At 37.3% G+C, this 72,089-nt stretch overlaps 1 pseudogene; it reads right to left on the bottom strand.

Moving 5' to 3' along the window:
• Window positions 1-38,319: 38,319 nt before the first annotated feature.
• On the bottom strand, window positions 38,320-38,826 carry LOC112859045 (ferritin light chain pseudogene; annotated as a pseudogene).
• Window positions 38,827-72,089: the final 33,263 nt, after the last annotated feature.

Below are 72,089 nucleotides of genomic sequence, written 5' to 3'. Positions count from 1 at the left end.
TCTGCTGCTGTTGAGTGGAATGTTCTGTAAATGTCTTTTATGTCTACTTAGTCTATAGTGCTGTTCAAGTCTGCTGTTTCTTTGTTGATTTTCTCTCCAGTTGTTTTATCCATTATTGAAAGTAGAGTATAAAAGTCTCCTAATTTTACTATATTGCTGTCTATTTCTCTCTTCAATTCTGTCAATGTTTGCATTAAGTACTCTGATGTTAGGTGCAAATACACTTATAATTGTAACATTTTTCTGATGAATTGAGCTTTTGTCATTATACAATGTCCTTCTTTGTTTTTATGACAGTTTTTGACTTTAAGTCTATTTTGTTTGATATGAGTGTAGTCACTTCTGCTCCATTTTGATTGCCATTTTCATAGAGTATCTTTTTCCATCTTTTTACTTTCAGCCTATGTATGCCCTTAGATCAAAGTGAGTCTTTAATAGATGGCATATACAGTACTTGAATTTTTTTTTTAATCTATGCAACCACTCTGTCATTTAGCGGGGGGATTTAATCCATTTACATTTAAATAAATTATTGAGGGGCGCCTGGGTGGCGCAGTCGGTTAAGCGTCCGACTTCAGCCAGGTCACGATCTCGCTGTCCGGGAGTTCGAGACCCGCGTCAGGCTCTGGGCTGATGGCTCAGAGCCTGGAGCCTGTTTCCGATTCTGTGTCTCCCTCTCTCTCTGCCCCTCCCCCGTTCATGCTCTGTCTCTCTCTGTCCCAAAAATAAATAAACGTTGAAAAAAAAATTTTTTTTTAAAAAAAATAAATAAATTATTGATATGGAAAAATTTCCTCTCATCATTTTGTTGTTTTCTGTTTGTCTTGTAGTTGTTTTTTTTTTTCTGGTTACCATGGGGCATACATCATAATATCTCACAGTTATAATAGTCTGTCTTAAGCTGATAACAACCTAACTTCAATAGCATATAAAAATTCTACACTTTTACTCTCCCTCCCACTTTGTTATTTAAAAAAACATTTTTTTAAATGTTTATTTATTTATTTTTGGAGGGGGGGAGCAGGGGAGGGGCAGAGAGAAAGGGAAACACAGAATCGGAAGCAGGCTCCAGGCTCTGAGTGGTCAGCACAGAGCCCAACGAGGGGCTGGAAATCAAGAACTGCAAGATCGTGACCTGAGCAGAAATCAGAGGCTTGGCCAACTGAGCCACCCAGGTGCCCCTCCCACTTTGTTATTGATGTCACAATTTAAATTTATTTGTATTGTGTATCTATTGATGTATATTTTAGTGATGGTTATTTTTAATACTTTGTCTTTTAAAGTTCATACAAGAATGAAAAGTAATTTATCTTCCACCATTACATAAATAGAATATTCTGTATTTGTTTATGTATATACACCTTTACCAACAAGTTTTATACATTCTTGTGCTACCATGTTACTTTTGTTTCAAACTGAAGAACTCCCATTAGCATTTCCATAAGGCAGATCTGGTGGTAAACTTTTTCAGCTTTTGTTTGCCTGGGGAAGTCTTTATCTCTCCATTAAAATAAATAAACTATTTTTTAGAGCAGTTTTAGGTTCACAGTAAAATTGAGAGGCAGGTACAGAGATTTCTCATACACGCTTTTCCCGCTACAGGTGCACAGAACCCCCCATTATCAGTATCCCCCACCAGAGTGCTAGTTTGTAACAACCGATTAACCTAGATTTACACATCATAACCACACAAAGCCCATAGTTTACATTAGGGTTCACTCTTTGTGCTATACATTCTATGGATTTGGGCAACTGTATAATGACATGTATGTATTCATTCATTGTTATAGTATTATACAGAGTATTTTCACTACTCTAAAAATCCTCTGTGCCATACCTCTTCATCCTCTTCTCCCTAAACCCTGGCAACTATTGATCTTTTTATTGTCTCCATAGTTTTTATTTTGCCTTTTCCACAATGTTACGTAGTTGGAATCATTTAGTATTCAGCCTTATCAGATGGGCTTCGTTCACTTAGTGGTATGCATTTAGGGTTTTTGTATGTTTTTCCATAGCTTGATAGCTCTTTTATTTTTAGGGCTGAATAATACTGCAGTGGCTGCATGTGTCATAGTTTACTTATCCCATCTTGGTTGCTTCCAGGTTTTGGAGATTATGGATAAAACTGCTATAAACATCTATGGATTGGCCTCATACAGGATAAGACCTTCACCAGACAGTGTAGCCAGAGCTTTTGTGAACCTCTTAAACCTTTTGGTGCTACAATCTGCCTGCCTTTTTTCTTAGGGGCCCCTAGGTCTGTATAGCATGCCAGCTCCCAACAACACCCAAGATAGGTAAGACAAAATGCTCCCCTTGAGCAACTCCTGGAAAAGTTGCAACAGTTGACGTGTGGACCAATTTTTTTCTTTTCCAAGGAGAAGCTGGGAAATTATATATATATTCCTACTCGGTCTTCATTGAACCTGCTTGCATTGGGACAAGCTGTCTGAGGGCCACACACTATTTCAGACTGCTGGCTTTATCTCTGTAGTCTCCAGGGATCTGGCATATGGTAGGCCCTGTCAGTGCTCCTAGACAGGTGACACAAAAGCCATCCCCTGGAGTAGCACCTGGAAAAGTTGAAAGTTAGATGTGTACTCCAACTCTTTCCCTTTTCAGGGAGAAGCTGAGAGCTGGAGGTTTCCTCCCAGTCATATGGCACTGGGCCAAGCCTGGGGATTATTGCAAAAGGATGTCTCTAATTTTCTTTCCAGTTTTTTTTTTTTTTTTTTAATTTTTTTTTTCGACGTTTATTTATTTTTGGGACAGAGAGAGACAGAGCATGAACGGGCGAGGGGCAGAGAGAGAGGGAGACACAGAATCGGAAACAGGCTCCAGGCTCCGAGCCATCAGCCCAGAGCCCGACGCGGGGCTCGAACTCACGGACCGCGAGATCGTGACCTGGCTGAAGTCGGACGCTTAACCGACTGCGCCACCCAGGCGCCCCATTCTTTCCAGTTTTGATGTGGCTGGTTTTACACCTGACCACGTGTAAAACATGCAGAAGACTCTCTGCTAGTTTCTGGATTTCTCACAAATAGAATTGATCCATGTATTGGTGTTAAATTGGTACATCCGTGGGAGGAAGAATAAATGGTCCAGAGGTCCCTGTCTTGCCATCTTATTGATGTCACCTCCAAGAACTTCTTAAGATGAGGTGCATGGTATAAATTTTTTTCATCCTTGTATATAAAAAAAGTCTCACAATTCAGTAAGATACACCTACATTATGATTTTTAGATAAGACACAGTACATATATTTTTGTATTTAAAGGAATTTGTATTTACATCTTTTGTTACCTGATTTTGTTGTTGAGAATTGTAACTTCTCTTTTTTTATTTTCTTTTTCTGAAAGATTTTAGAAATGATAGATTTATTTCTAGTATTCTAAAATTTACAGTGGTGTGCATTGAAGTGTGTATAATTTCATTCTTTGGTCTTAAAATTTGGTCTGCTCTCCTTCAGTTTTGAAAATCTATCTTATTATGCTTTTGATAATGTCCTCTTTTCATCTTCCATTCTTTCTTTCTAGAAACTTCTGTATTTAGAAGCTGGGCATTGTTAATCTTTCAGCTCTTCCCTCACCCCTCTTGTTCATAATCAACCATTACTTGCTTTTCTATCTTATTTTTAAAAGATTGCCTAATATCTCTCTCTCTGCCAGTCAATCTTTATGTTTATTTCTGCTTACTTGTATTGCCCTTGTTTTTTGACTGATACAGCTTTTCATATCACTGTGAAAACATTAATTAGCATTTTATGTGTTTCTTTTTAATTTATTTATGGGTCTATTGCTCTTTTCTCAAATTTTTTTAAAAAAATTAATGTTCATTTATTTTTGAGAGAGAAAGACAGAGCCAGAATGGGGGAAGGGCAGAGAGAGAGGGAGACACAGAATCTGAGCTGTCAGCACAGAGCCCTACACAGGGCTCAATCTCATGAACTGCCATATCATGACCTGAGCCAAAGTCGGATGATTAATTGACAGAGTCACCTAGGCGTGCCTCTTTTCTCTGTTTTTGTATTTATTTATTTTTTTTCAGATTGGATAATTCTCCAAAGGTTTAGAATAGTGGTCTGCTCCATTCAGAAAGTAAATCTCTAAAAAGCTAATTGGAAATTCTGTGGGCATAGATGGAGCTTGCTGACTGCTAGAGTTTATCTGCAGTGTTTTAGGTACTTTGCAAGCAATTTAATTTGGTAAACCTGCAACTGACAATAAAATGCTGTAGTAATTTACCTGGAAAGATAGCTGCTAATCTTTTATGTGTTTGTGTGCTTGTGCCTTATTTGTGTATTTATTTCAAATCAATGTATATTTATTATTAATTATTTGTAGGAGAAACAATTAATATAACTATAGATTTTTGCAATTACATTTTACTTAAAAGTGCCAGACAATAGATTTGTTTAATTTAATTCTTTTTTTTAATGTTTATTTGTTTATTTTTAAATGTTTTTTTTTTTTTTTATTTATGTTTGAAAGAGAGAGAGAGAGAGTACAAGTCAGGGAGAGGCAGAGAGAGAGGGAGACACAGAATCCAAAGCAGGATCCAGGCTGAGTTGTCAGCACAGAGCCAGACGCAGGGCTCGAATCTGTGAACCATGAGATGATCTGAGCCGAAGTCAGACGTTTAACCGACTGAGTGACCCAGGTGCCCCAGGTTTGTTTAATTTCTAATTTATAGGTATCGTAGACAATTTGGTTGGTTGCTTTCTCCATTTTGAGCTAGAAGAAGTAAAGCAAAGTGAGATTATTTTCTCACTACTTCTGTTGAAGAATTTCATCTCAAAATTGATATGGTAATATAACTCTATCACTCACATTTGGAAACTTATCGAGATTTTAATATTAAAACTAACATGTTTTGTTTCATAAATCAAAAATTAGCAAGTAATGTTTATGACTATGAATATGCAATTGAGAGTTTCTTTCTAAATAATCAGAGAAGTAAACACAATTGAAAATGATGAGGATTAGTAAAAATTACATTGCTGTTCAAAATTTTGTGTTATGAAAAACAGAATATACATTCTTGTGTTTGTTTACAGCCATGATTTCCTTGATTTAGTGTAATCAGAGGAGGAAATAACCTTCCATTTATAAGTTAATTTAAAGCCAATTGGAACCAATGTGCTATCAACATCATTGTCTTTCATTAGTGTTTACTGAGCATCCACGTAATTTATAATATTGGCTTAAGTTTGAGCAGTCCTGGTTCCTGTCATTGGATAGCTTTTGACCCACATCAAGGAAATGTATTACACAGGATCAGAATAACTACTTAGCATATGGTGGGGGGCAGGGATACTGAGTTTGTTTGTGAAGCTTTGCCATATTCTTGCCTGTCACAGAAATGTTCATACAATAGTTTTGACACGTGGAAAGTTAGGGTTTTAGCAGAGATAGAAGAAATTTTTTAAGCTATTTCAGATGTTGTAAGGGGAGTTAGATGAAATTTTGGAAGCATAAAAGAGAAAAATCCATTCAGCTAACAATAACATCAACTTGACTCAAACAACACATCTCTACAGATCATTAGTAGAGTAAAAGGAGGCTTTGCCATGGTTGATGGCAGCCTGGAAAATTATCCTATAAAGTGCCCCAAGAGAAGGAAATAAACCTGAATGAAAAAGCACAGTTAGGATAATTGGCATGAAGGTATGAGTTAGAAAGTTCCCTAAGCCAGCATCTAAGAAATGAGAATAAACAACATATTCATTAAAAAAAAAAAAAAAAATACTGAAAGTCCACTATGTGGATTTCTTTCTTTAAAGGAGGAAACTATATGCAAAAATAGGAAGAAACAGTATTTTTAAAAATGTTTATGTATTTGAGAGAGAGAGACAGAGACAGAGGGCAAGCAGGGGAGGGGCAGAGAGAGAGGGAGACACAGAATCTGAAGCAGGCTCCAGGCTCTGAGCTGTCAGCACAGAGCCCAATGTGGGTCTTGAACCCATTAATGGTGGGATCATGACCTGAGCTGAAGTCGGACACTTAACCGCCTGAGCCACCCAGGAGCCCCAGGAAGAAACAGTATCTTAACATCTCATATTTTCAGGGGTAGATTTTCAAGGAAAACATGAGAATATAGTTTCATATTCAAAGTGGTTGAAGGCAGAGAAGAGATTGTGTAGCACACATCGAATGGTTTGACATAAATTTGCAAGCTTCAACTGGCATATCCATAAAAGGAATCGTACTGAGAGGTGGCACTGGCAGAGTTACTAAGAGTTCAGATGATGGAACCAGGTTACCTGAATTGGGATTCAGCTTCCCTGATTTCTGGTATTTGACTTTGGGCAAATCGCTTCACCTTTGTGTGCCTCATCATGGTACCTAACTCATAGAGGAGTTTCCAAGATTAAATAAATAAATATATGCAAAGCACTGGAATAGCGCCTGGTTCATAGCCCTAGCTGTTACTTTTATCACCATTATTAATTTTCCTTTGTCCAACGAACGTAAAACAGTTTTACATATTTTTGGATAGTTACTTTTCTTACTTTGGCTTTGTTTCTCCATTCAACAAGTCAGCAGTACTATTAAGTGCCTGACTCTGGAAATATGTAAGATGCATCAATCAATGCTTATGGGGAACTTCTATTTAGTTAGTGAATAAAGACCGTAGTGGAGTAAAATTTTGATTTTAAATCATGCGGTTTTCAGTGCCTTTCCCTACTTCCCCTTCCCTTATCTTTCAGGCTTCATTAATGGCTTTTTGAAAAAAAATTTTTTTTTTCAACGTTTATTTGTTTTTGGGACAGAGAGAGACAGAGCATGAACGGGGGAGGGGCAGAGAGAGAGGGAGACACAGAATCTGAAACAGGCTCCAGGCTCTGAGCCATCAGCCCAGAGCCCGACGCGGGGCTCGAACTCACGGACTGCGAGATCGTGACCTGGCTGAAGTCGGACGCTTAACCGACTGCGCCACCCAGGCGCCCCAATTAATGGCTTTTTGTATGTACTGCCTTGAGGTGTAGGTTTGCTACTTCATGCATAAGAACAAAAGGACAATTTTGAACTTGAAAATCTTAGTATTGATTATTAAGAGCAAAGTCTGAAGGATTTGGAGAGTGGGTTTAGTCAGTAACTACACAGCAGAAAAGAACAGAGGACAAAGGAAGACATTTTGATTCTAGACACATTAACAGAAAAGACCTAGGAGGCAGGAAGGGAGCTTGGTTAAGAGGAAGGAGAAAAAGTAATTAGAGATTAATGAGGAATTCCTCCCACTGCTTCTTTTCAGGCTGCATTCCATGCCTTGGAGGGAAATGATAGGGCAGCAGACATTTTTTAAGGGGGATCCCAGGGCGTAGAGGATTTGTGTCTTTTTTTCTCAGGCTGTGGTCTAAGGGCGCTGGATCCCTTACAGAGAAGCTCAGCATGGAGCCAGAGTATGGATCAGCAAGGGAGTTAAGAAACGGAGCAAGGGAGGAGATTAGGTATAAAAGGAGACTGAGGAGGCTTCCTACTCTCCCAAAACCAGCGAATTTTGGAATTTGGCGAGAGTTTTCAAAAAGGGCTTAGAAATGAGAGAGAGAGAGCGACAGAAAAGTGAACAAGTCTTTGCCACTTGAATGAGGAGGACCTGGATATGTCCACTGAAAACAAAGGACTCTGGATGTCAGCTACCCATGTTGGCTTGGGAAAGGCCAATGGTAAGAACTGGCTGACCCATCACATCACTGCAGAAACCTGGGAGAACAGAGGAGGGTCACAGACCTAAAGAGCCCCTCTCTTCTGCATCCCTTCCCTACCTTGATTTCTTTTACCTTTTTAAAAATGTTTATTTATTTTAAAAGAGAAAGAGAGAAGGAGAGGGAACATGCACACGAGCCGGGGGGGGGGGGGGGGGGCGGGCAGAGTGAGAGAGAGAGAGAAAATCCCAAGCCGACTCCGTGCTGTCAGCGCAGAGCCTGATGTGGCGCTCAATCTCACAAACCTCGAGATCGTGACCTGAGCCTGAGCCAAGATCAAGAATTAGCCACTTAACCAATGGGCCACCCAGGCACCCCGCCCCCCCTCCCCCCGCACCTTGGTTTCTGTGATGCTACCTGAGCCCCCACTAAAGCTGAAGTTACCCAGACAGAAGGGAAGAGGGTGGAAGTGAAGGGAAGGAATTCTTCACTGACCACTGAAAAGTTACAGAAAAAAAAAAAAAGTGTTTTTTTTTTTTAAACATGGAATTGACAGGCTTTTAAATTTGCAAGATTAAGTGATTTTTGTTTTGTTTTGCTATTGAGAGGAAGTGGAAAACCATCAACAGTACAGCATTCAGCTACAGGGATTTACCCATGCATCTTTCTATACCCCATTTTTACATATAACCATTATCCCAGCTACACTTACAATGAATACCTCAATAGCAATACAAGTAGTATGACTGACCCAGAATCGGCAGTCTGAAAACAAAGGACTGGAAAGATGGAGTGGAAAGATGAGCTCCTTAGGAAAGGGTGGTATGAACCAGAATGTTCACAAGGTGTATGAGTTTCAAATAGCCAGGGAGTGAGGGAATGGCATTTGGGGTCAGAGTCAACGCCTATGGGCAAGATGTAGGCATGGGGGAAGGGCGCGGTGAAGTCCAGTCGGCAAAAAGAAAATGCTTTAGGGAGTAGTCAGATTATTTGGAGCTTAATTCCTCATCGCAATGGAGGAAAATATTAAGGAACAGCTGATAGGTTTTCTGACTAAAATATAGTATTATCTTATAAGCCTTGCATACGTTGATCTCACTATTACACAAAAACCATCCTTTCTCAGAGCGGTGATCCAAACCCCTCTTTCTCTCCTGTGTCGGAACTCAGGGCCCTCCACTTCTGGCTACGCAGCATCAGACACATGACCTAAGCCCTCTGACTTGAGTGTCTTCATTATAAAGTGTGGAGACTGAAGATAATCACCTCATATGCTTGTTGTGATGATTGCACAAGCTAACAGGTGCCTGGTACATAGTGCGTAAGCACTATCTAATATCTGCATAATATTTGTTCTAAATAAACCTCACCACCCTCGGGAAAGCTAAGTACTAAATATTCTAGGGCTTCCAGGTTTCTGGGTTCAGTAGGGGACACAGAACCATGATTTCAGGTCTGGGCTAACAGGTCATGTGAATAAGAGATGGGAGGACTTTCCATGTAACTCTGACTTGCAATTATAAGTAACATTTCACTGCTCCCCCTTCTTTGTTACAAACAAGGATTTTGTTGGGCAGCTTTGCCTTCCCAGGAATTTTCTATTTTGAGGTTTTCTTCCTGGCCTCTTGTTCACTTCTAAGTGTCTTTTGGGAAATGTTTTGTTTTGTTTTGTTTTTTTCAGATAAGTGTTTCTTATTGTATAGATTGTTTTTTCGCTGATTTGAGGATTCTCTGACAACTAAGCTTTTAGAAGCCTGTTCAAAACAATAACATAATCCATTTAGCATTCATCCATTTAGGATCTTTTACCTTTTAGTCATTTAGAAAAGGAATGTAAAATAGCAGAATATTCAAGAGAGGACTCAGAAACTCAGTGTTAGTTCACAGAGACATGTGCTGGTGACATTTTTCTTCTAGCTTGCTGCTGGGGTGTCTGGGACAGAACTCAGCACAGCACCTGGCTTATCACAGGCATTCAGTAAATCGCACATTCTCTTTCTCTTTCCTTTCCTTTGAACGTGTTGATGATAAATACTGACATATTGATGGTGAACACTGAAATGATTTTTGTTGAGAAATTCTATCGACTCCACTTTCAACGTACTTTCAGAATCTGGAGATGTTTCACCTTTTCCACTGCTTCCACTGCAGTCCAAGCAACCATCATATCTCACTGGGATCTTTGCATCTGCCTTCTAATTGACCTTTCCCTTCACCCTTCTCCGACATGCTGACCTCCTTGTATTTCCTGAGTGTGTCAAGCCATCTTGCTTCCATGGGGTCCTGGCCCTTGCTATTCTCTTTGAAATGACCCTCCTTCAGAGCCACGTGGTTTGCTTCACTGCTTTCATGTCGTCAAACAATTGTCATCTACCCAACAAAGTTTGCCCTGGTTATCTCATTTCAGATTGCTGATAGACACCTACCCATTGGCAGATCTCATTCCTCTAACAGTGTTCTGCCTTTTTTCCATAAGAATTTCATCTTCGTATATACTATATAATTTATGTATTTATTAGATATTTGCTAAGTTTCTGTCTCCCTCCGACAAAGACAGAAATCCTTTTCTTCTTTTATTCTCCTTAATGTATCCCAAGGGCTAGAACACTACCTAGGACATAATAATCTCTGAGTAAGTATGCACAGAATAAATGAAAGACAGGTATCTTTTGTTTTTAAAAAGATATGAAGAGGTGATTTCAGTTTTTGGACATACAAATTGGTTCCTTTTGGATTATCTTATTATGGTTCAAAGATCATATTACTCAGTTCCATAGGGATTAAATTATATGGTAAAGTTTTTGAATTTGTGCAAATGGGATAAATGGTAGGAAATGTAGTGATCTGATTCATTATACCTCTCTCCACTTTGGGTTCCTTCTCTGTCACTCTCTCTTCCCAGGGCTAATGTGATTCTGTGTGTAGACTATGACCATACTTATCCATTCCACTCAGATATAAAATTGGTTTTGAGTGTCTGATGAAGTTTGCAAATCCAGTATTTTCCTGAGTAAAAGAGCCAGTGCAAATTAAGTAAAAAAAAAAAAAAAAAAAAAAAAAAGGCAACTCTTAAAGCCTATATCACATCATCGAGCAAGATTCTATTTTATGCGAATTAAAGTTGTATGGAATTTCATTTTCCTTTGCTGCATATAAAAATGATGAAGATAAAGCATATCTTAGACATAGGAATGTTTTAACGTGGGAAGTAAAGCCATTCTGTAAGATTTTCCAACTAAGCTTAAGTTTGATAGGAGGAGAGAATGACCATTTGGTAGAAATTGTGAAATACTAAAGGTATGAGTGTGGGTGGATTTGGGAGAGATTTAGCTCACTGATCCAGGAGCTCTTTGAATAAATATGTTTTACAGAATCAGACTGTTGAATGTTTGCCATGTGACAATACTTGTCCCATCTGGGAGGGATGGATTACTACTGTTTCTCAAGAATGTCATACAAGGCATTCAGGTTATATTCCATTGAGGAAACATGTCCAATTTATAAGGGAAAGACATAGAAGTTTGAAATAAACTGAGAATTTTTAATACTTTTCTTCCCTGTAAAAAAATGCATGATAATTACTTATTAACATTTTTAATAGAAGAAAATTGTCATTAAATGCCCCAAGAATATAAGACGGGTTATAATCAGATTCCATCCTGGGAGGTTATAATGAGGGGCAAGGGCTCAAGTTTCTGCTTCACTTTGAGGAAGTGTCACCACGTGCTATCAATGGAATTTGGCCATAGACATGCCTTTGTTTTCTTCCACTTTCTCTAAGATAAGAGTACCTCATTTGCTCAGAATTTATACATTAAATGAAGAAGTGTCACCAGAAGCTGGTCAAGAGGTAAGTGTGGGTGACACATCATTACCACATGAACTGTAGAATTTAGTAGAAATTTAAAAAATCACACTATGATTGATTTCGATCTCTTTGAGCTCTGATTATTTTTTTTGCTTTTGAAAAGAGGCTATTGATTACTAAAGACTGGTAAAAAGAAGAGAGTTTTCCTGATTTTGGCAAGGATTTCCAAAGAGAAACTCTATTGTATAAGAACTTGGGTAATGCGGGTATAATATAAGTTACATCCGATTCACAATGAGTTTTTAATATATAGTATACTAGACTAACCAAGACTTGGAAGTAAGAAAGGCAAAGGACAACTATCTTGAATGCAGATCTGTGTGGTTACTGGGGGAATTTAATACGTGACACACTATTGGGTAACTTCACCGTTTGGTGGCTATTAGTCTAGTGATTATCTCCCAGGAGGCATGTTATAAGACCTCATCAGAATTGTAAAGGCAGAATTGTTGGCATTAGAGGAAACATATGTTGTTTAAAAAGCCATATGCAACATTACATTCTCATACACGGAATGAAAAAGGAACTGCCTATTTTTAAAATTATGAGCTACAAAAAAACTATCTTGACAACAATTTAGGTAGTGAAAATATGCAGCTGATAAGGTAGGAAAATATTTGGGGAGAGCTATGCAGTTAACAAGATCAGGGGTACCTGGGTGGCTCAGTCAGTTAAGCTTCTGACTCTTGATTCAGCTCAGGTCATGATCTCACAGTTCATGGCTCATGGTTCCTGAGTTCAAGCCCCACATTGGGCTCCTCGCTGTCTGTCTCTCTCTCTCAAAAGTAAATAAACATTAAAAAAATAAAGAAAATAATTTCTAAGGAAATAATTACATGTGAATTGAAGTTATTTAAGATTATTAAAGTTAAATTAAGCTATTTTATAAATAAAAGATACTAATTAGAGGCTTATGAACCTCCTTTTTAAGCACTCACTTTTTTGTGGGAAGACCTTTAAAAGAAGTGCTTATAATTTAATAAAATTTTTGATAATCAAAGTAACTTTCAGAAAACATTTTAGAAAATTTTAGAGTAAAATATATCTCAGTTTTTTTCTAAAATATGTGAGCATGTTTCACACTAAATTTTCCCACTGTTACCAACACTTTTTTGTAAATCTCGTTTCTCTGCACTTTTGGCTGTGAAAATATAACAGTGCAACAAGCTAGATGGTAAAAGTGTGTCCTATCTTCAAATTTACTTAGAATTGAAAATATTATAATAAACAACGGACTCACATTTGTGACTCAGCTGTTATCTTGATTGAAGTAAAAAGAAAATATTTCTTTAATATTAAAACAATACTTTCCTTTTATAATTATTGCTTTGTGTTGAGATTTTTATGAAAGTTTAAATAGCATTAAAGGAGAGCAAGACTTTTAAAAACAATTTTTTTTTAACGTTTATTTATTTTTGAGACAGAGAGTGACAGAGCATGAACAGGGAGGGGCAGAGAGAGAGGGAGACACAGAATCTGAAACAGGCTCCAGGCTCTGAGCTGTCAGCACAGAGCCTGACGCAGGGCTCGAACCCACGGACCGTGAGATCATGACCTGAGCCGAAGTCAGACACTTAACCGCCCAAGCCACCCAGGCGCCCCAAGACTTTTTTATTATACTAAAATACACAGAAAGTTAGAAAGAAAATAACATACGAAGCACTACTTGTGAATTCAAATTCCTCTTGCTTCACTTGCTACTGAGAGTAAATATGTAGTATTTATAGTGGAACACCAGATCTAGAGGTACTCTGAGCCACTATATACTTGGGATGCAGAAAACCTAGTCCTTCTTTTTCTGGAATCTTCTCCATTCCTTAGTACTTATTCTGTCTGCAGTTACTGGGGAGAGGACTCGCCCACCCATAAATATAAATGTGAGAGTCTGTCTGAAGCTTTTTACTTCCTCCGCTGTGGTATCCACGGCTTAGCCGTCCTTGTGGGGCTGACCCCACCTCCCACTGACTGCCTGCCCTTTTGATAAGCCCTCTAGGGGTTTCTCTCTCTGTCTTACAGAGGAACTCCTGCTCTTCTTCCACCAGCTCTTAGACACAGTTCTTTCCTTTATAATAGAGTCATCTCTTTCCCAGAACCTGCAAACCTGGAGAGATGCTGAAGTGACACAGGGCTACTGAGGAAGCAGGCCAAGTAGGGTGTTGGCAAGGTGGAGTCTAACTCCGTACCTGGAATAAGTCCCCTTCCCTGCCTGCCCCCACAATATCCCTGTCTTGCATCTCGGACTGACCATTCATACTGTAATTTTCCCTCTTCTTCCTTCTTTCCTCCCTCCCTCCCTCTTCCCTCTGTCCTCTCTCTCACCTTTCCTTCTTCCCCTCCTTCCCTCCCTTGCTCTCTTTCTTCTTTCCTTCCTTCCTTTCAATATGTTCTAAGCACCTATGTGGCCAGGTAGTATGTGAAATATTTCATAAACTTATCACCACAATCTAAACGCATCTGCCCCTAAACATATTTGCATATTTGCAAATTTTAAGAGGAAACCTGTCATCCTCCCAACAAGTATCAGGAATTCCCATTCTTTCCCCTTTTGTCATCCCAACAAGATTTGAAAACAAGACATGGGATCTTCCAATTCAAGAGATGTGCCTCAGCAAATGTTTCAATGTGTCTGAAACACAGAGAACCTTCTGTTTCAGTAACACAGCGAGTGTGCTCAGTGCCCACAAACAATCTCTAGGGGGTGATATGGCTCAATGCTGCAGCTCTCGAGATTGTTACGCATGCAAAACCTCAGTATGATATTTGTAAGTTGTTTCTCTGACTAATACACCGTTTCTAGGGAAAAAGTCGCTGAAGAGAAAGCAGATTGTGTTATTTTATCATTCCCTCTTTGTCTCCTGTTTCTAGCATATGATAAATGGAAAGACGGCTCTCAGGACACAGAGTTCTAGTTAGTTCGAGAGTAGAAGGAGTGTAGCATTTAGGACCAATGGCAGAGGAGAGGGTGCTGGATTCGGAGGAAATGCCTTGACTGGGAGATTTATTTTCTTGTCAAGTCTCACTGTGGAGGCGAGAGCGGGAAGATTTGGGAGACTTCCTGATATTGATTGAGGCCATGGTTAGCTTCCTTCTCCTAGATTTTAGAATGGGTCAAGAGCATTACATGACTGAGAAAGATTCGTAGGTGTGTGAATATTTGCTGTGCTGCATTAGTGAGCTGACCCTGAGGAAGAGGGACTCAGCCAGAGGACTGAGAGGGGTAGAGGGATGAGGATAGGGAGGAGAACCAGACTAGGTTCACTGCCAAGACCCAGCATAGAGATATCTAACCCCTCGGGATACTTTCTGTGTAAATTCAAATGCTGTGAGGCATTGTTGGATTATTATTATAATATGGACATTGTAGATCACGTGATTTTCATTGATATTATGTTATTTTTTAAAATCTTAAAATAGGGGCACCTGGGTTCTCAGTCAGTTAAATGCCTGATTTCGGCTCAGGTCATGATCTCATGGTTTGTGAGTTCAAGCTCCGCGTCAGGCTCTATGCTGACAGCTCAGAGCCTGGAGCCTGCTTCGGATTCTGTGTCTCCCTCTGTCTCTGCACCTCCCCCAGTCTCTCTCTCCGTCTCTCTCTCTCAAAAAATAAATAAACATTACAAAAAATCTTTTAGATCTTAAAATAACTTTTAGAAATGAATAGCCTTAAGGTCTGGGCAATTTAAAGATAACACGACTCTATAACATAGGAATTTTCATGCCATCAGTTCATTTAACTAAAGGTTATATTGGCACTTACTGAAAAAAGTCAAACTGTCAAAGGGTTTTGTAGGCAAACTAACGTATGTGTGATATAGCCATATCTTGTCAATAGATAAGAGGAGCAGAAACAATACCTTCGAAGTAAATTGTATTTTCAAGAAATACCAGTTACTAAAAACTTGAGGAAGCTTTGCAAAATTGCTTCATCTCTGAGGCCTAGAGCAAATCAGTGGAACAATTTTGTCCCTCTTTCTCAAGAGGGTATTACTTGTATTACCACTGGGCTCTCTAGTCATTGTGCCTCCCTGTAGGACCTGAAGAAGGCTTGTATTCTGGTATGAGGAGAGGCTAACTGATGTCACCAAAGGCAGGTTCACTGTAGAGCTAATGAAACTTAAGCTCTGGAGCCCCTCCCTCGCCCAAACCTCTGTGGGTGCTGAGGGTTTCTGGGAGTTTCAGGTGTTCTAGGTATGAAGGATAATCCAAGCTGTAACCGGGAAGCATTTTTGCATAAGAAATCCTGGCAATTGCCTAAGCATGTCTCAGAAAAAAGGGACCTAAATGTATAAGGTTTCTATCATTTATCGGGATTTTAAAAGTCTCATTCTAAATGTTTACTTGTGTGAATTTTGTATTTGTAATTTGTATTATTTTTCTTGAAGACAACCTCTCAAATTGTGTGTGCGTAAGTTTGACAAAACCTGGCTTCGCCCCCAACTGTAATAAGTGGATGCAAAATGCATAAAATTCAAACACAATGCAAATGTGTTTGGCTCATATAATGCTACAGAATAGGTGAACAGGTTGGTGGGGAGCCCTTCTCCATAGTCTTTCAGGGATGTAGGGTAATGGATATTCTGCCATCCTCGGTATGGCTTCTAAGGTAATTGTGGGGTCATCAATATTCCAGACAGTTGGTGGGGGGTGGGGGGGACTGGTGCAGGGGAGGATTCTGGGAGCTAGCTTGGGCAGTGATGCTTTTCACTTTTGTTCACATTCTATTGGGTCAGTCGTATTCCATAACTACGTTGAAGCGAGGCAGGGAAATGTCACCCAGCGGGGTGCTCAGGAAGGAGAGGAGAAGCCCAATTTGGGGTAAGTCTGCAACAAGCAAATCCATTGAATGGTTTTGATGATCTACGTACACAGATTATACAGATGTACCTTTTCGTATATAACCATTTCGCTGAAGCATGAAGAGGACTTCTAAAAAATATATGGAAAGAGATTTAAAATCTCAGTCAGGAGCTATATTTACCCTGCAATCGTTTAATGAAACACACATACACTTAATGCTTATTTACATTCCGACGCAGACGAGTAACTGAGTCTTCTAAGCAGGAGTTGTATGCTCTAGACTTTAGAATCTAAAGAGATTGCTCACCACGTGGCATCAGAAAACGAGAAGATTAGAGGCCTCCTGCCTTCATTCGGTAATTGAGGTCAGGTGAGGACCCGGAACAACAGCAGCACGGCATTTCTTAATCACCAGCTCACTGTTGAACTAGGGAAAAATGCCCGATGGGGTGGAAATTAATTGCGTGATACCTTTTAGTGTGTTTGCTTAAAATGAATGTGCAAATATCACAAGGATCGATGGTACACATGATGAAGTCACCGCACACAGAATGAGGATTTAGAATGCATAGAAAATCCACTGGTTAGCAAAGAAAGTGATTTTCAAAGTAAAGGCAGAGGCCCCTAAAATGAGAACTGCGTTGCTCAATATATAGAATTTTTTGAAGAATCACATTGATGAAGTAATGTATATAGATGATCCTTGTTAATTATAAAGCACTACAGAAATGCAAAGGATTCTTAATTGCTGTTTTTGAGGACTATTCTAAAATTTTCATTATGATCTCCTCCCAACCTAAACAGTATGTAGTAGATGTCCAAAACTATATTTGTTTGAAAACAGTCTTATAACTTGAGATTTTTTTTCAGTATTAAGCCTCTAAAACTTATAATTCTTCAGTGGAAAATATGTTTTGATATATATTTGCTTTGCACATGACTTTCTGGAAAGGCAGCTAATACTTAAGAGTAGAGCAAATTGAGCCTGAAAGCTGTATTTGCTCTGAGATGCAAAATACTTTTTGTTCCTCAAGCCATTTTTTTCTTTCCCCTTCAAAAATTCTCATCAAAGTTGGAGATTCAGCTTTATAAAACAGTCTGGTTTCCGTCTTCATTGGTGCAAATTTTCTGCTAGATAAAAGTAAGTAATCCTTACATGATCTTATTACTACAACCTGGAAGAATGTTGAAAATTATAAAAGATGGGCAAGAACATGGAGTTTTAAATAATAAATAATAAATCATCAGTAAATATAAGGAGCAAATATAAGAAGCAGCTTAATAATTGCAAAGCCGTTACCAGGAATTTTATATAGAGAGAAGCTAATAATATGCTCCAATAAGAGCCTTGATTATACATTTCAATCACTAGTTATTGGTTTGGTTAAGGTGATAACATATGGGCACTGTAACATATAGCTGGTGATAATGCCTAATCCTTTTCCTTTCTAGTAGATTCTGTCCAAAGCTTCTGATTCTCATCTATCCAATGCAAACATTAACTAAAAGACAGTGATTACTAGAGTTTTTTGTGTGTTCAAATGTATTGGGAAGTTCTGTGCCCTATGCTAATCCTGTCCTGAAAATTTCAGGTTTATCTTTAAGAAGCTTTTTTATATGCAAAAGAATATTTACAGTAGTTCAGAAACTGCTACATCATTTGAAAGCAAACAGGAAGTTTTAAAAGTATTTTCAGTAAAAAAATAACCCAAAAGACCTTAAAACAGAATCTCTATATTTAAGGTCAAGAAGGTGGTGGGAAAGTAATTAAATAACAGAAGTCACCAAATAACACAAGGCCACTGGATAACAAGTAATAAGGAACAAAATAGTACAGATAACAACTATATTTCTTATTACTTTTTTAATGTTTATTTATTTTTGAGAGAGAGAGATGTAGAGCACAAGTTTGGGATGCACAGAGAGAGAGGGAGACACAGAATCCGAAGCAGGCTCCAGGCTCTGAGCTGTCAGTACCGACTTAACCGACTGAGCCACCCAGGCACCCCCAGATATTATAAGAATAGTGGGAAGTCAAGGTGGGGTGGTATAGCTGGGGTGACTTCTTAAAGGAGGTGAAGTACATGCTGAGAAAGTGTGCTTCAATACAGACATAAGGAGCAGCAAAAGGATTTCACATATGAGGCTCAAAAAAGCAAAAAAAAAAAAAAAAATCAAAATAGGAATTATTTTTCTTTTAATTAATTAATTTATTTCGAGAGAGTCAGAGACAGTGCAAGTGGGGGAAGGGCAGAGAGAGGGAGACAGAGAATCCCAAGCAGGCTCCTCAGTATCAGCACGGAGCCCGATGAGGTGCTCGAACTCATGAATCATGAGATCATGACTTGAGCTGAAACCAGGAGTTGGACACTTAACCCACTGAGCCACCCAGGCACCTCAGAATTATTAATTATTTCTATGAATAATGCAAAATTCTCCAGCAGAACAATGAGAAGATGAATAGGTGTACTTGAGCCATGCTTAAATGCCAGACAGAATGGTGACGGGGTGGGGGGGAGGTGTGCGGTGAGCTGTATCCCTTGAAATAATGGAGGTGGTCTTCTGCTCCCAGAAAAATGGAGTAGACGTATTTTTATTTTTGATTTTTCCCATTAAGCAAAATGTGTACATGTACATATACAGGAAATGTAAGAAGACGCTGAAAGGTGGAGAGAGGAAGGCAGACCAGCTAGAAACCTAAGGATCAAAGGACCAACATGGTGATGAGTTACTTCAGTTTTATTTTTGCCTCATATATTCCAGACTTAAGAAGCCATCAATCCAGAAACTCTAAGAGGCACAGAAGAAAACCAAACCAAACACCTCTGACGATAACCTGCTCTCTCTCCAGCCAAAGGACCGACCACAAGAGGATAAGCTAAGCAAGACAGAAAACCTTTAGACAATAACAAATAACTACTTCAACCAATCACACAGGAAAAAACTGTGGCTCTAACCCCATCCATGCCAGCAATGGCCAGGTGGGGAGCCTAGACTTCCACCCTCGCCAGATTGTGACAATGCACCCAATCTCCCTTGTAGGGTAGGTAGAGACCTTGGGCTTTCATCCTACTGAGTGGTAATGAGTCTACATAATGTTAGTAGCGTTGGTAGTTAGTGGTGTTAGCATAGTTAGTAGTAGAGGCTGCACAGGGAACGTTAACAAGGCTTTCCTATCAGTCCCAGGCAGAGGGTTACCAGTGGAGCCCCAGTGGGGAACCGGAACTCCCACCCCTAACCATCAGTTAAGGACCAACTCCCACCCCCTCTCCAAACTTGGGAGTCAACAGGAACTGAGTGAGAAACCTGGATTCTTGAGCATTTATTCCAGAGAAATGAAAACTTATATTTACCAAAAAATCTTTACACAGACTAGTAGCTTTATTTGAAGTCACTGATCACGAGAAACAATCCGGATGTCCTTCAACTGGTGAATGGTTAAACAAACTGGTACGTCTGTACCTTGGAATATGACTCAGCAATAAAAGCGAAAGAACTACTGATACGTAGAACAACCAACGTGGATGGATCTCGAGAGACTTACTGTGAGTGAAAAAAGCCAATCCCCAAAGGTTACAACCTGTGTAATTCCATTTAAATATCATTGCTGAAATGATAAAACTATAGAAATATAGAACAAATGAGTGGTTACCAAGCAGTTACCAGGTGTTAAGGAGAGGGTGGGAGTAAAGGAAAGTGTATGTGGTGGGGTGCCTGGCTGGCTCAGTCGGTAGAGCATGCAACTCTTGATCTCGGGGTTGTTTGAGCCCCACATTGGGTGTACCCATTACTTGAAAATAAAATCCTTAAAAAAAAAAGTGTATGTGGCTATTAAATGCAACATGAGACATGCTTGTGGTGATGAAACCCTTCAGTATCTTGATTATCAATACCAGTATGCTGTTCGTGATATTGCATTGTGTTATATTTTTGCATTGTCATAGTTTTCTCATTGGCGGACATTGGATACAGAATACACAAGATCTCTCTGTATTATTTCTTATAGGTGATGAGGTGGCGGCATGGTTAAGCTGATGGATCGCTAATCTGTCATGCCCTGCACACGTGGATTCAAATCCCATTGCTGTCAATTTCGTGACATTGTGGCTACGGAGTGAGGTTTCAATGCTTTGTGGGTGAGAAGATTCACCAGCTTTTGTTGGAAGTGGCTGCAGGGGAGAAAAAAAGAAGAAGAACAGGAGTGTATTATTTCTTAAAATTGCATGTGAATCTAAAATTACCTCAAAATTAAAATTTTAATTGAAATAAATTTGGAGCTAATTAGGTGGTTTTTCTGGTTTTCAAGAAATTGCAACATCAGAATGGATTGGAAGTAAGAACCTGAGGGAAGAAGGCCAAATAGGAGACAAAAATCAAGTTATCAGCCATTTGTTGGAAAACCGACTCATCATAAGTATTGAAATATCTATTCCATTGATATCATTTTATTTCATAAGAATAGTTGACTGATTAGTGACAGTCAACAGTTGATAGTTGACTGATTATCCAAGACACTACTGTCCTTTACCAAAAAGAGCTCAATCTTCCCTCAGTTGAGGTTTCCTTCTCTGTAGAACTCAAAGACCAGCAGAATGGAAATATTGATTAAAACACAAACCATATTTAGCTCAATTACTGAAGCAGTAACAGAAACAGAACGGATCGTTGGAATGATTTTACCATAAACACGTTCTTTTAAGCAACAGGAGGTATGTATGAAGCATCTATATGTCAAATGACAAAATTTACTTTAAGCATAATCTTTAAGATCTGGAGAGTGGGACATGCCCAAACTCAGCTATGGAAGACGTTAAATATGAAACGCTTTTCTTTTAAGACTGTCCACTGCCCTTTTCTGCAACAGCTTCTCCCTTTTGCTAATTTCTTGGCCTCCATCTGTCAAATATTTTCTGCTAAGGGCTCCAGGAGGTCCAACCAGGACCTCTTGTGCTCAGGGTAATCTGAGAGTATTAATCTTGTGGAGTAGTTCTCAAACTTTGACCACAGAAATCTAGGATCATAGGTCTGTGAGATCATTTTAAGAGATCTGTAAGGTTAAAACTCTTTTTATCTTATTATTTTATTTTATTTTATTTTATTTTACTTTATTTCATTTCATTTTATTTCATTTTATTGTTTTACCTTTCATTGTTTCATCTGAGTAATGATGTAAAAGCCATGATAGGTAAAGCTGTTGACATCTTTGTCTAAATCAAAGCAGTGACATGAAAACTACTAGGTCTCTGTACATTTTACTGCCACAAACTGGCTGTTTTTCTTAAAGTCACTTTCACCTAAGAATGCCTTTGATGAAACAATAAGTATTTATTTCATAAAATTTCAATCCTTGAGGGCAACTCTTTTAACATCCTGTGAGACAAAATGAGACGTTTGCATAGAGAACTGCGGCTGCATTCCAAAGAATGGTTGTCTTTAGTACAAGCTCTTGTGTGATTAAGCTGTGAGCTCAACGAGTTGATTTTTTATTAGAACCACATTTTTGCTTGAACAAATATCTGACAAACTATGGTGATTCACACTTGGAATATTTTTTGTGAAAATGAACAGTGAGCCAAATAGTTATTGTTGTAAATGATAAAATTCAAGCTGTCAAGCAAAGATTGGAGTTTGTGAAAACTTGTCTCAGCACTGCAAGCCTGCTGGCTTCCTAATACTTAAGACTTTCCTGATGAGACTGACGGTGATATTAGCGAATATGGTGTTCTGGTCTTGTGTGTTCAATTTGGAAGATCTTTACAACTTAGCAAACCAGCATTTGTCAAATGATCGGTATATGGTGTTACAAAATAAAATATGGGAGAAGACCTGTTCAAAATGCAAGATAGAACAATGGATTGCAATGTATCACAATGCAAAACGTGATTAGTATGGCTTCAGATTCTGTATTGCAGCTAATCATCAAAAAAAAAAAACAAACAAACAAGTTGTTGGGACGCCTGGGTGGCTCAGTTGGTTGTGCATCCGACTCTTGATTTCGTCTCAGGTCATGATCCCAGGGTGGTGGGATCGAGCCCCCACACTGGACTCGTCACTGAGCGTGGGGTCTGCTTAAGATTCTCTCTATCCCTCCCTCTGCCCCCACTCATGCATTCTCTCTCTCTAAAATAAAAATTAAAAAAAAAAACCCAACAAGTTGTGAAGTTTTGGTGTCGTATCAAAAAGCATATCCGCAATTATTTGAAAGGACTACTAAAATACTCCTCCCTTTTCCAACTCTATCTGAGAGTTCAGTTTTCCTCAAATACTTCCATAAAAACAACACATTAAAACAGATCAAAAGTAAACAGTAAATCAGCGAAAACAGCTGCAATCTATTCAGCAGACACGAGACTGTTACAAAATGTAAAGTGACACCTTTCTCACAAAATTTTTATTTGGAAAAATACAGTTACCTTTTCATAAAATATGCAACTTGTGTTAATATCTAACAGGTTTGTTATCATTTTAAAACACATTAATATATATGTTTACATTTTCTCTGTTTTCATTTCTAATGCTCTATGTTTATATCCTATGCTTAAAAATGTCTTGAGGGACCTGGGTGGCTCAGTCGGTTGAGCATCTGACTTCGGCTCAGGTCATGATTTCACTGTTCGTGGGTTTGAACCCCGCATCAGGCTCTGTGCTGACAACTCAGAGCCTGGAGCCTGCTTTAGATTCTGTGTCTCCCTCTCTTCCTTCCCCTCCCCTGCTCACGCTCTCGCTCTCTCTCTCTCTCTCTCTCTAAAATAAACAGTAAAAAAAAATTTTTTTAATCTTTGCGGTCCTCAAACATATTTTAGAGTATAACAACGCTGAGATAAAAAAATCATAAAAAGAATTTGCTCTAACATATTTATTCTCCCAGATAATATTTGCACTTTACTGCCTTCCTCACTTTTTTAACCCAGAGGAGAGAATTTTAGTGGTCTTTCCAATATTATCACTGGGAACATGAGGGAAGTTGTTTCCATTAAGGAACAGTTTAATGCCTCTCTGAAACATCTTTTTTCTGCAGAAGCATAAAATGATTCTTTGCAGCAGAAAACTCCACCTCCCTGAGGTAAGCCTCAGATGGGTGCAGGACTAGCAGGATTTACCTGTCCTTCTTTGTAGCTTCCAGAACGAGATGACATAAAAGCTAGAACTGGACTTATATTTACAAAAAAGGAATGCTACATATGGGAAGAGATTAGGATACGCAATCCCACTCACTGGCTATGTCAGTAAGGAAACTAAGACCCGGAAATGCTGTGTGACTCCTTTAAAGTCCTGTGACAAGTTGGCACATCTCAAGCTAGAACTCAATTTCCCTGACCCTTGTTTATTCCTATTGTTCTGTATAGCTTGAACAGAACTTCTGTTTTAAAATCGTCATTTTGCTGTTTAACATTATGATGGGGTTGACCTTCATCTCATCTCATCTCAGCTTAATGACTTCATCTTTCACAGGATTTCTTGTGGGTAGAATTATACACAATTACTGGTAGCACAGCGTAAGTTCCACAGCTATTGTTAACTTGAAAGGATGAGTAAGTGCAGGATGACCTTTGCTGATCAAATATAGAAACAGAAGAGGCCCCCTCGATTGTGAAGAGTGACAAATCGCTCAATGGATTGATGCATATCTATGTGTGTGTAGGTCTGTTGCCACCAGTGAACTTCACAGGCTGTGGAAAGTCACTGTGAGTTCCCATCAATGGCTAACTCATGCAGCTTTTGGTCTGACTCTTAATTTTTTCATTTCTTTCCATATTTTCTTTCCATGACATGGTTGAGACTAAGTTGTACATTCTCCGCAGAAGCTATGTGTGTCACGTAAAGCATCTTACTAATTCAAAGTTATGCAGTCTTTATCACTAAGAATATTTAGTGTGCTGAGAAAGAAGCTCATTTCATGAAAATAAGGGCAATCACTACAGTTTAAGTTTCCTTTCTATACGAATCACTCTTATTTTTGCTGTCTTCTGGTCATATATTGGATGCTTACCCTAGAAGGAATTCTCAGAGGCATGTAATTGATCATAGGAAAGAGTGAACACAATGGAATACCTGTAATGCCACAAATGGGAAAATAAACTTCAGAAATGGCTCTCCCGGTATTTCTGTGGCCATGCAGCGACTCTTCCACACACGCCGCTGAACGTGACCATCAGGGAAATGAGTGGGTACCACGGCACAATGTGTATCTTTGGCAATCATTTTTTAAATTTCATTAATGTTGGCTATACAATAATTTAATTCAGAGTACAGATTTACTTTGGGGCGCCCGGGTGACTCAGTCGGTTAAGCATCCGACTTCGGCTCAGATCATGATCTCAAGGCTCGTGAGTACAAGCCCTTCATGGGGCTCTGTGCTGACAGCTCAGAGCCTGGCGCCTGCTTCGGATTCTGTCTCCCTCTCTCTCTCTCTGCCCCTCCCCTGCTCACACACTGTCTCTCTCTCAAAAATAAATAAACATCAAAAAATTTAAAAAAAAAGAATACAGATTTACTTTGAAAATGAAAAATCCTGTATGAGGTGTGTGTGTGTGTGTGTGTGTGTGTGTGCCTGTGCATGATGGTGAGGGGAGGTGGTATATGTGGTGTGTATCCTAAAAATTCACCAGCACTTTATCATATGTCCTCAAAACTCAGTTGTTTTGAAAAGCTGAAAAAAGAATTCTGGAACCTTCAGATAGTTAAATGATCCTCTTATATTGCATCTGATAAATCACTTGGAACTATTGTGGGCATAACTATATAAAAATAACTGTAGTTCTGCTCCTCCTACCTTCCTTTGCCAACACACAAATACCCATAGAAACTCAATATTATCGTAGGATAAAAACCAACACATTTTGTCTAAGATTATTTGTATTACTTACATGGCCAACACTTATTTATTTATTTTTTAATAAATATTCTTGGCTATTTTTAGTGACCGGCAGGCTCATTCTGTTCCCTACAAGAATTCTATCTTCAGAGCTCCGTGATCTCTGATGGACTCTTCATACATTGGAATAGAGCAGTAACACTTTTTCTCCAAAGTGGAGTTCAATAAAGTCAGTGTATTTGGACCCCATTGTGGAGGGATCAATTATCCAAATGACAAATAAGACTTTTTATGAGACAATTTCCTCCCACAGAGTTCTTGCTAAAGATAGAGTTATAGAGAGGCTTTGAGTGCAAGTTATTAACGTGTTTATTTCTGCCTTTTAAAATCAGAATTTTAAAGCTATGAGGATCTTGGTGAACACACTTGCTTTGTTATCAAGGACGAAGATGATAGAGAAACCTACTCTGACTACAGGTTCTTTTCAAGTTTAGTTACCTGAATACCTCAACAGTATTGCCAATAATTATGCATGTCTATAATTCATATTAGTGAAGGTGTGTTAATTTCTGCAAGAATGGGAATATGATGCTGCTATGTTCAAGACTGTTCTTCCAGTCAATAATAGTATTGTTTAGGGTTTACAGAATTCTCAAGTATTTTAATGAACTTGAAGAAAAACATTAAAATGGACTGTAAAATGTTTATCTTCTTTTATTCATTCATTTAAATATTTACTGCCCACTTACTTTGGGATAATAACTTTTTAGACAATGGAGATCAAATATAGACTTAAAAAAAGATATGGTGTCTTCCCTCAAGAGGCTTACAGTCTAATGAAATCCAGAGACCACAATGGCTAGAGAATCAGCTTGTCAGACAGCTTCTAGGTTTATGTTACTGGGAATCATGTTTGGAATGTGCCACTGCATAATTAGAAGAAGTAGCTTGAAAGAAGAGTAATGAGGACTAAATAGAGTACGTTTACCTTTCAATTTTACCAAGACCTAGAATGTTCTAGAAAATGTTCTCCACCATCTTTGGCCTAAAGCTGGTCAGAAGAAACCAAAAGCCAGAGAATAGAAATATCTTTTTTTTTTTTTAATGGTTGTCATAAATATATACACTGCTTAGGACACAATTATGAGAGGATATAATTCCAGGGCCAAAACCACTCCCTTCAGGAAAGCAAAACAAAACACCTATTAAAGGTCTTTGACATGAGAATAATGTTAACTCCTTTGAAGAAAGTTGGAAGTTCTCTGATGCTTGACATTCTGTTTAGTGTTTGAAAGCTGTTTCATCAGTCCCAAACAGGCCCCAAAAGTAGGGGAGCAAGGTCTCAAGTACTTGGCCCAGACACTTGGCACAGATTACTAAGCAGAGACGTGTGAATACCATTCACAGAAGATAGTCCTGCCATGAGCCCTCGGGTGCACTTCCCTCCCCCTGTGGCTCTTAGCCATTTTTAATGCAGTCGTTTAGGTAACATGAGCTACTCTGAAGCTCTCCATGTTAGTGTTTACAGCTCTTTCTGATCAGAAAAGGGCAAAAGGCTGTGGATGTGGTAATACCTCTGTTCGGCTAGACATTGATGATCGCAAAGTGAACAGTAGATTTCTGAGGGGAAATGCAGCATGTACATATGCTGCAATCTTGTCAAAAAGCAAATAAACACCAAGACCCTTATTGAGCTTCTAGTGCTTGTTTAAAATGAAGAGGATAATAATGGTGGGTGGGGGCTAAGACAATGGGAAAGAGGAGGGATCAGGCAATGTTTAAAAAAGAAAAGTTTCACGAAGAACACACGTTTTTCCCAGGGGGAATCTGTTTTCCGTTTAAATTCCAAGCAAAAAATTTCTCATCCCTCTGAAGGACTGTGAAATAATCCTAAACACCCCCATCCTCATATTCTACCCCATGCAGAAACCCTGTTCTTAGGGACCTGGGGAGTTTGTAACCTGGGATCTCCAACTATTGGGCGTCAGAACTTTTTGAAACGATAGCCAAAATACTGTGTTGTGTAAATGCGCATCTTCTATTGAATAAGTTTACAGCTTTAATTAACGCCTCGTGGGATCCTCTGACTCCAAAATGTTGAAAACCGCTGTTGCTGATAAAACACTGTTAATGAAGAACACAGATATAAAACAAAAGATTTAGTATAGACCAAGAGTGTTACAATATCACCCAAGCAGATACCTTCGGAATATGATTTAGACAGACATGTTTGCATTAAGAAAAATTGCGTCGAAGCTGCCCTTTGTACAATACATATACAACTTCTTAAAGCACACGGGAAGAACTCCTAAGCAGGAAGTAATTACATATGAGCAATAGGGATGAGAATAGGGCCATTTCAGTCCTAGAAAGTTAGATGAGAGATGATCAGATCAATCACATTGCAATTACATTGCATTCTTGGGTTTTATCATTTGCTGGGCACCTACTATATGGCAGTTAATGAACTAGACACTATATGTACATAAATTTAAGACATGTCATTTTAATAAGTAAAAATATGTCCTGTAAGTTTCTTGCTATTTGAGTGTTTTCTGTAGGTCTTTGATATGTGTTTCTGGGACTCAGGCCATAAGATATAGTAATGCTATATTAGTCTGCTCAAGCTGCTCTATCAAAATATTATAGACTGGGTGAACCTAAAAGCTGAGAACAACAAGTAAACAGTTAATGGCACACACTTCCACAACCCAAAGCAAAGGGCTGGATCACTTATACAAGACGGACTATGAAATAGTGAAACCAACCCTGCTGATATCAGCTAATCCTCACCCCCAGCCTATATAACAGAGATAAAGAGGCCAGCGACGATTATTTTGGAGAGAGTTGCTGATGTGCTATGGACTTGCCCTGCCCACCACCATGACTCCCGATAGAGAAAGATGGTAGAATGCTTCACTCTCACATGTGCCAAATGACAGAAAGAAGTTTCAAGACTACCTTTTAGAGGTTTGGGGATGCATTCCTTAAGGCCAGGGAGATACAGGCTGGGCTGTTTTTGCTAAAAGAAATTCAACATAAGAGGCTTTCTAGAGCTGGAAGTACAAAAAGATATTGTATGAAGACCAGGCCAAATTCTATCCATCACAATGTGAAAATACATCTTTGCTATGGATCAACTGTGGTCTTTGTAGGCTGGGACTGTTTGGAAGTTACCCTGCCTAAGAGGACCATCTAAAGGTATGATGGATCCCACAAAGGGAAGAAATACCAGAAGCTCAAGTGCTGGGTGGAGAGTCAAAAATGCCATGATGGAGGAAACACTCTAGACCTGCCACTCTAGAACTACAGTCTTAAGTCCCCAGTATGAAATCAACAAAGTCTGCTTTGGGCCTCTGCTTTATCTAAAGAGTATCAACACCATATCACAACCGTACTAATCAGGTAAGACATTTTCCCCCTTATCTTTCCTGTCTTTTTTTCTATACCTCATCTTAGAATGTACCAAAACAGCATTGCATAAGTAGGGGATAAGGTAGAAAAGGAAAAAAAAAAAAAAAAAAAGGCACCCATGCTCTTTCCTCTGTAGATCTCCTGAAGCAGGTTTGAGTTGGTGGAGGGGAGAAAAGTAATTGGGCAAAAATTGAGATTTTTCTATAATGGTGAATGGAAAAAGTCATGTGACTCTACATCCTGATTTGCATAGGACAGCCCTGATTTTTACTTTATGCTTTTATGTAGATAATAACCATCCTTTTTTCTTTCATCAGTGACATGGTTTGAATGATAACTTATATAGTATCCCAATCTAATAGTGACCCAAAAGTATTAGGTACCTTGGTTGGAAATTTCATCTACAGATGGGAAGAACAAGTGGATCTTTCAGGTACAAAGGGGAAGTGGCTTGTTTCTTCTATGCAAAGTCAATCTAATAGGAAATTGAATGAGAACAAAGAGGAAATGTGTTCACTGTATACTGTATGAAAATATTTATAGTAAATTTTATAATTATATTTCTGGGTTCTAAATGAGTCATGTCCAAGAGATTGTCTTTTATAGTTTTGACCTTGTCTCCAGGTAAATGTTACCTTTTTTTTATTTTTACATAGAGATATCAAGATCTATATACAACCAAGATTCTGGTGACCAAAATGGACAAAATCATGTAAGCAGATTGTGTTACACAATTTTTATGTGAGTTATTTCTATCTGGGTGTATTTCTCATTACATAAGAAACAAGAAAACTAGATAAAGCTCTACAAAATAATCCTTGCCCAAATAAATTATACTTAGAAAATATTTCTGTCATTTCAACTAAAAATACCTTGTTTTGAGCATATGGCTGTTTTGCAAAAGATTGTATTCAATTAACTGGTTTTAAAATTAAAATATTCATATGATACCTTAATGAGAAATATATAAATCTTTTAGCTGTATATTGTTTATAAACGTACAATTTATCATAGAAACCATTCACTTCTATCAAAATAGTCTAAGGAAACAGGTGTAGAATAGATTATATTCCATTTAAAACATTGCTTGCTTTATTATTTTTAAATAGACATATGTGAAACTGCACCCACTGGGAAAAAATGAAATCAGAATGAATCACACACCCAAAGGTCATTGATCTAAAAATATAGGTCCTGTGAAATGGATAAACATATTCTACTTAGTGAAAGTCATCAAGAGAGAGGATTTTAGAATCCATCCAAACCGTCTAGGCTTCCAAGGTTGCTAATTAATTTATCAATAACAGAAAAGGCAGCCACTATCCTCATGGGGGAGCAGAGCAGATAAAAAGTGATCCTGCTGAGGAAGGATAGAGATCAAGGGGCTTAACCTCTCCACAGGAGAGAGAGAGAAGCATATGTGCAAACAGGCAAAAAAAAAAAAAAAAAAAAAAAAAAAAGCCAAGCCTTAACACTTAGCTTCTTACAGTGAAAGTGGACGAGCAGAGCCTGGAGAAATCCTGTTTGTGATGATGGGCGCACTCCACTGCCGTCACGGAACAGAACAGCAAGGGATGAAAACAGAACGGGCATTTGTTGCCATTCAGATAGCAAACATAGTTCCTAAAAGGAATGAGAAGTCACCAGGCATTTCTCATGTAGCTGTTTCTACAATTATTATGGAGAGGAAGAATGATGTTAAGGCAAACAGGCGTCTATTTGCAGGGAAGCAGGACGCGGGAATGCAGTAGTTTGTGAATTTTTTGTAGCTTTAAAAAATAGCTTATTGGGGATAAGATATGAGCCCTTATCCAGGAGACAGCTTTCTTTAATCGCAGTAGAAGGCATATTAGATATATATTTCAGAGTTTTAGATAGCTTGGCATAAACAGTTGCCCTGCCTCACTGAAAGTTAATGGCATAGGTATCTCTTTGATAGCAGTGTTCTGATGTGAGAACGCTGTCTGTTGATGATACTGCTTATTGGTGAATAAATACACATGTATTATGTGTAACAAATAGTGGGCACAGTGAGATCTGTTCACCCCGGATGCAGGCTATTTAGGGACATGTTGTCATTACAGAATTGAAACTAATAACATCAATAAAAGTCACACTGGCATTTATCACTCTGTGCTGGCAATTATAAACATTATCAGTAATGTTCATGTTCTTCCCTACCAGAGAGAACCCGTCCCTCCACTGACTTCCCCACACCACAGTATGCATATGTATGTGTATATACACAAACAGTTACACACACACTCACATACAAACTCCACATACATGGAGATCTTCCTTTATTGAGAAGTTTATTCATTCGTAAATTGGTAAAATGGTCTTCTGAAGTTCAAGGATAACCTGGTCTAGGACTCAAGGCTAGTTGGCCACAAATTCTGATTATTATGTCATTGGGTAAGCTTTTGAAAAGCTAACTTTTTGAAAATAATACTTTCTTTTTTCACAGAGTCTCTCTCTAGGGTTGATCACTTAACTCTGTGAGTGCGGTAAATCTCCAACTAACAGATGAGAATATCAAAAATTATGGTTGCTAATTGCCCAATATCATATAGTCCATAAACTAGTTAATAAAACAGACATGTAATTCAGCTCTTGTCAATCCAATACTTTATTATGATTACAATAAAATTGTATTTGAGTAAATTTTCATACACTTAGTAAATTACTTTCCAATTAAAATATTATCATCTCTTAATATAGACAGGTGTTAAAAAATTTACCTATTTCTTGACTTAGATAGAATCAAGGAAAAACTGTTTTAAAATTGATTTTATTTGCATTCTAATGAAAGTTTTCTTTGCACAATAACATATGAGGTCTATCAAATAGCAGATGCTCCAAAACAATTTGTGATTTGTCTTGTTTATGCAGGTGTGAATGTAAAATACTCCTAATCAAGTATATACACACCTGCAGGTGTGGTTGTGTGCATATATGTGGATATTTCTGATTCCTATGATATACTTACTTAGACAATAGCACACGGGCTCTGAGTTGTTAATTTTTATAAAACTGGTTATAAGTGAGCTCAAGAAATGCATTTTCACAGACACTGCCAGAGAATAATTTCTGAAACACTCAACTGACAAATGAAAAAATCTAAAAATTTTGTAATATCAAATTTGTTTTTAATATTGAAATATTTTGGAATAAAAAATGAGTCTAATTTAGTTAGTTTTAGAAGAAGCAGAGGGATAATTTTGAATGCATTAAAAGAAACATTATCTTAAATAATCATTGCCATGAATAGGCGCCATCAGGGTTTATAGTCAGTGGGGAAAACGGACAAGTGAACTAAGTCTTATATCATTTTTTAAAAATTATTTTTTAATGTTTATTTATTTTTCAGAGAGAGAGAGAGTGCAAGTGGGAGAGGGGCAAAGAGAGAGATGCGGAATCTGAAGCAGGCTCCAGGCTCTGAGCTGTCAGCACAGAGCCTGACATGGGGCTTGAATTCACGAACTGCGAGATCATGACCTGAGCCCAAGTCGAATGCTTAGCCGACAGAGCCACCCAGATGCCCCTTATATCATTTCGTTCAGTGCTCTGTACAGGGTGCTATGGGAACACGGCCAGAGGTTACGCACATCCAATTACTGTCATGAAAAGTGGTCTGAAACGGGTAATAAAGATGAGAGTTTAGCTAAAGGAAAAGAAGGAGGCGTAGAGAAACTGGTGACTGAGACAGAGGGAAACATCACCATGGATTCCATGAAGGTCTAGTTGAGCAAAAGTTTGAGGAAAGTAAGTTGGTTATGGCAAAACCATAGATTGATGGATCAACGTAGAGAAGAAGTTAGTGCCAGGTGACATAGAAAGTAGAGAGATTTAGTACGGTAAGCAAAGGAATTTGAATTTATTTTGGATCCATGGGGAAATAAGGCAAAGACATAGTTCTCAACCCAAATCTCTTTTTTCTTCCTGAGTCATAGCTTGACTATATTTCAGCCTCTCTCAGAACAGGGTGTAACCAATATGACTGAGCTGCAGTGAGTGAAAAGTGAGCAGCCATAGGTGCTTCCCCTATGGATGCCCCCATTCTCTTTTCTCTTTCCAGCCCACTGGGATGATGAGATTCTGGATAACCTTGGATGCCACATGCTGAAGGTGCCAGAGGCTCGATCAACCTGGTCACTGCCAGGTTACCCCTCAATCTAAACTATTACATTTCCAGTGTTTGGGTCATTACCACTTGGCCTAGTTGTTAAAGTAGTTTGGACAACCCTAATCAAATGGGAATACACTGAAATATTTTAATCTGGGTTGTATTATAATCATGTTTATATTTTATGTAACTATCTTTGGCAGCAATAAGGATGTAATAACATTTGATAAGGATCTGGACTAAGGAACATAGATGATTGTAATTGGTAAAGGAAAGTGTCTTTCTTCCTCCCTCCCTTATGCCCTTCTGTCCTTTCTTCTTTCTCATCTTTTTAAATCTGGGAGGTATGGTGATATATATATATGTCAAATAAAAAAGCAATGGCAGTTAAGATAAATGGGAAATTCACAAACCCAAGACCTTTAGAAGGTAAATTTGTAAGAGCTGGTGATTGATTAAGTGAAAGGGACGAACAACACAAAGAACTCTAGAATGACCCACAAGTACGTGGCTTAAGTAAGTGGTTAGATGCTGTGTGGGGAACTTAGAGAAGGAATGTAATTAAGAGGAACAGTCAATAAGTTCAATATTAAGCACGTTGACTTTGATTAGGCTGTAAACCCCTGGGGAACTGAGGAAGACGTATCTACAAGATAAGTAGATTTGGAATTCAGGCAAGAGGTCAGGGCTGTTGACAACTTTGCATTGTCTTTTTGTGTGAAGCAATAAGAACTGGGTGTGGAGATGTCACAGGCTCTCAGGCTAGTGATGGGAAATATGATTTGGAGATGAATAGAAGAAAGAGTGGCCAGAGAGATGGAGGGGAAAAGCAAAAGAGTACGGGAGGAATCACCAAAGCTGAAGAAAGAGAGAATTTAAAAGTTCAAACATCCACAAAAAAATTAAGATAAGGACTGAAAAGAATTCATTAGATAAAACATCAAGGATGCCATTGTTGACTTTACAAAGAGCAGTTGGAAAGAAATGGTGGTGACAGTAGCCTGATGGCAATGGACTGAGCAATGGTTGGATGGAAAAGGATACCACTGCTCCAACAGCAGATGATAAGGCAATGACTACACAGGGATGTTGAGTCATGAGAGAGATGAAATTTTTGTTTTGAATTGAGAAACCTTTATCATAATTATACTAGGAAAGTAAGAGTGATTCTAAAGATATGGAGGGAGAGATGATATATGATGAATTGAAGTCCTAAAGACATGGGAGAAGAAGGTGGACAGATTTAATTTGGGTACGAAGTGATGCCTCTTCCTTTGCTGAGAGGAAGGAAAGTCAGAAGAACTGAAGTTTATGCAGAGTATGTAGCAAAACTTTCAAGGGAGACCTCCTGTGAAGGGTTCTTTTTCTGTGATAAAGAAATTGCTTGGGGAGCCTGGGTGGCTCAGTTGGTTCAGTGTCTGTTTCAGTTTAGATCATGATCTCATGGTTTATAAGTTTGAGCCCCACATCGGGCTCCATGCTGAGGTTGCTTTGGGTTCTGTCTCTCCCTCTCTTTCTGCCCCTCCCCTACTCTCTCTCAAAATAAATAAATAAAACTTAGGAAAAAGAAATTGTAATGAATGAAGTGAAAATGAAATGATATAGGAAATAAAACTGTTAGTGAGAGGAAGGTGATAGGGTAGTATATTCAGACACTGAAGTCAAAGTTTGGAGATAGCTGCTGAAGGCATTGGGAAATCACATCGACTAGGACACAAAGGGTTGTTGGGTGGCACCAAGGACCCACATGGGGCTGGAGACCATGACTCTGCATGGGCTCTCATCTCTACTCTTGTGTGATTTTCTCCAGCCTTGCAGGCTAGTTGGAATATACCAGCAGAATACTCAGATGATAAGCTCAATTCAGGATTGAAGCTTGCAGGGCTTTTTAAATGAATATACAAGGCAACAAAATAAGGAAGCAATGGTGAGTGGGATTCCTGCTAAGATGTCTCGGATGGACATGGTTCTTAATTTTAGCCAATAAATTTCTTTAGGTTGTGTTACACGTAGTGTGGAAACAATGTGTTGGCACACAGTGTGAAAATTCAGTACCAGAGGGATAAAAATAAAAGCATGCTTTAATGAGTGACTTTTAGTCCCTGAAACTTTATTTAAGACATAAAGGGATTGCCAATGTATTTTACTGCACTCTCTTAGCGGGGCATACAGCACTGCCCTAAACTGACACTTATCTGCCTAACAGCTCTTCCAAAAGATGATGGCTAATTCCATCCTGATGTGTTGCTCTGCCTTTCTATAAAAACAGCCTAAGTTCTTGAACTTGAAATGGTGATAACATATTTTCACTTTTCACATGTCCTGGGTTTTATTTAGCTCCATTTTGCTCTCAGGAGAGGACAAAGTACCAGAGGGAATACATATCTATTTGAAAGTTTTTCTCTTGGCTGTCTTAGTAAACCTACTGCTCATGATACAGAATCAGTCCATGTGATTTAAAATCATCAGAATGCAAAACTTCATAATCAAAAAGAGCATTGTGCTAAATTTAAACTGGGAAAGTACTTTATAGTCAGAGAGAGATTCTATTTTGTTCTCTTAATAATAATAGAGAGTGACAGGTCATTGCCACTAGCTGCCTTTTCTGTGTCGCTGCTGTTGCCAATAGCCACAGGGCTGTATGTTGAGTCTAATAGGTGGTGACACATATTGTTAATTATGTTGACATGAATTCTCTTGACCCAGCTTCATAAGTAAGGAGTGGGATAAGGATATTTCTTGTAGTTTTGGCTATGTGCTGAAGCTAAATATTACTTACGTTCTCACTGAGTTACAAGAGGGTCTATTTACATTTGTGATGTGGCTGCTTAGCGTGTTGTGTGTTTCTAAGTGTGTTTGTGGACATACATATGTATGTGTGTAAGTAGGTATGTATGCTTTGGGGCTAAAGACCTAACATTAACAAATTACTGCAATTGATAAAAATAATTGAGCAGTTAATGAGCTTTTCTGTGTCAGTTTCAGTGTAAAGTAATCTACGTATGATAGAATTTAATCCTGAAAATAATCCCAACATTTCAACTCTATTGATGTGCAAGCTAAGACTCAGAGGTAATACACCTCTCAAAGCCATGCACTATTAGGTATATTGGGGGCAGAGATGATCCCAAAGTCCAGGATTTAAACATTCAGTCAACATTCTTCTTGAATGGTTCTCAAAAGACCTTGTAGGATTGATTGCAATTAATTAAGCAAAAAAGATGTATCCATTTCCCAAGCTGTACATATATGACTGTCATAATCTATGGTATTAGACAGCAAAGCTTTCTTAACATGTGTCTGCACCAAACTGTAGGATCAATCTTTCTTTAGGAAACATAACTGTAAATGTAAACGATAATTTAAAGCTATATTTTTTCTCACTTTTTTTTTTTTTTTTTTTTAAAGAGAGAGAGAGCGAGAAAGAATCTTAAGCTGCTCCATGTTCAGCATGGAGCTGGACACAGGGCTCAATTCCATGACCCTGAAACCATGTTCTGAGCAGAAATCAAGAGTCAGCTGCTCAACTGACTGAGCTACCTCGATGTTTCTTAGGTGCAAAGCTTAGAACCATCTTCTGAATCATTATCTCCATCAAGGGATCAATCACCCTGTGAAAGCTGACCTACTTTGGTCCTTCCACATTTAACTTCTTTTGTAAGTCAACAATTCACACAAATGATTATTGAAAATAGTCATTCATTTTGGCTAGTCAGAAATGAAACATATATAAGAAAGAGGAAGAAGACTTATGGTGGTCAGAAAAACACAAACCAAAATGGGCCAGTCCTAGGTCTCTTCAGATCAGTCATCAGCTCCTCCAAACTGGAATTTCTCACAACATTCTGAGAAGTTCTTTGGTGATAACATACCTAAACATGTTATTATAGGAACTAAGCCTCCTTTAAAAATGGTAATTTAATTTCTTGTTGAAAATTGACAAATTCCATACAAATACTAAATGCTCTTATTTGTCAAAAATGCCTGTTCCTCTGAACAAAAAAATCCCCAATGAAATACAACTCAGGATGACATTGGAGAGAATTTTTCTTAAATGAGGCTATTGATATGGAGTATTGGCTTGTTTTTCATGCTCCAATTATAAATAAATTATAGTAATTTGCATGTATTTTTTTCCTGATCCTGGAAAGAAAACAGTAAAGAAAAATAATTGAGTTGAATATACGAATACGTTTTAATTTCAAATGATTTAACAGAGGACAAGTTAGATTGAGAGTAGAATAAGTACTATTAGAATTATTATCCTTAAAATGAAATGTCAGATTATTTTTACCCTGATCCTCATTATTCCTTCTATTCCCTTAAAACTGAACTAAGCTACTTGGCCAGAGTAGCAGTGACAGACAGTGGTGAAGAACCTATGAGCTTCCTCACGTATTCTCCGTATCATCTTGGCCAAGTTGCTTTCAACATGTCTATGCCTCAGTTTCCTTATATGTCAGTAGGAATAATACTAGAGACGTGATTTTTTATATAAACTAATGTTGTGGACTCAATGTCTGGGTCTCCACAAAGTTCATATGTTGAAATCCTATCCTCCAATGCTATGGTATTAGGAGATGGGGCTCTTGGGAGGTGATTGACATTAGCTGAGATCACGAGAATGAGCCCTCATGAATGGAATTAGTACCCATATTAGAGTCACAGGACAATTTGCTTCCTCTTTGTTTTCTGTCATGTGAGGATACAAAAAGCTAAGAGTCTGCACCCTTAAAGAGGGATCTCACCAGAATTGGACCATGCTGGCTCTATACTTTCGAGAAAAAAAAAAAATATATCAGATGTTTATAAGCCACACAGCGTATGGTACTTTGTTGCAGCAGCCCAAACAGACCAAGACAAATACTTATACATGTATTTAGAACTGTGCTTGATACATGGAAAGTATGCCACTAAATATGAGTTTTATGGCTTGCGGGCTTTAGTTCACTGGGAGTAGAATTTATCTCTGGTCTTAGTTTGTCTATTAACATCACTTTCCTGGAATTAATTGACATAATGAATATGAAATTTCACTGTGACTGAATTCTGCTCATGTTACTGACTGCCTATGACACTCTCCTCCACCCTCAGTCCTCCCCGTCAGCCTCCATTTCCTTATAAATATTACATTACTCTTCAGATGTGTCTTTTCTGTTTTCCACTATTGCTTACTTAAAGCCTGTATTAGTTTCCCATGGCTTCTCTGACAAGTTACTAAAACTTGGTGGCTTAAAACAAAAGAAATATATCTTCCCATAGTTCTGGTCAGAAGGGTGAAATTGGTGTCAGCAGGGCCATGCTCCTTCCAGAGGCAGAGGGTAGAACCCGTCCCTTGTTTTGTTTTTTTTTTTTTTTTTGTTTTTTTGTTTTTTGTTTTTTGTTTTTTTTTTTGTTTGTTTTTTGAGCTTCTGGTGGCTCCTGGCATTGTTTGACTTGTGACAGCATCACCTCAATCTTCAAGGCTGCTATCTTTGTTTTGTTTTGTTTGCTGCAAAAAGCTTTATTGCTTCCATTTGGTCCTTGGCTTGGGAGAGGGCTCCTGGGTGGTTAAAAAAGCTGTTGAGTGACTGCAGGGAGAGGCTCAGGCACAAGCCCTGGCACTAGAGGGATGCCAGAGGGGTCCCTCAGAGGCTGCTGGGCTTCAGAAAGTCCTAGTCATGCTTGAGAGTGAGCCTTTGGAAGAGATACTAGTCCAGTCCAGACTGGGTTCAGCCAGTCTGCAGTTAGTTGGGTGGTCGCCATCCTCTGGATGACTTTCACCTCCTCGTCTAGGATCTGACTCTCCAGAAAATCACACAGATGGGGGTCTGCACTGGCAGAACCCAGGTGCATGTAGATCCAAAGGGTCTGATTCAAGTTCTTTTCTAGAACCAAGGTGCCTTCCATAGCATCCAGGGTTTTACCTCATTCATGTTGAGAGGCTTCTTCACGTCCTGGAAGAGGGTGAGGCTGCCTCTCTGGTTTTGCATATTCAAGGGAAGCTCAGGGATGTGGTGTTTCTCCTGGAGGAAGTATCCCTTTCTTCCAGAAACATGTCATCAAGGTGGAGATAGAAGCCCAGAGAGGTTGATGTAGGAGGTCTGCATATGCATGTTGACCAGGTGGTTGATAGAAACCTCCACCTTGGTGGAATAATTCTCACATATCTGAGAGCTCATGGTTGATCCCTAGTAGGAGATAGGCTCAAAGTAAGGTGTTGGCTGGTTCGAGAAGGCCACCATCTTTAAGTTTTTCCCTGTTGGTCTTCTTATCACCTTCTCTTCTTCTGTCTGGGTAACCTCCCTCTGCTTCTTTCTGGTAACACTTGTGACTGGATTGAGAGCCTACCTGCTCAATCCAGTAGAATCTCCCCAAATCAAGATAATTAATCATATCTGCAAAGGTCCTTTATCTTTATAAGGCAAAATTTACATATTGCAGGGATAAGTATCTGAGATCTTTGGGTGGCTGTTATTCAGACTACTGCATAAGCGATCTCTCCTTTGAATCCACAAATTTGTTGATATTTTTCGAATGGCACTAATTTCATTTTTTTGATAATTCATCTCACACATGTTACACTGTAGATTAACTGAAAGTAAAAAGATGTCTTTTTGCCTATCTTTTTTTACCCTCTGTAGTGATCAGTTCATAAGCATGCACATGACTATCAACTGTTAGGTTAAATTTAATGTTTTACAATTGTAAATGTTACTTATGGTGACTACTATTATTGAAAATATTAAGTTTTCTCATTTTTCAATGTATAGTAAGTCTGTTCTTTTATGACACTCAGGTGTTAGATCTTAAGGTTGCCAAAATAATACCATGTTCTTATATGTAGAAGATTCCTAGCCTAGCTTGAGAGAGATGAACAATAAGGAAATAACTACAAAGAAATGCAAGAATGCTACATACACAAAGGGAAAACAGAGAGAGGACTCCCCTGGGAGTCAGATATTGCTTCCAAACATGGTGGAGCTAAAATTGCTTCCGTTATAGAGGTTATTCCCAATTTGTACATTTCTGATCACTAAAGGCCAGACTCGTGATTAACAGACTTCGAATATTATTAATCTGAACCCCATGTGATATATAATTAAAACTTAAAATTTTAGTGACCTTGATTTTAGCTCTTTGATACATTATGCAGAATAAAGTCATCCATACTTTCTGTTAAGTAAACGTCATTGTATTTGGCTACATTTTACTGTGTTTTTACTCAGATGATGGGCAAGGATCTTATATCTTGGTTTACTGACTTATTTATTTCCCCCTTTAAAAAAGAATAATTATGCCCAAAAAGGAGCATAGTATGGTCTTAGAATTTCTGCTCTATTGTCTGAACCTGCCCTCAAGTGCAGATGCAAATGGCATGAAATAGCTTTGATCTTTTATTCTGATCCTCTAGTAATAATCTTTCTGATATGGGCAAATAACTGCAGTTTTCCTCTCCATGACAGGCCTTTTCTCCTGGGACCCAAAGGGCATTAAGTTGAACTCAGAGGTGCCACAGAGTTATGGGAATTACAGTTTGGTTACTACTATATTCTCATATATGACAATTTTGTCTCCCAGTAATTTTTTCCCAAATGTATATTAAAAAAGGGTAATATTTTTGCCTGTAATATTTCATCAATCTTACTAGAATCATTATATCTTGAGTTTTTCAGATTTTATGATACTTTTCTGTTCTCTTAAAGAGATTGCCTATTCTCTTTATTTCTCAATGACGTAAGGCTCTCACTTGGGTCTAGATAACAATGAATACACTAAATGTATTTTATTTCAAGTATTTTTGTTAAAGAAACATTTTCCATGACCCTTATTGAAGATAGTAAGGAAGATTTTATTCAAGAGGATCCCTGAACTAGGGGTTTGGGGAGAGAAATCAGGCTCAAGTCTGAATAAGGAAAAGCAGGGATGTATAGCCAAGGAGCAAGGTGGGAGTCAGTGGATGAGCAGTTAAGAAGAGGAAGCATCAAAAAAAAAAAAAAAAAAAAAAAAGAAGAGGAAGCATCAAGGCTTGGCGGGGGCGGGGAGGGTTCTGGCTAAAGAGACTTGATAAATAAGATTCTTGCGGAAGACAAGCCAGGGTGGTAAGATATCCAGGATGGGGAAGGAGGAATTCAGTTACATATGGAGGGCGTCAGATACCCAAGCTGGAGGATCCCGACTAAACGGACTTAGGATTCTTGCTAAGACTGGATTCCACAGGAACAGAGACAGAAGTAAAGGCAGGGCTCAGGGGAGGCTGACCAAAGTTTCATCCAAGAGAGGATCTTTCTCATTTTTGAACGCTTATGAGGGCATTTAAACTATGTGGTAAAATCTTCCATCAACCACACTTGCTGACACTTAATGCTGGCTGCACACTGCACCAGATGTTTTAGATCCACTGCTGGAGGTGGGTGTTATTCTTATGTTAAAGATGAGAATATTGAGGATCATAGACATTAAGTAACCTGTGCAAGGTCGTATAGGTGGTGAGATGAAATTCGGAACTAACTTGCCCATTCATTAGTTCATCTGGCATACTCTACATCAGGCACTGTTTTCGACAGTGAAGGTACAGAGGTAAGCAGAAAAAAATAATGTCTCTTCCTCCACAGAGACAACAACAGAATATGGGAGATGACGTGTTATTTAGGCAACCACCTAAATAAATGTAAAATTTCACCTTTAAAGTTTATTACGAAGAAAGAGACATGATAATTTGTGTTATAGTAAGATTGGTTATATTCGTAGGAAGGGGTCCTACGAGGCTGCCTTGGAAAACATTCATTACAGCTCAGCTACAAGGAGGTGTGCAGTGTGTTCAAGACACAGGCATTATTACAGACTGAATTGTATACCCACTACTTCTCTTCCCCTTCCATATGCTGATACCCTAATCTCCACCGTGATGGTATTTGGAGATATGGCTTTCTGGGAAATCAGTTTTAGATGAGGTCATGTGGATGGAGCTCCCATGATAAGATTGGTGCCCTTAGGGGAAGAAACATGGGAGACTTTTCTTTCTTTTTCTCTCCCTGCATGCACACAAAAAAGAAGTTAGTCATGAAGAGGGACCTCAGCAGGAACCTTCCATGCTGGAGGGTTAGCCTCCAAAACTGAGAGAAAATAAATTTTTGCTGTTTACGCCACAATCTCTGTTAGTTACAACAATCCTGCAGCCTGAGCTGACTAGATAGGCATATATAAACCTTCTGTACAAGAAGATAACTTGGCCTTTTGAAGAGACAGAAAGCCAGTGTGGTAATTAGGCAGAGTGGAAGAGGGAGTGGGGTTTGAAACGAAGCTGAGGATCCAGGTAGAGCCAGTTCATGCACAGTCTTGGGACCAGCTTTGGGAATATGACTGTTTATCCTAAAAGCGTTGGGTAACCATTGAAGAGCTCATGTCTTGACACATTTGCATTCTGGAAAGATCAGTCTGACTGCCAAGCAGACTAGGGATGCAAGATGGGGATGGTGAGGAATTGGACAAGGGCCAGGAAGGATTCTCTTGTTTCTTCCTTGCACAGTTGAATTCATGGAGGAGGGAATCCTGAACAAGGAACAGGATTGGAGAGAAGGATGAAAGACATGAAACAGTATATAAACCTTCAAACTTGCCTTATCCAAATCCTTATATATAATCCCTTATAGGCTGAACACAGAAGCAGATTTGGGGTAACATTAGAGGTTCATTTTTGACATGTCGCTTCTGAGTTAACCTTGAAACATTTAAGTGATGAATTTCGGATAGGCAGTTAGTATACTGGTCTGGAGCTTAATGGAGAGGTCAGGGAAAAGATCTATGTTTGTGGTCACTTGCTGCTTAATGGAATTTGAAGAAATAAGGAGAGTATAGAGTAAGAATATAGGAGTGTCAGAGAACCAAATAAACCCCATACTTTAAAATATAGTGGCCAAAGAAGAAAATGGTTTGTAGGAATTAGGAATGGATGAAGGAAGATCCCTGCCTTGTTCCCATCTCTCCCCTGTCTAGCAGAGAACTATTGCTTCTCTGCCTTTTTGGTGGCATTTACCATTTTGAGCTACTGGTAGAAGACTGGAGAGTAGGAGATTGGTAGAAATCTGGCTATTTTCATCTTGTATTAGTTTTCTATTTGCTGCTACAATACATTAGTGTCTATTTAATTGCTTAAAACAACATAATTTTATTATCTTACAGGAGTCTGAAGAAAGTCTCAGTGGCCTAAAATCAGGTGTTAGCAAGACTGTGTTTTTTCTGGAGTGTCTAAGGAAGAATTTGTGTCTTTGATTTTTCCGGCTGGAAGAAGTCACCTGTGTTCCTTGGATTGTGACCCTTTCCTCAACTTCAAAGCCAGAAGAGTAGCATCTTTAAATATATCTCTCTGTCTTCTGTGCTCACATCACTGACTCTCCTGTCTCTTTTACTTATGAGGACCTTTGTGATTGCATTGGACCATCTAGATAATTCAGGGTAATCTCCCCATCTCAAGATCCTTAATTCAATCATGTCTGTGGAGTCCTTTTTGATGTGTTAAGTAACATATGCACAGGTTCTGGGGATTGAGTTGTGGACATTCATAGGGGGACATCACTCTTCCTACCATACACCCCTCTCACTCATCCAGCTCATTCTGGCTCCAGTCCCAGTCAGAAGTCTCCTCTTGGTGGGGTCTGTGTTCCTGACACGTAGACTCCACCATGGTCTCTCAGACCCTACCAGACAACCCTAGCCTTGAGACTCTGGTAACCCACATCTTGCCATTCATCTTTTGGGGATGGTGGATGCTCCCTGATGCTGTTAACCTTGGAGTTGCCTGGATTTTTCTTGTTTGGCTTCTCAGGTCTTCTGTTACACAGGTAACCACAGACTACATGTGAAAGGCCTCAAGTGGTTTCTGTTTTCCCAGCTTGCTGGACCTTGACAGGTGAGAACTGATGGAAGCTTGGGTTCAAATAATGCTAGAAACATTTGCTTATATTTATGTGACATGATAAAAACAAAATGATTAATTTTGAGGAAAGATCCCTGGGTCAACAATCCTGCCATATTCTATCATGTTATTGTTTTTTTGAAAAGTGTTACATATTTCTTTTTTTTTTTAATTTTTTTACATTTATTTATTTTTGAGAAACAGAGTGAAACAAAGCGTGAGCAGGGAAGGGGCAGAGAGAGAAGGAGACACAGAATCTGAAGCAGGCTCCAGGTTCAGAGCAAGTGGTCAGCACAGAGCCTGATGTGGGGCTCGAACCCACAAACTGTGAGATCATGACCTCAGCCGAAGTCGGATGCAACCGACTGAGCCACCCAGGCGCCCTGAAAAGTGTTACATATTTCTCAATAAGTGTCTCTTGTTTCTCTTAAGAGATGAATCAATTGTATTTGTAGAATATAGAGAAAAGATTTCCACAAAACTCCCTTTCCTTCTTTGACAAGGTACTCGATGATATATTATTAAAAATTTCCATGCATGGATGGATTTTTGTTATTTGGTTGTGATTGAAGCAAGCCTTAAAATACAGTTGAATGGAAATTAAGGCCATTAATAAATATCCAAGGAACGTAATTTTTAATGGGAGTGATTTATAAGTGATAAACTTTTTTTTTTAATTTTTTTTTTCAACGTTTATTTATTTTTGGGACAGAGAGAGACAGAGCATGAACGGGGGAGGGGCAGAGAGAGAGGGAGACACAGAATCGGAAACAGGCTCCAGGCTCTGAGCCATCAGCCCAGAGCCTGACGCGGGGCTCGAACTCACGGACCGCGAGATCGTGACCTGGCTGAAGTCGGACGCCTAACCGACTGCGCCACCCAGGCGCCCCTATAAGTGATAAACTTTAAACAGTACTCAAAATAAAGTTTTTCAGAGATAAATTCCAAAATTAATGAATCAAATATTTCCCTTGGTATATGGATAATGAAAAAAACTCAAATAACACAAACACATTTTTAAGATCCTTAAAACAATTTATTACAGCTGTCCTAACTTCATTCTGGAAACCTTTGCTTCTTTTCAGCATCAAGATCTTGATTAGAGTATGTTATCTGGGTTGATTCAGAAATCTACACACTGGTACAGCTTGGTGGAGTGGATTTTGATGATTTGGGTTCAAGCCCAGCTCTGGTGCTCATTAGCTTTGTGATCTCAATCTGCTTAGCCATTCTGAGCCTTGGTTCTCATGAGTAACACAGAATCATTTCAACCCATTTTAGGAGAGTGTTTGAGGATTAAATGTAAAATAATTGTTTCTGAGTAGATGGGCAGATTTTTTTTTTTTTTTTTTTGGTATGACTTTGCAATAGAAAATCCCAGCTGTAAAACTAAAGATTTATTTTTTAACTCTCTCTCCTTGCATTCTCTAGTATTCTTCCCATGCAGTTGCCTGCTGAATATTACAGGGGAAAAGTAGAGAGTAGAAAGTTAGATAAATAGGTCTGGGTTTCAAGGAAGAGGTCCAGATTGGAAATATACATTTGACAGTAATTACCATTTAAAGCTATGAGATTAGGTGAGTATGGGACATGAGTATAAATAGACGTACAAAAATCAGTTGTGTTTCTATACACTAACAATAAACAATTAAAAAGAGAAATTAAGAAATCCCCATTACAAAATTAAGGAAAGAATAAAACACCAAGGGGTAAATTTAAACAGGGAGGTAAATGATTTGTACACTGAAACCTATAAAGCATTGATGAAAGTTATTGAACAAGACACGAATAAATGAAAAGAGATCTCATGCCCATGGATTGGAAGAAATAATATTGTCACAATGCCCATACTACCCAGAATGATCAACAGATTCAATGCAATTGCTATCAAAATCCCAATGGCATTTTTCACAGAAATAGACAAAACAATGCTTCTTGAGAAAGAAGAACATAGGTGGAGACATCACTCTTTCTGATTTCCAACTCTATTACAAAGCTATGGTAATGAAAAAAAAAATAATGGTGTTTGGCATATGAAAAGACATATAGATAAAGAATGGAATAGAAAGCCCAAAATAAATTCCTGCATATATAAGCGATTAATTTTTGGCAAAGGAGCCCAGAATATACAATGGGGAAAGAATAGTTTCTTCAATAAATGATATAGGGAAACTGGACAACCACATGCAACGGAATGGAACAGGATTACCCATCTTACACCATACACAAAAAAACAACCCAATACAGATTAAAGACTTAATGTAAGACCTGAGCCATAAAAATCCTAGAAGAAAACATGGAGAGTAAGCTCTTTGACATTGCTCTTGGCAACAATTTTTTTAATAAGGTGACACAGGCAAAGGCAACAAAAAGAAAATAAACAAATGAGACTACATCAAATTTAAAACAGCTACACAGCAAAGGAAAGAATCAACAAAATAAAAAGACAAGCTAAAGAAGATGAAGTATTTATTTGCAAACAACATATCTAATAAGACGTTAATATCGAACATAGTCAAGGAACCCGTACAACTCAATAGCAAAAACACCAAAGTAATCCAATTAAAAAATGGGCAGGGACGCCTGCATGGCTCAGTTGGTTAAGCTAAGCATCCAGCGGATCATGATCTCATGGTTCGTGGGTTTGAGCCCCACATCAGGCTCTGTGCTGACAACTCAGAGCCTGAAGCCTGCTTCAGATTCTGTGTCTCCCTCTCTCTCTGCCCTGACCCCACTCATGCTCTGTTTCTCTCAAAAATAAATAAATGTTAAAAAAATTAGTTTTAATTAAAAAAAAAATGGGCAGAGGACCTGAATAGACTTTTTTTTCCAAAGAAGACTCCCAAGTACCCAACAGATGCATTAAAAAGTGTTCAACATCACTAATTATATAGGAAATGCAAATCAAAACCATAATGAGGTATCACTGCACACCTGTTAGGGTGTTTAATATTAAAAAAAAGATAAGATATTACAAATGCTGGTGAAGGTATAGAAGAAAAGAGAACCCTTGCACACTGTATGTAGGAATGCAAACTGATGCAGCCACTGTGGAAAATAATATGGAAGTTTTCTCAAAAAACTAAAAATAGAACTACAGTATGACCAGCAATTCCACTTTTGGGTAGATATCCAAAAAAAATGAAATTACTATCTCAAAGAGATATCTATCTTATCATGTTCACTATAGCATTATTCATAATAGCCAAGGTATAGAATAAGGAAATCCTGTCATTTGCAACAGTATGGATGGAACTGGAGAACATTATGTGAAGTTAATAAGCCAGACAGAGAAAGAAAAATACTGCATAATATGACTTACATGCAGTCTTTAAAAATATAAAAATCAAACTTACACAGAGTAGAATGATGGTTGCCAGCATCTGGGGGTGGGGGGAGGAATAGGAAGACACTGGTGAACACAGACAAACTTTCAGTTGTAAAATTAACAAGGTCTGAGGGTCTAATGTCTGACCTGGTGACTATAGTTGATAATACTTTATTGTATGATTGAGAAACTTAAATGCTCTTACCAAAAAACCAAAGTAAATATGTGAGGTGATGGACATGCTAATTAACTTGGTTCTGGAAATACTTTCACAATGTATATTTATATCAAATCTTCATGTTGTATACTTTAAATATATTGTAATTTTATTTGTCATTTAGACCTCAATAAAGCTGAAAAAAAATTTAGAAGGAAATCAAACATCTAAGATGTTGAAGAAAACTGGTCAAATGTTTTCAACTGAGGTTATTGTCAAAGACTGATACTAAAAACAGTTTCCTACAATTTAATATTATAATTATATTAAAATTATTTTAATATATTAAATTATTGTATTATTAATTATATAAATTAAATTTAATAATTAACATAAATATTAAAACACTTATATTACACGAATAAAACAAAGGAAGAACATAGTACCAGAAAAAAGAACTAAATTTAAAAGAACTCCCAAATTTCAGGGTTGGACAAATGAAAAGGAACTACCAAAGGAGCATGAGAAGGAGCAGCCAGATACGTAGCTGCAAAACCAGGAGAGTACGATGTCCTGGAAGTCAAGTGAAAAAGCATCTCAAGGAAGAGAAATACTCACTGTGCCACAAGCTGGATGGATCAACTATGATAAGGACTGAGAGTTGACCATAGGATTTAGCAATGTGGAGATTACTGGTGACTTGATCATTGTGGATTAGTAGAGGGCAAAAACACAGTTGACACAGGTTCAGGACACAATAGGGAGAGGGGAATTGGAGCCAGTAACTATTGCAAACTTTATCAAGAAATTTTGCTGTAAGAAAAAGTGAGAAATGGGCAGGTAGCTGGATGGGGAAATGGATTCAAATAAGATTTTATTTGTTTCAGATGGGGGAAATAACCACATTTTTGTATATTCAGGAGAATAATTATTTGTATAGGAAATAGTAATACACAAAGAGTGGGGAGAATAAGAAATAGAAAAAGGAATGTAATGGACAAATGGAAGGGTCAGCTTTAGCTAGATAATTCATCTATAGGAGCAGGAGAGAAGTTAGAAAATGCAGCACAAAACATAATAGAAGGATACATATGATGATCAGAGCTCTTCTGATTGCTACAAGTTCCTTAGTGAAAAAAGAAACAGTCATCAGTTGAGAAAGAAGATTAGAGAGGAGATTTTGGCAGCTTGAGAAGAGAAGGGAGAAGTAAAAAATCTTATCTAGAAGAGATAAGAGGAAGGGAATGAATGGGGGAGTACAGTATGACTGCCAGGTGCTGTTAAGGGTGTGGTTTTGGGTGTGATTATGAATTCAGCATGATTATACGCGCTCTTTCTGCTATATTCACCTGCTTGGGTGCAGGCACAGAATAGACAGAAAGCTGATTTAATGAGTGTATTTTCACTATGCCAGTACAACTCAGCTAGAGTGGGATGAGAATGGAATCAAGAGTGGGATTATCAGGATTGATGATGAGATGTGAGCTGAATATGGAGGGAAGAGAGGACATAAGGAGAATGAAGGACGGTGAAAGATAGTAAGAGCAATGGACTAAAGATTGCAATCAGGGGAAATTTTCTGAAAGTGAATACTATGAATACCAGGAAAAATAAGGTAGAAAAATAGGAGGTGACATCTGTCAGGGAATCTAGCAGAAAACCAATGGCATATTCAAACTGAGCAATTTGAGAAAAGTTTGATAAAACGACTACAGATGGGGATCCAGGTTTAAGGATCCCACATGGAATAGCCATACAGTACCCTGTGATTACCAATGGGTTAACAATCCTAAACCTTAAGGGTGAAGAAGAGGAAGCTGGAACCTAGATAGGAAGTGACATGGAGCTGGTCATCTGAAAAGACTGCAAGCCAACCCTCCATTACTGGGTGGGAGGGGATTCTTCACTCTCCTCCTGCCCTCTAGTGTCCTATAATCATTCGCCCAACCATGAGGAAGCCGGCAGTCAAGGGAGATTTTTGATGCAATCCACATAGGACACAGAGCAAAGAGGAGAAGAATGGGACGGGGATCTGGGGGAGCAAACAGAAATTGCCAAGTATATAGAGTTGAGGAGACTGACAGTGATCCAATAACTGAAACCTGGGAGGACAGATTTATGGGGAAGTGTGGGGAGGGGTGAGTTCCCTGGGAGTGAAGCAGATAGATGATGGTAACAGGAAGATATGGAGGGACTGGACTTTGATTATATGGAGTCCAACAATACTGATTGCATAGTCAAGCAAAGAGAATGGTCTGGAAGAGACAATGAGGAACAAGGAGTCTTATGGTAAGAGAGAAAAACAACCACTACTAGAAATGACTGTAGAAGAAATGTGCCTTTATTCATTAATTCAACAAGCACCTGATATGTACTCAGGACTACTCCAGACACTTGAAATACATCAATGAAAAAAAGAATATTAAAAGTCCTACCTTTGTGGAGGAAAGCACTTAATAAATAGTAAGCATACGAAAATAAAATAAAGTAAAATAAAATTTATGGTATCCTAGAGCATGGTTAAGTATCATGGAAAAAATAGCATGGAATAGGAAGAGTTAGAAATAAGAGGAGGGGATAAGATTGCCATTTTTATTTTTTAAGATTGAAATTTTAAGCAATACTTAAGAATGGTAAGCTGCCAGAAGGATACTTTTGGATAAAATGCTTTTAGGTGTGTAGAAAGCTGTGGGGTGAGAGTACTCTGAGCTTGGGAGAAGGAAGGCGAGTATCAGGCAGGATAGATAAGTTTCATGAGCAGAAAGAGAGGAAGGGGAAGCCATTTGAATGGTTTATGCAGCCATTTGAATGGTTCGAATGGTCGTGGAAATGAGTCCCCACAAATCTCACCTTCAAGCCCCATCTGAAGAACTCTCTAAGTTCATCGTTTTATGTCACAGACCCCCACTACCTCTCTGGTCTTCATATTCTCCCTTATCCTGGCTAGTTTTCTTCTGCCTGTTTCTTCAAGATTCATATGTTCTAAGACGCTCTCCTCAGGCAGATTCCTTTCGCTCATTCAGGTATTACCACAGGGCTTCGCCTATCAACCATATTCTTATGACTCCAGAATTTACATTGTGACCATTCTCTTAAAAAATGTGTCAGTCTACATTTTGGGGACACTTTAAGTGAAACTTATCCAAAAGTGAATTCATGGGTTTTCCCCCCAAACCAGCTTCTCTTTCTTTATTATCTTTTTTGATGGTTTACCATCTATCTAGTCACCCAAGCTAGAAACTATGATGTCATCTTGAATTCCCCCCTTTTCTTTCACTGACACAGTATTTCAGTCTGCTCCTGTCTTCATAAAACAGATTAATTAGCCTTAGAATTACCACTGTTCTCATTCTCCACTGCTTCTCTCCATTCTTAATGACGTTCTTTAGTAAAAGCTCTAATCAGATTTTGTGCACACTTTGTATAGGGCAAAGGCAAGTTTTAAAAAGCAGATGGTGTTATTCAAATATGTTACCATAATTACTTTCTTTTTCCACCATGAACTGACCACACAAGAGCAGAACTATAGTTTATTAAACAGTAAATATCTGGAAGCAACATAATTAAATATTTTTAATATAGAAATAATGAAGACGATGTATTCCTTTTACTGATAAATCCTTTGCTCAGTAACTATAAAGACAAAGGGGTGTACAATCTCTACATCTAGCATTTAATTCCTGTTTATGTGAACACACTTCTTTCAGAATTTATTTCCATGAAATCATCAGTTCTCTACTTGGACTTAAGGGAAGTAAACTGACCTAGGTATTATGACTGAACACTAGGTGGTTTATAGTTTAACTGAATATTTAGAAATGCCATCCGTTCTGGAACTAATTTTTTAATCTAATGCTTTATGAAGAGTAAATAAAAGCAGCACTCAAATTGATATGCATCGAAGGAGAACTGTGCAAATATTTCCCTAGTGTTGGCACTGGGAGCACTCACTTTCCTCAAAACATTCAAGTTTGGCGTCACTGGGCATGACTGGAAAGGCTAAATGGTTTCAGAATGTGGCTTCAGACTTCACTTCTCATTTACCTTGAAATGCAATCAAACATTGCAGGAAATGTTCTCACGAATAGACCTTTTAACGTTTTGTATTAAAAGCTTTTAACCTACGGCTAGAAACTGGTTCTGAAATACTTATCTCAGGAAACTAATTTGCTTATTCTCCATACAAATCTAAATACAACCCAGTTCAAAATTGAACAAATTTCAATTTCATTATAAAAAGTAGAGTTTTCTATTGGATTAATGGTTACTCTTGACTGTTACATTAATAAAAGTATGTCCCTAAAGTATAGATTACATCTTGATGGATGTTGAGAGACCAGATTAAGTATAGCCCTGTATAAGTACAAAATAAAAAATAAGATAAACACAATTATCATTAATGCATGAGAGCATCAGTGCCTCTTAGTCCTATTTGTATGGTCATTTTATTTCAAATATTACAAGGAAATAATACTTCTAATTTTCTTCTATCTTTGTAGAAGTCACAATATCACCATCTGGGTAATTCAGGAATTGCTATCAATGCTCCAATTATTTTTTACCCCAACATTTAGTCCTACATGGTTTTTAATATCACACAAATGACTTCAAGTTGCTTAAAAAATATTTTTTTTATTTAAAAAATTCAGGGAAAGAAACTAGACATATCCAATATAAATTATTTTTTGAGAGTTTTGGCACAAAGGGGAATAGAAAAAAATGAATGGTGGTTGGTGGGGAAGGTGGGATCAAAAGTTTTTACTGTCTTGTTTTTATTTTCAAAGAGTGAGAGAGTGGGAGGGGAAGAAAGAGATGGAGAGGGAAAATCCCAAGCAGGCTCTGATGCGGGGCTGGATCTCACCAAGTGAGAGATCATGACCTGAGACGAAATCGAGTAAGACGTTTAATCAACCGAGTCACCCAGGTGCCCCTGTTTTTGCTTTTGTTTTTGTTTTTTTAATGAGGCAAAGGGCTAGATGCTTGTATGATGTTGGAAATAATCCAGTTGAGGGAGAAAATTTGGTCACTTAGGAAATAGAGGGAAGAATTGCTGAATAAGATCTAAGGCACACATAGAGGAGTCAGCGTTAGATAAAAATACAGATAGCTCACTAAAAGCAGAGTTCATGGGTGCAAATGCCAGTAAGTTGGAGATATAGAAAGGGAATCTAGAAATTCTTTTCTGATAGCTTCCATTTTCTCCATTATAAAGGAAGAAGTTCCTCACCTGAGAGCAATAATGAAAGAGGGAGTGTTGGAAGTTGGAAGAGAAGAGGTATGGAGAGAATGAATGGCAGAGGTGAGCACCAGGCAGCTGATGGCTCCTTTCAGGTCCATGGCAGTGTGCTTTCATACTTTTTTTTTTTTTTTTAATTTTTTTGAAGTTTTTTTTTTTTTTTTTTTTTTTTTTTAATTTATTACTGAGAGACAGAGACAGACAGAGTGCAAGCAGAGGAGGGGCAGAGAGTGAGGGAGACAATGAATCTGAAACAGGCTCCAGGCTCTGAGCTGACAGCACAGAGCCTGACACGGGGCTTGAACTCCTGAAATGTGAGATCATGTTAAGCTGAAGTCAGATGCTTAACAGACTGAGCCACCCAGGCGCCCCAGTGCTTTCATACTTATAATCCACCATGTTCAAGCGCTCTGGTGTAGGTGTGGAATAGGTGGAGAGTTGGATTAATGAGGTTGTGATTTGCCAAGTAAGAGAAAAGCATGAAAGCTGAGGATGATTTCATGGGAATGTTGTAAGGACCATGGAATTTAAGCTAGATAAGGAGCAAAAAAAAAAAAAAAAGAAAAAAAAATACACACACACACACACATATATATATGTATATATATATGTATACATATATATATATGAAAAGAGATAAGATCATAGAATTGGAAATTTCAGTAGGTTTAGAGGAATGCTGAAGCAAGAGAACCAAAGAGAATGTGCAGGAAGGAAAGAAAGTGGTATTAAAAGAGTTGGTAAAGGGGATTGAAATTACAGAAGGGTTGTGTTTGTTGGTAATCACACAGGTAGAGTGGTTGAGACAGATGGAAGACAAGGTCTTCAGAGGATAAGGGTTTTAAGACATGAGAGTCCAGGGAATTGGAAGAAGTATCTATGTGTAAATCAGTAGCTAAGACTCAGATGGGATTAGGAAACCAGGAACAAATATTTGAGATATATGGGCTTTGTCATGGAGTTTCCTTGATGAGGAATTGGTGGGGGGGGGGGGGAAGGGGGGGTGGTTTACAGAAAAGGGAAGAGTAATCATCTGAAAGTCCCAATGAGGAGCAAGTGGAGGGGGTTGGGGGAACAAAACAAAATAAAACAAAACACTTCATGCCTCAAGAGGGCCTCAGAAGGCCTCCTCCTCAAGAGGGGATAATACTTAACAGCAAGAATATAATTGCTATCCTCACTGAAAATGTTAACTCACAAAATGGGACGGAGTTTACATGTATCTTGCTCCCCACCATCTGGAACAGTACTTAGCACTTAGTAGGAAATTTTGTTGACTGGATTTCATTTTACTGCACTATTACTTACTTTATTATGCTGGTTTAGCAATAGACGGTTATATTGGAACAAAATACAAAATATGACACAATAAGATGGTTAGACATTTCATTACTTTCAGCTGGAAAAATATGTCATAAGCACAGAAGTGCAAAAGACAATAGAAATATGCATGTAAGGATTTATGGTTAATGAGGTTGCTAAAATGATTTAAATGACAAAGTAAGGACTAGATATTTTACAAAGGACATCTTAGTGGTAGGTGGGGAGAATGGAGATAAAGGTTGACAGAAAATAAATGATTCTATGAAATGTAAACTCATTTAATCTGAACTACAATTTTACAAACCCCAAGGATATCATTACAGGGGATTGGATCAAGCAGTGATTCTGATGAATTTGCAAAAGCACATGGAGCCAAGAACAACCTTCTTCATTTTGCCCATGGTGCTCCTCCTTAAATGTTCTTATAAATAAATTGAATAAATCAATGTTGTTCTGAGATATCAGTGAGGAATATTTAAATATGTGTAACTACATTTTTTTTCTTTAGTATCCTGAAAAAAATTGGATTGAGTTCACATCCATATTGATTCTTTAGGGGATATCTTCAGTGGTAGCCTTTATTGAATGATAGAGTGTAAAGGATGCAAATATAGAGGTGTTACTAAAAAAAGGGATGCATATATAGTCTTGGGAAAGCATAGCAAAATAAAGAATATAATAATTTTAGTTTATATTTTTTGCCTCTTTTTTGCCTCTAATTTTTCTTTTTAATAAGGTTGATCAATCACTACACAAATACAACAAAACTCTTTGTCTCCATAGGTTTAACTGAAACAACTTCATGATTCTATGTAAAGGGCTGCTTTCTTTGGTGTGGTAGGCTGAATAATGGTCTCCTAAATATTTCCACATCCTAATCCCTACGGGGGATGAATGTTACCTAATATGGCAAAAAGTCTGTATAGATGTAATCTTGGATAATCTAAATTAAGATTATCCTGAGTTATCTGGGTAGGTCAGATATAATCATGGTGGCCTTTATGAGAGGGAAATCAGCCAGGGAAGAAGGTGTTGTGAAGACAGAAGCAGAGATTGAAGGGAGGCAACCAGGAGCCAAAGAGTGTGGAAGGCAACCTCCAGAAGCTGGAAGAAGCAAAGAACAGATTCTTCCCAGTATTCTCCAGAAAGTAGCAGTGCTGTAGTCACCTTGACTTTCAGTCCCTCAGACTCATCTTTGACTTTTGACCTTCAGAACTATAGGAGAATAAATGTATGTTGTTATAGGCAACCAAATTTGTGGCAAGTTTTTTTTTAAGTTTTATTTATTTATTTTGAGAGAGAGCATGTGTGTGCATGAAAGAGGGGCAGAGAGAAGGGGAGAGAGAGAATCCCAAGCTGGCTCCCCACCAAGTGCAGAGCCCGATGTGGGGCTCAATCTCATGACCATGAGATCATGACCTGAGCTGAAACCAAGAATCAGACACAACTGACTAAACCACCCAGGTGCCCCAGTGGCAATTTTTAATAGGAAACTAAAGCAGGATGTATTACTTTAAACCAAAAAAAAGGTATTGTATTAAAATTAGGAAATAAAAAGGATGAAATAGTCTCACTTTTTTAGAATTGTTTACATGTAAGTGAAAAATTTATGGAAAATCTTTCTAAACCTGTGTCTGTTGCCAATATGACCTACAATTTAAGAATTACTGAATAGGAGCGCCTGGGTGGCTCAACTGGCTGAGCATCTGACTTTGGCTCAGGTCATGATCTCATGGTCTGGGAGTTCGAGCCCCGCATCAGGCTCTATGCTGACAGCTCAGAGCCTACAGCCTGCTTCGGATTCTGTGTCTCCTTCTCTCTCTTCCCCTGCCTCCAATCTCTCTCTCTCTCAAAAATAAATAACATTAAAAATTAAAAAGAAAAGAAAGTATCCACCTTATTACACCCACACAAATTGCTAGATATTTATTTTAAATAGCTTTTTAATTTTTTTTTTCAACATTTATTTATTTTTGGGACAGAGAGAGACAGAGCATGAACAGGGAAGGGGCAGAGAGAGAGGGAGACACAGAATCGGAAACAGGCTCCAGGCTCTGAGCCATCAGCCCAGAGCCTGACGCGGGGCTCGAACTCACGGACCGCGAGATCGTGACCTGGCTGAAGTCGGACGCTCAACCGACTGCGCCACCCAGGCGCCCCTAAATAGCTTTTTAAAATAATGTCTATAAAGCAGATTGTGTTATTTAGAGAATCTTTGGCCTTCATCCCATTTCTGCCACAGAGTTCCTAAAACCCTTATAATTTCCTAAGTGATAAGAATGATAAAGATATTTTTGTTATAGTAATGAACTGATTTTTGAGAGCACCTAAGGATAGGGCTTTTTGCCAGTGGAGCCAACCATGTGATTATAGAGTTGGAACTTTCAGTCCTATACCCACACCTCTGAGGAAGAGAAAGGGTCAAGAAGTTGAATCAATCACCAGTGTGCAATGAGTTAATCCATCGCGCCTATGTAATGCCAAAACTGGGGAGAGTGGTACCTCAGGATAGAGCATGGAAGCTCCATGTGCTTTCCTCATACCTTGCCCTATGCATCTTTTTCCATCTGGCTCTTTTCCTGAGTTATATCCTTTTATGATAACGAATAATTTAGTAAATAAAATGTTTCCCTGGGTTCTCCGAGCTGCTCTAGCAAATTAATCAAACTCAAGAAAGAGGTCATGGGAACCTATAATTTATAGCCAATTGATCAGAAGTATAGGTAGCTACTTCGACTTGGAATTACAATCCTGAGTTGGAGGTGGGGCCATTGGAACCTCCGATTTGTAGCTGGTCATCAAAAGCACAGCCTGGAGTTGTGATTAGAGTCTATAATGGTTGGGGACAGTTTTTGAGACTGAGCCCTCAATCTGTGGAATCTCATGCTTTCTCTAGGTAGATAGTGTCAGAATTGAGTTGAATTCTCAGACACCTTGTTAGTAGCCAAGAATTGCTTGGTGTTGTGTGGAACCCTTCTCCCCCAATATACACACACACTGGAATTCAGACCAGGAACCCAAAATATTCTTATTGAATTGATCGCTTTTGTAATTTGTTTTCTAAAACAGCATACCAAGAAAGTCCAGAAGATACTAGAACTAGTTAATTGCCAAGCCTTACCTGTGTAAGCTTAGATATAACTGCTGTAATCACAAAGGAAAGACTTGGCTCCTTCAGAACTGAAAAAGTATGTGTCAAAAATCCCCTAATCAAGCATATCCTAAAACAAAAAAAGAAAACAAAAGAATGGGAAAGTATCGTACACTGAAGAGTTAATGTATTTAAAATATAAAACTGTAGAAGAAAATTTTAAAGTATGAATAAATAATCATATTTAGGTATTCATTAAGGATACGTAAGCCTATTAAACAAACATTATTTATTAGTACCATGGTTCTAGTCATAAAAGCCATACAAATAAAAACATAAATGTGGGAGCATTTTTGTCACTTAAGTAAGGCAAATACAGAATAAATAGCCAATGCTAGTCATTAATGATAGCTCTATTTTCTTAAATTAATTGTATATACTTGGGATAACTGCTTTTGGGAAATCAACATTGCAATATTTACCAAATGCAATAAAGAAGAAAATAATTGACATGATAATACTACTTATGGAAATCTATTCTAAGGAAATAATTACAGATAAAGAAAGTTATGTGCATGATAATGTTCATTTTTCATTCTTGACCCAGTGTAAAGTGTATGTGTGTGAGTGTGTATAAAAACAATAAGTAAGAAAAAGAGGAAAAAAAAGAAAGGTATTAAAAAATTTGATTTACTCTTTTCCATTAGTGAGATGAATTAAATAAAGTACATATTCCATGAAATAATCAATATGCTTTATACTTATGTGCAAGTAAGAAGTTATAATTTAACTTAAATTATTTTGCCAAAATACAAATTAACATATTAAAAATGGAAACCCACAATGTCAAATTCCTTATTCAAATAATTATGTAAATTATAACATAGCATAGAAAAGAAACATAAGTTTTTATTATGTTAAATACCACACTTGTGACAGAGATACAGAGAAAAATAAGAAAAGTTTATATTTACAGTATAATAAATTTAGGCATTTTATTGTTTACAGTATGGACCCAACTGGTCAAAGAAATAAATTCGCTTTTTAAATGGCATAAAAAGATAAAAGGCTAGCAGGATTTTTTTCAAGTGTGTGTATTATCAGGATTAAAGTTGTGACATCAGATTTGAGTAGCCAAATTAGAATAAAAGATACATAACGCACAGTGTTGGTGGGAATGTGATGAAATTAGGACTTCCTTCTGCTGGTGGGAGTACAATTTTGGAGAGCAGTCTGGCAAAATTACGTTAAAATCCACATATTCTTTAACAATTTCAACTTTAGCAATTTATTCTAGAGCTATATACCAACCAATGCATAAACTGTATTCTGGGTAGGAGTTCAACTTTAAAAACAGGTGCTTCTCTCTCCTGCTCCTCTCTGCCTCTCCCCTAATCACACACACACACACACACACACACACACACGCACACGCTCTCTCAAAATAAATGAATAAACTTAAAAAAATGGGGGGGGGGGCATCTGGGTGGCCCAGTCACTTAAGCTTCCAACTCTTGGTTTCTGCTGAGGTCATGACCTAAAGTTCTATCTTCCTGTTGGGCTCTGCAATGACAACGCAGAGTCTGCGTTGGATTTTCTCTCTCTCCCTCTCTCTTTCTGCCCCTCCCCTGCTCCCTCTTTCTCTCTCTCAAAATAAATAAATAAGCTCTAAACACTAAAATAAAATCGGCACATACATAGCCTTGATAATTATTTTAAAAACTATAGAACCATAAAAATTAATGTATCTATGTGTATGTTTTTATATAAGAAAATATGTACACCTAGAGAAATATGATATGCTCTAAGTTAATACTGGAAGCTTAAAAGACTTAAGGAGGCACTTATTTTGATGGAGAAGTATGTATTTTTATTTTATATATTCTGTATTTATTTTCCATCCGCTTTTTGCCATTAGTTTTGCTTATTTATATTTTAAAAGGCTAAAACCAAACATAACATGCTGAAATTATTTACCAGGTGTAAATGAAAAGACATTTGGTGTTTAATACACTTGTAGTAACCTCAAAATCTCTATCGTCTTCCTACATGAGCGATCTTGTTCTATTTAAATGAGGTGTTTTCTTTCTCTTTTTTCTTGTTTTTAATTGTTTGAGTTACTTTCATATGGCTATTTAAGTTATATCCTAGCACCACTAGTTGAAAGGTAAATTTTTAGTCAACTTTTAAATATCTTTAAGAACAACTCATCTAACTAGTTTTTGCTGAGATAAAATAATAATGATAATAATAAATGACAAAATGTTCTTTTAGAGTTGTAGCTCCAATTTTAAGGACAATAGTTTGCAAAGCAGTTGCTCAATATATGAAGATTAATAGTTGAGAAGGGCATAATTCTTTCTCATACATAATCTAAGAGATAATGATTTTTCATACATAAAAGGAAGATTTCCCTTAACGCAGTGGTCATTTCTTAAAATCATAGAATATTAATAATATAGGTAAGTTGGTTACTCCTGAAACTTACCCATGAAGAAACAGATCCAGAGAAGTAAAGCAACTTCTGACATTTTCAGAAGGAAGTTGCAAAGGTGAATCCGACATCCCCATCTGGCTCTTAACGCCCTTTTTCATGCTGCCAATCAGAAGAAAACACAAGAAAAAAACAACTCCTGTGCCCCAAACCTTTTTCAGGCCAATGGAAGCATATAGTCTATTTGACTACCTTTCATGCACTATTTCCTGAATACAAAAAGAATCCTTTTAGCAGATTGGTGTCCTGGCATACTGTTCACACATAAGATTAATGAATAGAGATTCAGTGTTTTCAGATTACTTGATTCTGACGGAAGTTTAGACTATTAAAACAAGCTTAATTTTTATTCACTTGGAAGTTTCTGTAATCTTCAAAGGAAACATATTTGCTATCCCAAAGTAAACACATTTTACATAATTATTTTATTGATTTTTTACTACATGAAATGTAGTATTTGTCCTACCCTCCAAAATATCATATAATTTCTAGGCTGCTATGAGTGGATATGTCTAGAGAAGAGTACCTGTAAAAAATTATTTTAAGTCTTAAATTTCCATATGAACTTGGAATAAAACCAATAATTTTCCTTGCAAAATTCTGATTTTCATAATGACCTGAGGATGTCATTTTACTAAAATTGTTTTCATGTATTAATTTGAAATCTGTTTACATTATTATTTAAAAGCAGACAATAAAACAAGGTAGGTAATGTCAAAAGATGGGTGAAAAATATAAAAATCACAACGTTTCTTAATTTTTTTATTTCCAGTGACTGCATGAAATTTTTTCCATTATGTTTTTCTTAAAAAAAACAAATGTCTATAGTAGTACCCAGAAAAGCCAACAAAGTAATTAGATCATAGACATGTTAAGGTCTATAATTTCTGAGAAAAGCTAGTGGAAATGCTCAGTCAGTTGCATGTTTCTTTCCTGTGTGCATATGGAAGAATTGATGGGCAAGCAGCATTTTTTTTCAGGCCATATCACACGTGGAATAAAAACACCTCTGCAGTTTAGGATCCTGGACTATACAGGAGACACGCTGAAACTCATTAAAATCATATATGCCTGAGATTTAATGTATTTCAAGGTGAATATGAAATGAGCCATCTAACTAACTCACAATCATTTAGTGTATTCATTACAAAGCATATCTACTTAGCAATGTTGTCTGAAAGCAAACAGCCAAAGAGTGCGCGTGTGTGTGTGTGTGTGTGTGTGTGTGTGTGTGTGTTCTATGCATAAACATTTGTAAGGATATGTGTGGATTTTAAGTGCCCAAGTCACCACTAACCAAACAAAACTTTTCTCTTGGTTTCTATACCATTTTTTGGTCTTCAGTGTCAGAAATTACATAAACATTTATCACAAAACCCTATGTGTTCCCTATTCTGGGACAACCCCAGCCAGAATAACAGCCACAAAATGTGATTTTGGCCCACTTCAATGAGTTGTCCTGTATAATTTTACTCTGGCAAAATACATGGTAAACTATTGTAAAATTTTCTTCAGGGCTTTTTCTTCTCTTCTACCAAATAACTATATGGGAATCTATCACCTGATGAAAATCTTCTTAATTCTTACAGGTTTTGGAAAGGAAGAATTTAATTTATAGACAAATGAAATGGTTTGATTTTGTATGGTAACCACATTTTAACTTTGGGGTAACATCTTTGACAGTTAACTCAAAAAAAAATACATGTCCATATTATCAAACATTTCATTGTAATATAGTGAACTTTTATTTTCCTTTCCTTAAGTAGAGTTTTTCTCTGTTTTAAGTGAGTGTTATCAAAAGTATTCTTGGCCAATGTAAATGGAGTATTCTAGTTGAAGTGATAAGTCAACTTATTTTTAAAACATGATTTCCCACAATTTGAGGTCACTCTCAAGTTATCTTCTTTTATATAATAAGTTCTAGAAAGACATGCATGGAATGTTTAGCTGAAAAAAAGTCTAGAGAATATGAAAAAAACAGCTGTGCTTTCTTTGAATACTTATGAAAACATTTTCTTCAAGTATAATTAAATGTTCGATGATACTCTTACAGAAGATGGTTAAAAATTGAGTTCAATATTATGAAAAGAGTTACAGGAAATGCAAAAAATAGAGAAACATATTAAATGACACCATAAAAATACAATCTGCCAGTTCTAGAATGCGGGATATTCTACATAACAAGCGACCCGGTTTCATCAACAGTATTTGCATGTTTAAAAAGTTGGGGCCACTGTTAAGATTAAAGGAGTCTTAAGAGAGAGAGAAAGAAAGAGAGTCTTAAGAGATAACCAAGTACAATTTGTAAAACTTAGTTGGATTCCAATTTGCACAAAATCTTTAAAATATATTTTATGGGTCAGTCAAAAAAAGATTAAACATTAAGTAAGTACAAGATAATACCAAGAATTTATTATTAATGTTGCTGAATGAGGTAGGGGTATAGTAAATTTGTTTAAATCCCTATTGGTAAACGATATAAAATATATAGAGATATATACAATTGAAATGGTAGCTTGTCTGGAATTTACTTTAAAATATTGTTTTAAAATATTCCATTAAAAAATTGCCAGGAAAATTGGGTAGATGAAACGGAAATGACATAACATTGATAATCTTTGAAGCAGAGTGTTTTATAATGGATATTTACACTTATCCTATGCTGGAATCTTTATGATAAAAATGTTAAGAGATAAAATTAAGAATATTGTGTCAATTAGGTACGAAAAATAGTGGCTTACTCCAATAGTCATCTGTTTACATAGAATTAAATTTATTTAGTTATGTATTTCATTCATTCATTCATTCATTCATTCATTCGAAGTCACACAAGCTCAAGTTGCTTGGGAGAGAGAGCTATGGGTTCTGAACCTATTGAGATCCCGGCCACATGGTTGGGCATGTGAAGCATTGAGTGGGCACAGAAGACCTTTGGCCAGCCCTACCTCACAATTCTTTGTGTTACAAATCTGGCAGAGCACAGCTGGTGAGTGTTCGGTTTGGGCTGGGCCTGCTTATGCATCTGCAGTCAGCTGTCAGGTTAGTTGGTTTATGGTGGCCTCAGCCTGGAAGCCTTGTCTCCAGTCCATACAACTGATCACTTATCTTACAGCAAACTAACTCAAGGTTGTTCACCTGACAGCTGGCAGAGTTGTAAGAGATAATAGAAGCATGCCATTCTGTTTTTCAAGGCAAATCACAATGCCTGTTTATAAAGTTATTTTTTTATTTTTGAGAGAGAGAGAGAGTGCACAAGCAGGGGAAAAGCAGAAAGAGAGAGGGAGACACAGAATCCAAAGCAGGCTCAAGGCTCTGAGCTGTCAGCACGGAGCCTGATGTGGGACTTGAACCCATGGACCTTGAGATCATGACCTGAGCTGAAGTGGGACACTTCACCAACTGAGCCACCCAGGCACCCCTAGACCTGTCCAGATTTAACAGGTAAGGATATCAATTCCACATCCTGATGGAAGGAACTTCAAAGTCACAAAAGGTGGAGAATTAATAGAAATTTTTGCAATTTGCCAGACATCTATGAAAAAAGACAACAATAAAATCTTAATAATGAAATTTTATAAGCCATTAAAATATGTTAAAATCAGATCAAAGACAAGTATTCTGCTACTACAGAACCTCTGTTCACCATTATTTTAAGTTTCCAAGCCAACTCAGTAACAATAAATTTTATTTTAGTGCTTAACATGTATCAGGCTCTTTTCTAAGATTTTTACATATATTAACTTATATATTCCACATCACAATCCAAGAGATAGGTGTTATTATATTCTTCATCTTGTAGATGAGAAAGCTGGAGCATGAGGGAGTTATATAAATTTCCCACATTCACACAACTCGAAAGTGGCAAATTTGGAAACAAACCCAGACAGTTGGGTTCAGAGTGAGCATTTTTAATGCTATACCAGAAAAGGAGTCTTTTAAAAGAAAGAAAACATTCATTTTAATAGTAGCAAATACGACTATATACATAGAAACTCCCCTATTTAATGACAAACTTCAGCAGAATCAATAGATTCAAGAAAATATAGAAAACTCTGTATCTTCCCATACCCTAAGATAATGTTAGGGAAAAAAAAATATTTCATTAATTATGCCGCATAATAAGGTGTCTAAGAATACATCTATTAGATATCGGGAGATTTTAAAAAATAGTTGTGGGAGGGGCGCCTGGGTGGCTCAGTTGGTTAAGCGTCTGACTTTGGCTTAGGTCATGATCTCAAGGTTCCTGGGTTTGAGCCCCACGTTGGGCTCTGTACTGACGGCTCAGAGCCTGGAGCCTGCTTTGGATTCTGTGTCTCCCTCTCTCTCTCTCTCTCTCTGCCCCTCTCCCCTCCCTGCCTCTCTCTCTCTCTCTCTGTCTCTAAAAAATAAATAAACATTAAAAAACATAGTTGTGGACATAAATGACACCTGAATAAATGGGCAGGCATACTGTATTCGTAGGCAGTTAATCTGAAAATCACAAAGATATCTGGTCTACTTCGAATTAATTTAAAATTTTTTTAATGTGAATTTTTTTGACAGAAAGAGACAGACAGAGCATGAGTGGGTGAGGGGCAGAGAAGGAGGGAGACACAGAATCTGAAGCAGGCCCCAGGCTCCGAGCTGTCAGCACAGAGGCTGACATGGGGCTTGAACTCACAGACAGAGAGATCATGACCTGAGCTGAAGTCCGATGCTCAACCAACTGAGCCACCCAGGCACCCCCTATCTCAAATTAATTTAAACACTGAATGAAGTTTCTATAAAACCTCTAAATAAGTGGTTTTTCATAAAAAAATAGTGTTTAAGCTAAAATGTATATTAGACAAAAATACCTAAAAGTACATGACATAATTTTTTTAAAAGATGAATGGAGGGGCGCCTGGGTGGCGCAGTCGGTTAAGCGTCCGACTTTAGCCAGGTCACGATCTCGCGGTCCGCGAGTTCGAGCCCCGCGTCGGGCTCTGGCCTGATGGCTCAGAGCCTGGAGCCTGTTTCCGATTCTGTGTCTCCCTCTCTCTCTGCCCCTCCCCCGTTCATGCTCTGTCTCTCTCTGTCCCAAAAATAAATAAACGTTGAAAAAAAAAAAAATTTAAAAGATGAATGGAGGTGCTTGCTCCAAAAGAGAGTAAGACCTGTTACAAAGCTCTAGTGATTGAAATAATGTGTTATTAGTATAAGGATAAATCAATAGAAAGGATAAACCTTCTAAAAACAGACCACATAGGCATTTATAAAAATTTCATACATGAAAAAAGTGACATTACCAACTATGTAATGAATGGACTCTTGCATGCTGGGACCACTGGTTATTCATGCAGAAAATAATATTAGACCATGAATTCAGACCATTAAAAAACAAGCAAACAAAAATAAGTCAATAAGTCAATTGTACCTAAATGTGAAAAAGCTATCAATACACCCAAAATAAATTGTATCCTTATGCCCCTGTAGTTGTAAGTAAATTACTTAACCAGGAAGCAAAAAAGAATGAAGTACAACTAATAAGCAGAGGAGTCTGGCTGGCTCAGTCGGTTGAGCATCTGATTCTTGATCTCAGCTCAGGTCATGATCTCATAGTTCACGGCATTGAGCCCTGTGTTGGGCTCCATGCTGAGTGTAGAGTCTGCTTGGGATTCTCTCTCTTTCTCTGTCTCCATCCCTCCGCCTTAAAAATAAATAAATAAACTAAAAAAATTTATATATAGTAGAAAACACTATGAAAATACATACAATGGGGGAATCAAGGGCTAAGAGGAAATATTTGCCACACATAATCCACAAAACATTAGTCCCAAGAATTCATAAAGAACAGCTATAAAGTTATTAGAAAAAGACAAATATCTCTGTAAAAAATTGAAAGAAGATAAGAACATCTCAAAGAAGATATAATACAAATGATTAATAAGAAGAATTTGAAAAAGATTTTTAGAGAAATTTCACTATGCATTAAAATACAGAAAACCACAAAGAAAAAAGTAATACTCACTACTGTAAATATTTGGGGGGGGAATCTTTTCATTCTCTTTTTATTTATATGTACATTTCCAACAAAATTAGAATTGTAATATTCCTACTGTTTTGCATGCATTTCTTTATTCAATGTAATAACTGTCTCTTTAATTAAATCTTTAATGTCATGTGATTTTAATGACTAAATATCCTTATAATTTATTTAACCATTTCCTATTACTCAGCATTCAATTTACTTTCAGTAGTGCATTGCAAATTGCACATCCGAAAAAATTTAAAAGCTAAGAAGTACAAGAAATTATCCTTTTTTGTTTGTTTTTGCTCAAATGGGAGTTATTTTCTTTTCTAAAATATGTTTAATGGCAGGGGAACCTGGGTGGCTGAGCCAGTTAAGCATCTGACTCTTGATTTCGGCTCAGGTCATGATCTCACAGTTTGTGAATTTTAGCCCCACATTGGGCTCCAAAGTGACAGTGTGGAGCCTGCTTGGGATTCTTTCTCTCTCCCCTCTCTCTGTCCCTCCCTTGCTTGAACTCTCTCTCTCTCAAAACAAATAAATAAACTTAAAAAAAAAAAAAGGATCCCTTTAAATACATTTAATGGCAGAGGTAAGTGAACCTACTCTTCTGTTTGTTACACTATTGTCATCATTGGTCCTTGTGAAGCCAATTCATTCCTCTTGGTCCATTCTTCATCCAAGGTCTCAATTCCATTTCCATTCTCCATAGATACATACTCTTCTGGTCCGATATACATGCCTTTAAATACATATGTATTGTTTAAAAATAATCTTTGTTTTGTGCCTATCTGGCAATATATTTTATTAATTTAATTTGATTTATCAAGTATTTATTTTATATAAATATTATTGCCCAAGAGGTATCTATCTCACTTTCATCTGTTCTTCATTCAACTCTATGTTTAAAATATCTATGCATTTTTATGTATGTACATCAGATTTACTAGTTCTAACCAATATCTGTAAATCATAATGTATGCCTACCACATTTACCTTACTTCATTTAGTAATGAGCACTTTGTTTACATCTAAAACTCTACCACCATGAACAGTGCTTGTGTATTCTCAGCAATGCTTTATCTCTCAACTACCAGGTCAGTGACCACAACAGTCATGAGTCTCTTTGAGAATTTCTACGGATTTATACATCTGTGAATCAGTAGGCTAGATCACTGGGTACATGCATTCTTAATTTGACCAAGCACTGCCAGATTGCCTTTCGGAAGATTTTCACCAGTTTTGAACTCACACACAATGCCTGAGAAGTTCCTGTTTCCCAGTGGGATGTTTTGATATGCTGTTAGTTTATGATTTTGTTTAGAGAAATAAAGAATAACATTTATATTGAATTTGTTCCCCATATAAAGTGAAGAAAAAGATTTGTTGTTACTCAAGGAATTCTAGCTCTGTAAGATTAATTTAAATGCTTAGAGTGATTTAAGCCCTTGCTTCACCAGAGACAAGATACATGTGTGTGTGTGTGTGTGTGTGTGTGTGTGTGTGTGTGTATGCCTTACATATATATATATATATATGTATATGTATTAGTATATATATGTATATATATATATTAGTATATATATGTATATATATGTATATATATATATATATATATATATAGTATATATAGTATATATATGTATATGTATTAGTTTTAGGCCATATTTATGGCCTAAAACTAATATATATATATACAATTTTATATGTCAATTATACTTCAAAAACAAAAACAAAAAACCAAAAGGCAAAAAACAAAAAAACACAAAAAGCAAGACAGGCTCAATCCAATCAAATATTTTTAAACTATGTATTTTCAAATTTTGTTAAACATCATTATTTATCTGTTTCTTTTTAATTTAAAATGAATACATGAAATCCAAGTTATCTTAATGATAGATTATATAAGATTAATCTCCTAAAATTCATAATTATAAACTATCAACAAGATATATTTAAAAAACAACAATTATCTTTTAAGCACTGGAGGGAAACTAAAAACAGATAGAAACTGGACAAAATGATTCAAGCCTTGAAAAAGGAAAGACTAGGTGAGTTTTTCATTTATTTGCTTTTTTATTTAATGATACTTTAGTTCCTATAGCATTGGGTGGCTACAGCTCAATTAGAAAGCTCTACTTTCTAATTGGTTTTAGGATCCAGAGGGCTGAGTGCAGGAATGTCAAGATAGCTGAAAATAGAGAGAGGAAATCTGAGAAAGGAGATAGCAATGTATAAACTGCACTCAAATATTTCCTTGAATACAGCAGAGTTAACTGCCTCCTATAACAAAAATCAACATTCATCAGAGGAAAATTGAACCCAGATTCTCTATTGCATGTCATCCAAAATATTCAGTATAAAATAAAGTATTACCAGACGTACAAAGGAACAGGAAAATGATAACCATATTCAAGAGAAATAGTAAATAGAATTTAACATTGAGGCAATTTAGATGTTGACTTAGCAGAAAAGACTACTATGACAATTGTAAATATGATCAAGCACAAAAAAGAAGAATATGATTATAATTGTAATGAATTAACAGGTATAAAATATCATCTGAAAAATGGAAAATATAAAGAATGATCTAATCGAAATTCTAGAACTGAATATTGAGATGTTCAAATAAAACATTTTCTGGATAGGATGGAAGAGAGCATAAAAAAGGACCAATGAACTTAAGATAAATGAATAGAGATTAATCCAAGCTGAAGAAAAGAAAGGAAAAATACTAAAATTATGAACAGAGTGTGACCAGTGGTCATTTTCATAGAAGTAAAAACACAAGAAATGCTTCAGCAAGTTTTTCAGTCTCAAAAGAAAATATGATACTCACAGGATATTTAAATCGACAAGAAGAAATTAAGAGCACTACAATGGTAAAAATATATGTATACACAAATATCTCTTATACTTTATAACTTTTTTAAAAAATAAACTTACTATAAAAATAAAAATGTATAACACTGTTTGGTGGGATTTATAATATGCAGGTGAGTCATATATGACAATGATAGCATGCAAATTGGAAACATGTAAATGGAGTTACACTGGTTCAATATTTTTATATTTTTTATGAAGTAGTATGATGTTAACTGTAAAAAATACTATTAATTTTTGCTAAAGGCCAAAGAATTAAATTAGAATACAAAAATATTTGGTTAACTCAAAACCAGCAAGAAAGGAAGAACACAGGAACAAAAACCAAATAGGACGCATAGGCCACAAATAGCAAAATGGTAAACTGAATTCTAACTAATGAATAAGTACATCAAATGTACATAGAATAAATATGACAATTAAAAAGCAAGATTATTGGACTGGATACAAAGCAACACTCAACTTTATGTTATCACAAATGATAAACTTTGTATATTAAAAAAACAGTTTAAAAGAAAGGAATGGAAAATATATGCCATGGAACAGTAAGCATAAGAAAGCGGAATCTTATTATTAATATCAGAAAAATCAAGACAAAGACTTATAAGAGATAAACAAGAAAATTTCAGTGATAAAAGGGTAGTTTGTCAAGAAGACATAACTGTTATAGATACGTATGCTCCTAATAAAAGAACTTCAAAACACAAAAGCAGAGTGGACCAAACAAAGGGAGAAATAGAGAAACCTGCAAACATTTTTTGAATATTTTATGCTCCTTCCTCACTAATTAAAAGAAAATTGAACTAAAAATATATCAGTAGGAAATCGCTAAGGATATAGGAGATGTGAAAAACCCTACTAACCATCTTGGCCTTATTGAGAAGAATGAATTTTAGCCCACTAAATAAAGTAAGAATCTGAGAGCATATGCATACATACATTTTAAAGTAAAAGTAGCATCATATGATACACATTTCTTGGAAATTTTCTTGTTTTTTTTCTTTTTTAACTTTAAAATATACATTGAGCATCACTCCTCCATCAACAAATGTGGGTGGATATAAATCTTTATCTGTAATAACTGTAATATTACATAGATGAATATACCTTTATTTAAGAAGTCCTTTTTAAGTGGCAATTCATATCTTCCAGATTTTTGCTATTATAAATAATACTGCAGTAAACTCCTTATAAGCAATTGGATCCTTTAAGAAGGGATTTCCCAAAGTGTATTTAGTTCATATGCATATTTTTAAATTGTATTAGGTGCTGATTTTTAATTTGATAAGTAAACTTTGGCAAAACATACATGTTACAAAAAAATGAATTTCTGCTTTTACTAAGAACACAATAACAAATCGAGACCTAACTGCACTGAACACATTATGAATATCACTGGCATTAAAACTATATTATAACTGGGGCGCCTGGGTGGCGCAGTCGGTTAAGCGTCCGACTTCAGCCAGGTCACGATCTCACGGTCCGTGAGTTCGAGCCCCGCATCGGGCTCTGGGCTGATGGCTCAGAGCCTGGAGCCTGTTTCCGATTCTGTGTCTCCCTCTCTCTCTGCCCCTCCCCCATTCATGCTCTGTCTCTCTCTGTCCCAAAAATAAATAAACGTTGAAAAAAAAAAAATTTAAAAAAAAAAAAAACTATATTATAACTAGCTAAATAATATCTAATTTTAAAAAGAGAAAAAAGAATAAGATTGAAAGAGAAAAAGGTTTTGAAAAAAATTTCTTTATCTACAAATTTAAAAAATACATTTTTTAATTTTTTTAATTAATTGAATTTTTGAGAGACTGTGTGTGAGCAGAGGAATGTCAGAGGGAGATAGAGAATCTTTTATTTAATGTTTATTTATTTATCTATTTATTTATTTATTTATAAATTCTTATTTACTTACTTTGAGAGAGACAGAGAGAGAGGCGGGGGGGGGGGGGAAGGGACACAGAGAGAGGGAGAGAGAGGGAGAGAGAGAATCCCAAGCAGACTCAAGGCTCTGAGTTGTTAGTACAAAGCCTGATGTGGGGCTTTAACTCAGGAATCACGAGATCATGACCTGAGCCAAAGTCGGACACTTAACTGACTGAGCCACCCAGGCGCCGAGAGAGAGAGAGAGAGAGAGAGAGAGAGAGAGAGAGAGAGAGAAAGAGAGAGAGAGACTTAAGCAGGCTCTATGCCCAGTGTGGAGCCCCCCATAGGGTTCCATCCCACAACCCTGGGATCATGACCTGAGCCAAAATCAAGAGTCAGACGCTCAATCAACCAAACCACCTAAGCACCTCCCAAAATATAGAGAAATCTGCAAACAGATTTATTAACCATTTATTTAACCGTCTAATCAATTGCATACAATCAATATCAAAACCTAAGTTTCTTTAGATGAAAGAGTACATCTCATTATTTTGGCTTCTACATTGCAAACATGATCACCCGACTGGAATTTCAGCTGAAATTAAATTGCAAACTATTATTTTGATGTTACAGTATTAATTTTCATGTTTCTCTCCTTGTCTATTGGGAATTATTATGGATTGAACTGTGCCCCCCTGCCCCACATTTATGTATTGAAGTCCCAAACCTCAGTAGCTTAAATGTAACCTGATTTGGAAATGGCTAGGTCTTTTAAAAATGTAATTCGTAAAGTAAAAATGAAGTCATACTTGAGTAGCAAGGACCCCTAATCCAATATGACTGCGTCCTTATTAAATAGATAAATTTGGACAGAGACACGCACACAAGAAGAAGTTCATGTGACTATGAAGGCAGAAATCTGGATGATGCTTGTACGAGCCAAAGAAAGTCAAAGATTGCCAGCACACCACCACAAGTTAGGCAAGAGACACAGAACAAATTTTTCCTTACAAGGGACCAGCCCTGCTGACATCTGATCTTGAACTTCTAGCCTCTAGAACTCTGTGACCATAAATTTCTGTTGCTTAAGCTACCCAGTTTGTGGTCCTTTGTTCTGGCAGCCCTAGAGTACTAACCCGGGAATTAAGGGAGATGAAATTGTTTCTCCATGTTTATAATTCATAGAGTATAATAACACTTAGTATACTAAACTGGAAAAGGTCAAGTACCATCATTGGTACCATTAAAAAAGCGCCATTAGGGAGTGATGTCAACATAGTAATGATACATGCAGAGGTGATGGATGTTAGCTGAACCTATTGTGGTAATCATTTTACAATATATGTAAATCACATGATCCCACTACACATCTTAAAGTTTCACAGTGACGTATGTCAATCATTTCTCATTAAAACTGGAAAAAAATACCATTAAGCTTCTCTCAGACATATTTTGGAAGCATCTGTTTTATATTTGCGCTTTATCTAGTCTTATTAATTCAGGCTGCAGAATCCCAGATAGTTTCACAGAAACTGCAAAACGTAGAGTCTTAAAATAGGCTTTTGGCCCTTAACCTACAGACAGCAACCAGAAAGTTTCTGGTGGCTTCTACCATACTTTGAAAAATTAGATTGGTGGTTTTTTTCCTAAATCAGTTACGGTTTGTGGGAAGGACAAGAGAAGACTCAATTTAAAAGAAAGATATTTTGGGGCGCCAGGGTGGCTCAGTGGGTTAAGCATCTGACTTCAGTTCAGGTCATGATCTCATGGTTCCCGAGTTGAAGCACTACACTGTGCTCTGTGCTGACAGCTCAGAGCCGGGAGTCTGCTTTAAGTTCTGTGTCTCCCTCTCTCCCTGCCCCTCCCTTGCTCACATTCTATATCTCTATCTCTGAAAAATAAAAGTAATTTAAAAAAATAATTAAAAAACTGAAAGAAAGATCTTATATCGGTATTTATTTTTAAGTTGCTTTTAGTTATTTTTTGTTGTTGTTTCTTATTTCTTTATTGTTGTTGTTTTTTTGTGTGGTTTTCAGATTTTGGATTAGTAGGATTTTATAAATATCTTGGAATGGCTTGCCATTCCATATAATAGGGGACATAACGGTTGTCTTCACTTATGTAATCAAGAATTGTTTTCATCTATAAAGCTCATTTGTGAAAAGGATTTAT

This window comes from Puma concolor, chromosome B1, assembly GCF_028749965.1.
Source record: "Puma concolor isolate L17-30 chromosome B1, mPumCon1.1.hap2, whole genome shotgun sequence".
Classification (NCBI taxonomy): Eukaryota; Metazoa; Chordata; class Mammalia; order Carnivora; family Felidae; genus Puma; species Puma concolor.
This window is presented reverse-complemented; position numbering and strand designations above follow the sequence as displayed.